General features: G+C 33.7%; 1 protein-coding gene across 1 annotated transcript; it reads right to left on the bottom strand.

Annotated features, from left to right (window-relative positions):
* Nucleotides 1-217: 217 nt before the first annotated feature.
* On the bottom strand, nt 218-42,948 carry Sc2 (trans-2,3-enoyl-CoA reductase Sc2). The gene is made up of 7 exons (XM_089097465.1): nt 42,844-42,948; nt 34,466-34,513; nt 26,350-26,520; nt 17,468-17,607; nt 13,270-13,486; nt 7,017-7,209; nt 218-1,316 (listed from the first exon to the last, which is right to left on the bottom strand). Exons 1-7 carry the CDS (start codon nt 42,847-42,849, stop codon nt 1,189-1,191), a joined length of 903 nt encoding a protein of 300 aa, XP_088953591.1. The 5' UTR covers nt 42,850-42,948; the 3' UTR covers nt 218-1,188.
* Between the last annotated feature and the right edge of the window lie 18,000 nt (nt 42,949-60,948).

Raw genomic sequence — 60,948 nt, 5'->3', positions numbered from 1 at the left:
CCGTGTTTTTAGGTGCCGGTAAGTCATAGATTATTTTAGAGAAAACGAAATCTATTTGTGTAATTTATATGATGATTTGTTTTTTTTTTCAATAAATATATTCTTGCAAAAAAACAACAACAAAACAACAATGTCCTTTGAGAATTGACATGATTGCTCTTAAAGACCTTGACTAAATCACGTTCAGTCACTTAATTTTAAGATAATGCAAAAAATGTTGACTACAACCAGAAAAATAACTAAAAATTTATTAACTCGAACTGAAAAAAAAACATGCACCAAGTTAAATAACACTATGAAGAATATATTATGGCATTTTTCAGTTAAATATTACACCAAAGCAAGACACATAATGAACATTTATTATTTTGAAACTTCGATTGAGAGTTTGGCAATGCCTCCTCCCTGTATTTGCTACTTCCTTGAGGTATCAAATTAGCACGGGACTGTATACTTGAGGACCCTTGATTGAGCCTACATTTCTGTGATTGTATTTTTCAGTTGTGGCCTATCAGTAAGTTCAACGCCATTTGATTTATTATAATCATATTTTCTGGTGAATTAAGCATCAATCTACGTAGAAATAAGTCTGTTTTGTAAAAAACTTCATCAACTGATAAAACAGAACACGTTCACAAAGAAAAATACTAACACAAATGTAACTGATTTGCTTTAATTTAATAAATTTTGAAAAACAAAACAAAATTCCAATGATTAGATTAATTGGACAAAAAATAACAATAAATTTTGGCCTAGAGAAATCCCTTACATAAATTATGTCTAAGAAATATGTAAAGTATGGTATAAATCCTGACAAGAATTAGATTCCACTTTCAAAGCCTGATTTTGCGCTTTCTAATGGGGAAAAATTTACGTTCCCATTAGTTTTCGTTTTGGATCAAAATTGAAGAATTCGTTTTTTGGACAGGAAAAAATATGTTTTGAAATAAACCGGCTTCATTTCTTGTTTCATGTTTTTTTTTACTTTTCTTGTCAGATTTTATGGAAAGATATTTATCGAAAGTATTATGGAAAAATATTTGTGGAAAAAAGTATTATTGAAAAATATTTAGGAAGTCTTAAACTTGGGTTATGGTAAACGCCATGATATGTTCTTCAAAAAATAAAAAAAGCCCAACAACCAGAGGCAGTTAAAAGAACAGAAAATCTAATGTTAGAGTATTTCACTTAAAGCACAAAAGGGACAATTGACCTTCTATTTCTTGGGTAATCTTTGAATTCTTTTTTATAGTTTCGGTGCTTGCCAAGGGCCCAAACTGTCATCTGGTAGAAGCCGGCCAATGTGAACAATAAAGCTGGAAACATAAATATTTGTTAACTTATAAGCATCATTTTTAAAAGTAAAAAAAAAATACACCACAAATTAAATTGTCACCGTTAACATTAATTTTTTTCTTAAAGGAAAAGTAGGCAAATAATTCCACAAAACTTCCACAAAAATCTGTACCTTAAACACATCTCTACCTTAATTATCGTAGGGCAGGGGGGAGGGGGGCAGGGTCAATCATAAACATCAAATATGTATATTAAACCTTTACGGTCAATCGTAAAACATCAAATCTAATAGAACAGCCAATGAGAAATGATAATCATTATTGGTTCTTAGGTCATTTTCCCGTATTAAATTGTCACCAAGCTCTAGGGTAAGGTTGAATCTGTATCTTAGTTCTGCACTGGGAGTGACCTATGCAAGGAGATGACTAATGTATCAACAAATGAAATGACATCATTTTTTATACAATCCTAAAAAGGGCTTATCCCAGATTTGCCTCTCAATTACTCGGACTATCTGTCTTGGATTTTTCTACAATTAGCCATGTCTTGATACCTATTGCAAAATACTTGATTTTAATTCAATGATTTAAAAAATTAAAACAAGAAGTTATGCCTTTTAGACGAAGCTACACAGTTTATCCAATAGGAAAGGTAACTGGTAAGAAGCTAATTGCATGAATAGTATTAACTTTATTTTTATCGATTTATTATTTTTAAGAGGCTATTTTATTATTATTTTAAGAGGCTATTTTTATTTATTATTTTGAGAGGCTATTTTTATTTATTATTTTGAGAGGCTATTTTTATTTATTATATTGAGAGGCTATTTTTTATTTATTATTTTACGAGGCTATTTTTATTTATTATTTTGAGAGGCTGTTTTTATTATTATTTTAAGAGGCTATTTTTATTTATTATTTTGAGAGGCTATTTTTATTTATTATTTTGAGAGGCTATTTTTATTTATTATTTTGAGAGGCTATTTTTATATATTATTTTACGAGGCTATTTTTATTTATTATTTTGAGAGGCTATTTTTATTTATTATTTTTAAGAGGCTATTTTTATTATTATTTTAAGAGGCTATTTTTATTTATTATTTTAAGAGGCTATTTTTATTTATTATTTTGAGAGGCTATTTTTATTTATTATTTTGAGAGGCTATTTTTATTTATTATTTTAAGAGGCTATTTTTATTATTATTTTAAGAGGCTATTTTTATTTATTATTTTGAGAGGCTATTTTTAATAGCCTCTCAGGGAGTCAATGCAAACACAGAGGCAGTTCTAAGGACACAATCTTTATGTACACCGGTTTGATATGCATAATCAGCCAAAGTGTAACTACTGTAATTGGAATTAAAATGTAATATTAACATGTGTGCTAGGACTGTTTTTAGGGTCTTTAAAGAGGCCGGGTATTTTTAAAAATTGTCTATTTAGTCAAAAAATATCCTTTGAAATCCTTATATAATGAATGCTGAGACTACTACCATTAATCTACAACAATAATTCTTATTTTTTATTTTATTCTTATTTTTATTTCTTAGATTTACTTCTTATTTTATTGAGAATTAAAATAAATAAGGAAGTTTAACATCATTAAAGGAAATCAAATTCTGAAGATTCAACCAGCTTGACTATTTTTTTTTATCATCTATCTTGCGTGGGTTCCAGCTAATAGAACATTACCATTTTTTCAACTGAAAGTAAGGAGCAACATTAAAACTTAAAATGAAAGTCGAGGTCGGGTATTTAAAACTAAAACGCGATCGGGTATATTTAAAGTTTGTTTATTTAGTCAAAAACATCCTTTGAAATCCTTATATAATGAATGCTGAGCTAAGGATACACAATGACAAATTTGGTTTACTAAGGACTTGACAAAACTGGCTTCCAAATTATTTTTTTTACACTGAAAGGTTTTAATTACACCTAAGGTCAGCTAGCGAATATCTTAAAAATTAATACACAATCTCCCTATTAAGTGTTCTAGTCTGAAGTCCTGCAATTTAAAGCCAAACTTTTGAGGCCGAAAGATTTATGAAAACACTAATGTAATTTTTGAAGCCAAAGTATCAAAAAACCGACGTAAATAAGTTCTAGTAACACCCTTGTTATTACATGATGCTTGACAAAAAAACGAGAAAAGGTAAAAGCTATAATAACAAACAAAACAAACAACAATAAGAAAACGATGCTGAATTCCACTGGCTGAAGATTACCCCTGTTTTCTCATTTCTCGTTGGTTTTTATTATTTATTTTTTATATTTTTTTGTCAAACATACCAAACCTTTGGGAAAACCAACATGAAACTACTATTATCGTTCTAACTCTTCTTTTCTTTGGACGGAATGCCTTTTGTAGAGACACGTTCATTAAATGATTCAGTTTTAAACTGAATCATTTAATCATTTAAACTGAATCATGTCGGTATTTTTTCTTTATTGCTACAACGTCCTTTAGTGCTAAGAATTAATTAATTGAAACTTTGACAATTAGCGCAAAACCCTTAAAAAGCTTGATTTCACTTAAAGCTCGAACTCCACAAAATCATTAAAACATCAGATCTGACCTTAAGTTTAGGGCATTGTGATATAAGCTTCTATTCAGCACTAGTTCAAAATTATTCATATGCCAGTTTGAATGAGTGTTCAGTCAAACAGGGGTTGAGTTAAATGAGGGTTGCGTTGCACGGGGTTTAGTTGAATGATGTTTGGCATATATTGTCTTTAAAGTTCTTTTGCGCCTTCTAATGAAAACAAACACTATTAGTTTCACGCCTAATCCAAACCTAAGCTAAATACTGTATTTAGAGGTACCTAAAATGTATAACAAATTAAATTTTTTTATCAAACTAAAAAAAAATAAATGATTTCAACTGTAAAATACACTTTAAGGGTATTCACGTTTCCCTAGCACTATTTATCAGTGTGCTACCTTCAACTAGTCTAGTCTATGGATTAGTGACACCTCTTCACTACCAAAGAACTTGCGTAGGTCCTTCGGGAGATGCGATCCCATACGGGGCCATCACGATGAACTCGGCACAGATAGTTGAAAGTTGAGCCTCTTCCCAACTTTTTACCCATATGATCTAGGCAAAAAAAAAAAAAAAAAAAAAAAACACATGGAAAACACATTGCCCTCCTCTAAGACAAAGCTATTGCATTCACTAAGATACTTGGTTTCGCGCCTTTCTATTATTTTATGGTTAAGTTTCTACCATTCAGATTTCTATTATCTTACTACTAATACGTGAAAAAAACAAAGCAACCGTTGATAGTTGAGAGAATTCGAAGTAGTAGATGGAGGTATTGGGGCTGTATGGACGATAGCGGGGTCCCTCATGATGTTCAGTGTTGGGTTCTCCCCGGCTTTCGAAGGCGTGTACGGCATAAAGTGTAGCTTGGTCGATGTCTGGAGAGGGAGACATCTTTGCTTCAACTGTGGCCGCAAATTCTCGGAAGGCCGTCGCGGAGAGGCATCGTTGTCGCCGTATGCGCCAACCGACATGAAAGGATCTAAGTCTAAGTAAGTAAATTCTGCTGATTAAGTCCTACATTGGTGACTAAATGGTACAATGCTAATTAAATAGTCAGCTAAAATAAGGAATGATAAAAAGAAGTACAAAATAAAAAAACATCTAGTAATCCGTTAAACGTTTCATCTATAAGTATCAGTTCTAACATTCTGATACAGCAGTTTTCAAAGCTCGAGAACTGATGTAAAGATAGAAAGTATCACAACATTATCCAACAAAGGCATTCAACACTTCTTAATGAAAGCTCAGTTCTGTCAGAATAAGTTTAATTGCAACACCTGCTACATAACGTTTTCATTCACACATTTTTTTTTTTCGCAGCGAATCACACACATATCAACGATTTTGCAAATGAGGAGTTGCGGAGGGGAGGTTTTGGGAATGAAAATATATTTTAAAAAACGATTTCCCATAGTTTAATTTATTCAACCCGTAAAATGTTGGGAGGGATGCCCACGAATCTGTCTAGCTAAACAAAAATGAAAACTTCTGCTAGGTCTCAGCCTGGACCCACACTGGACCCGACCAAAGTTTCTGTTGATGTTAAGATCTGCTTTAAAAAGAAGCTTCAAAAACCCTGCTTTTAAAATGTTCCTGTAAAATTGCAAAAATTTGAGATAAAGACGTGAAATTACTGAAATTGTTCATTAAAAAATGAAGGTCAGGTTTTTTTCCCCCCATAGCCCTCAGGACAAGGATCGTACGTTTTGCCCTTGGGGCATATGAGGTTTTTATAGAAAGTTGTGTCGGAGAAGCTTTAGAAAGGGCTCATTATATTGGAAATTGAGAAGACTGGTGCCTTTTTTATTAGTAGAAAGTGATCAAAGGACGAATGGATCGAATGGACGAAAGGATCAAAGGACGAACCTCACAACTTATCCTTGAATAAATCTTTATTATCAAGATAAAAATCATAAAAGAGCATTCCCAAATGCCAAACATCAAATCATAGATGTTTTAAGATACTTTCGCAAATAATTTCAAACTACGTTGTAGAGACTCCACTTATATTCTATCTAGCTGTTTTTAGTTGAGTTTGCTCAGAAAAAGAGCAAAAAAGCATGACTTTGTACTCAAATACCCATGAACTCATCCATTGCATAATATTTGTTTTTATAAAAGTTGCGTAATAAAAGTTGGTTGATTTACAGTCTGTCTCAGGTAAATATTGCAATAAAATGATCCATTGGACCTATTTTCTTGTCTTTTCATTTCTAAAAATATAATCACGGAAGACCCCTACTTGAGGCTTAATACTATACTCGCCATATAAAGTTTATTGTCCAAAAAGTTATTGTTATTAAAAAAGTTATAGCTTTTTGTACAAAAAAGTAACGATGTTATTTGGAAACAGCATAAAATAAGGAATTTAATGGTACTATCTTTGTTTCATGGTAAGAAATATTTGCTTTATTTAAAAAATGAACGTTTACTTACCATGTTTCCTGCTAAGAAAGATTTGCTTTATATTAAAAAATTAACCTTTATTTACCATGTTTCCTGCTAAGAAAAATTTGCTTTATATTAAAAAATGAACCTTTATTTACCATGGTTCTTGGCAAAAAAGATTTGTTTTATATTAAAAAAAAATGAAGGTCAAAGAAGGTCGGTTGATTTACAGTTTGTCTCCGGTTTTAAGATTTTTGAATTTCAAATTGGATTTAATTAGCTCTCAAGTTCCCACCAAAAAAAACAAACAAATAAATGGAAATAAATTGTTTAGTTTTTGTTAAATTTGGATATATTGGCGGATGAAATGAGTTGTTTGGAAGGATTGTTGCAATCAGGAGCTGGGCAAGTGCAGTTTTTTTCTCTCTTTTTGAAATTTTACTACTATGTCTATGGGGGTACTTTAAGCAAGCGAAAGCTTAAGGAGGGTTGATTGTTCCGTTGTGTTGCTTTTTTTTGTGTTTTCTTTGTGTTTTTTTTTGTTTTCTTGAATAAGCCCGTTACTACATTAAACTCAAAATTGATCCTTCTTTTACTTAAATTCTTTTTCCATTCTGCGACTTTAATTTTAATACGGAATCTATGAATTTTAATAAAAACTTTTTCTTTATATGATCAATTATTTGAAGTTTATATTGCTTTTGTCGGTAAATACTGACAATATTTATGTTTTTGTATCAATTCCAATTTTAGATTTTCTCAGCAGATTCAAATTTGTAGAGCATACCTGGCAGACATTGGGTCATAATGCTAAAAGCGATCCAAGATCCAGCTTCATACGTATAATTAGGGCAAGATACGACATTGAAAAGAGTTGTGAAAGGGTTTCCAGTGGGTTTGGGAATTCGTCTCTCTTTGGTTCCAGCCGGTCGGAGATTCCTCAGCAGCCAATGAATGCTAAAGTTACCTGTTTCGCAAAACTAAAACAGAAAATTTCATTAGATTATTTTCCCGCATATAAAGCATCTACCATAAGTGGGCATATACACAAAAATATACACGAAAACGCAAAAGAAAGAAACAATACTGGACAAATTTGTAAACGTGTATAATTCAACGGGATTCCCCACCATTCTCCATAAAAACGTCCTAACGCAATGAGAAATAACGCAAAAAACGCAATAAACGTCTCTCGATGAAGTCATCAAAATATCTACGAGCAGCAGCATATGCCTTTGAAAAAATTTGTCTCTTAAAATTTGCCAATCTTCTGGAATCTACTCAAAAATTGGTACAGGCCATCCCCCTCTTCCCTGCAGAAGGGGATTTCAGGTACCAGAAATTCCAAAAGCAAATTTCAAGACTTAGAAATTATTGTTCAGTTAAAAGTGAACAACACTCCTGTATTTCTTTTCATTGAGTGTTTTTTAGCATCTCAAAACGAGCAGAAATTAACATCCCTATACCTTCCCAAGGCCAGAATATAATTTGCACTTTACTGAAAAAATTTAAATGTTTTTACTTTAATAAATCAAATAATCTGGAAGATGCAGCTAGACGGCATAATAGTAAAATATTGTACTGGCACGTTAACAAATTGAGAGGGAGTAGTCAATCCGGACTTGTCCCAGTTAAAGATAGGAATGGGGTCGCAATTAGCGATAAGGAAAACACTAAAGCGAGAAGGGCCGGACATTTTGAGAACTTGCTTAACCGAGATAGAGTTGCAGGAAAAAATATAGAAGAAAATGAAAAAGTTTGTGATACCTTGGATGTGAAGGAAGATTTGTTTTGTGAGGAGGAATTAGCAACAGTACTAAAAGGATTAAAGAATAATAAGGCTCCAGATGCTGATAGGGTGGTAAATGAGTTTCTTAAATATGGTGGCTCTGAGGTTAGAAATAAGTTATTGAAGATTATGAATATGATTATTGAAAAATGGGAAGTACCCAACGATTTTAGGAAAACCTTAATTAAGCCACTTAATAAGAAAGGTGATAAAAGTGAGTGTGGTAATTATCGAGGCATTAGTCTGGTCCCTGTAGGTAGCAAGTTACTTAGTAATATGATAATTTTTAGACAGAAAGATGCCGCAGACATAGTTTTAAGAGAAGAGCAGTACGGTTTTACCGTTTTAAAAAAGGTAGAGGATGTATCGATCAAATTTTCACTTTCAGGTTAATAAATGAAAAGTGCCTTAGTTTTCAAACACTTTTGGTCCTCAGTTTCATAGATTATGAGCAAGCATTCGATTCTGTTGATAGAAGAGCTTTAGAGAAGGTTTTATCCTTGTATGGTATACCAGACAAATACATTAAAGTGATTAGTGCTATGTACGAGAATAACACTGCTGCGGTTAAGCTAGGAAATGAGGTTAGCAGCTGGTTTTGCATTAAATCAGGAGTTAAGCAGGGTTGTGTTCTATCTCCCTTTGTATGGATTATTTTGATGGACTTTGTTTTAAGGAGCACAGGAAAGGTAATGGGAGACCACGGAATCACATGGGGAGGAAAAAGTCTCCTGGACTTGGATTATGCTGATGATTTGAACATCCTAGATGAAAGTGTGAGCAAAATGAATGAAGTTTAAGAGGTTTTGCGAGTTCAGGGTGCTAGAATTGGTTTGAAAATTAATTTTAAGAAGACTAAGTCACTAAGGCTAGGAATAAGGGAAGATGAAAAGGTTACGTTGGGTAATGAAAAGATTGATCAGGTGGGCAGCTCCACTTACCTTGGTAGTATTATTAGTAAAGATGGTGGGAGCAGTGAAGATGTTAAAAATAGAATAGCCAAGGCTCAGGGTGTTTTTTCACAGTTAAGAAAAGTTTGGAAGAATAGGGAGATCAGTCTGACTACCAATATAAAAATATTAGAAGCTACGGTGATGACAAGAGTCAAATAAGACTTTGAAGCATAGGCACTTTGAAAAGCGGATGAAGATTTGCTAGACGTTTTCCAGAGAAATTGCTTAAGGACGGTTATGGGTACCCGGCTGACTGACAGTATTTCAAATAATAGGCTAAACCAAAAATGTGATTCAATACCGCTCTCTAGGGCTGTAATGAAAGAAAGCTTGAGGTGGTTAGGACACGTTGTGCGGATGAAGGATGACAGATTGCCGAAGATTGTTCTTTTCGGCCAACCATCTAGGGCTAAACAGAAACCAGGTCGTCCCCATCTGGGCTGGGAGGAAGTCATAAAGAAAGATTTAAAGGAATTAGAACTTCGTGGGCGGGAGTAAAAAGGGAGGCTTTGAATATATTGGGGTGGAGGAGGAGCGTGCTTAACTGTGTTGGCCTCAGGTGGCTTGGTGCTGCGGTTAATTGTTAGTAGTAGTAGTGACTTTTAGACCTTTATATTGGCTTTTAAGGTTGCCCTATTGCCAAAAAAAAAACCTAACTGCCCTAAGAACAAAATGACTTCTTTTGCAATAAAACTTTCCTTTTTATATATACTAAAAAAATTATAATAAAATAATAAATTTACATATATATATACTTTCCTTTTTTGAACAAAGAAATATTGCCGTTAGAGTGACTTTTAGACCTTTATATTGGCTTTTAAGGTTGCCCTATTGCCAAAAAAAAAAACCTAATTGCCCTAAGAACAAAATGACTTCTTTTGCAATAAAACTTTCCTTTTTATATATAGTAAAAAAATTATAATAAAATAATAAATTTACATATATATATATATATATATACTTTCCTTTTTTGAACAAAGAAATATTGCCGTTAGAGTGACTTTTAGACCTTTATATTGGCTTTTAAGGTTGCCCTATTGCCAAAAAAAAAACCTAATTGTCCTAAGAACAAAATGACTTCTTTTGCAATAAAACTTTCCTTTTTATATATACTAAAAAAAATTATAATAAAATAATAAATTTACATATATATATATATACTTTCCTTTTTTGAACAAAGAAATATTGCCGTTAGAGTGACTTTTAGACCTTTATATAGGCTTTTAAGGTTGCCCTATGGCCAAAAAAAAAAACCTAACTGCCCTAAGAACAAAATGACTTCTTTTGCAACAAAACTTTCCTTTTTATATATACTAAAAAAAATTATAATAAAATAATAAATTTACATATATATATACTTTCCTTTTTTGAATAAAGAAATATTGCCTTTAGAGTGACTTTTAGACCTTTATATTGGCTTTTAAGGTTGCCCTATTGCCAAAAAAAACCTAATTGCCCTAAGAACAAAATGACTTCTTTTGCAATAAAAATTTCCTTTTTGTATATACTAAAAAAAATTATAATAAAATAATAAATTTACATATATATATATATTTTCCTTTTTTGAACAAAGAAATATTGCCTTTACAGTGACTTTTAGACCTTTATATTGGCTTTTAAGGTTACCCTATTGCCAAAAAAAAAAACCTAACTGTCCTAAGAACAAAATGACTTCTATTGCAATAAAACTTTCCTTTTTATATATACTAAAAAAAATTATAATAAAATAATAAATTTACATATATATATACTTTCCTTTTTTGAACAAAGAAATATTGCCGTTAGTGACTTTTAGACCTTTATATTGGCTTTTAAGGTTGCCCTATTGCCAAAAAAAAAACCTAATTGCCCTAAGAACAAAATGACTTCTTTTGCAATAAAACTTTCCTTTTTATATATACAAAAAAAAAATAATAAAATAATAAATTTACATATATATATACTTTCCTTTTTGAACAAAGAAATAATGCCTTTAGAGTGACTTTTAGACCTTTATATTGGCTTTTAAGGTTGCCCTATTGCCAAAAAAAAACCTAACTGCCCTAAGAACAAAATGACTTCTTTTGCAATAAAACTTTCGTTTTTATATATACTAAAAAAAATTATAATAAAATAATAAATTTAAATATATATATAATTTCCTTTTTGAACAAAGAAATATTGCCTTTAGAGTGACTTTTAGACCTTTATATTGGCTTTTAAGGTTGCCCTATTGCCAAAAAAAACCCTAACTGCCCTAAGAACAAAATGACTTCTTTTGCAATAAAACTTTCCTTTTTATATATACTAAAAAAATTATAATAAAATAATAAATTTACATACATATATACTTTCCTTTTTGAACAAAGAAATATTGCCTTTTGAGTGACTTTTAGACCTTTATATTGGCTTTTAAGGTTGCCCTATTGCCAAAAAAAAACCTAACTGCCCTAAGAACAAAATGACTTCTTTTGCAATAAAACTTTCCTTTTTGTATATACTAAAAAAAATTATAATAAAATAATAAATTTACATATATATATATACTTTCCTTTTTTGAACAAAGAAATATTGCCTTTAGAGTGACTTTTAGACCTTTATATTGGCTTTTAAGGTTGCCCTATTGCCAAAAAAAAACCTAACTGCCCTAAGAACAAAATGACTTCTTTTGCAATAAAACTTTCCTTTTTGTATATACTAAAAAAATTATAATAAAATAATTAGTTTACATATATATATACTTTCCTTTTTTGAACAAAGAAATATTGCCTTTACAGTGACTTTTAGACCTTTATATTGGCTTTTAAGGTTGCACTATTGCCAAAAAAAAACCTAATTGCCCTAACAACAAAATGACTTCTTTTGCAACAACACTTTCCTTTTTATATATACTAAAAAAATTATAGTAAAATAATAAATTTACATATATATATATATATACTTTCCTTTTTTGAACAAAGAAATATTGCCTTTAGAGTGACATTTAGACCTTTATATTGGCTTTTAAGGTTGCCCCATTGCCAAAAAAAACTAACTGCCCTAAGAACAAAATGACTTCTTTTGCAATAAAACTTTCCTTTTTATATATACTAAAAAAAATTATAATAAAATAATAAATTTACATATATATATACTTTCCTTTTTTGAACAAAGAAATATTGCCTTTAGAGTGACTTTTAGACCTTTATATTGGCTTTTAAGGTTGCCCTATTGCCAAAAAAAAACCTAATTGCCCTAAGAAAAACTTTCCTTTTTATATATACTAAAAAAAATTATTATAAAATAATAAATTTACATATATATATACTTTCCTTTTTTTGAACAAAGAAATATTGCCTTTATAGTGACTTTTAGACCTTTATATTGGCTTTTAAGGTTGCCCTATTGCCAAAAAAAAAAAAAACCTAACTGCCCTAAGAACAAAATGATTTCTTTTGCAATAAAACTTTCCTTTTTATATATACTAAAAAAAATATAATAAAATAATAAATTTACATATATATATACTTTCCTTTTTTGAACAAAGAAATATTGCCTTTAGAGTGACGTTTAGACCTTTATATTGGCTTTTAAGGTTGCCCTATTGCCAAAAAAAAAACAAAAAAAAACTAATTGCCCTAATAAAAAAATGACTACTTTTGCAATAAAACTTTACTTTTTATATATAGCTTTTGGTTTTTCTAAATAAAAACACATTTGGTATAGAAAGCCTGCAAGACTTTGAGCATCCAAACAGGATCGCAATAGCATATTCAAAAGAGAATCAACACTTGATTTTTTTTCTTTTTAATTGAAATAAAAAATAATCATTTTCTAAGTTAAAACCAGGGTCATGTTTTTGACAACTTTTTGACAAGGTTTTTGACAACTAGAACCAGAGGGTGGACTCAGATTAGCTTGTATTGAGCAATAATTATGACTTTTATGGCCCTTTCCGACAGACTCATATAAAAGCAAAGGAAAGTTGTGGCGGAACAAAATATGGCAAAATCGATTTGTTTTCTGATTCTTGCAATTGAAGGCATACAATGCATAGTGATTCCTACCCATATCCTACGATTGAAAAAAACACTGCAAAATTTGTTTGTTTTCTCAGCAGCAGACACGAGATTTAACAAATTATATGAATAAATTGTAAAAATTATAAGAATTTATAATTATCTATAGGGTTTACATAAGTTATATAAAATCATTGATGTTTGTCCCTTGCAACGAACTTCAGTTGCCTTTCCTCTCAGTATCTTATTCTCTTTGGGTCACAGGTTGAGATTAACTACTTTATTTCTTAACCAGCACAAAAGATAGATAAAAGTACTTACAAGCCAAAATGCAAGAGAAGCATACACTTGCTTCTCACAGGGAGCAGTATATAAAGGGTGGTTTATGTGGTATGCAACATAAAGTGCAAAGATCCAGTAGTATGCACAGTTGCGATAAAGGTGTCGTAACGGCATAGTGGCGTGAGAGAACCTATGAACAAAGAGCGTCTCCAGGATCCGCTTCAAGTAGTGAGCCGACCAGCAAACAGCAGCAATACTGTAAAATAATGAGCAATAATGATTCAAGAGCTAGATTGTTTAAGCAGAGCTACTCTGGAGTCGACTGAATTAGTGCTGAAATATTTGATACTGACGAAACCAGACGTAGTGCTAAGACTGGTTTCAAGATGGTGTCTAATAACAGGAAAATTCAACATCTTCCCTGAAAGACGCTGAAAAAACCATAATTTTTTTTTATCATATTAGACGTTTTCGTTTGGCCCTAGCAGGATGGCCGAAACGATCTTTGACAGTTCGGCCAACCACCTAGGTCTAAACGAAAATTAGGTTGTCCTTTTCCAGGGTAGGAGGACGTCATAAAGAAAGATGTAACGGAAAGGGGACCTTTGTGGGAGAGCTTAAAAAGGGCTCCCTTAGATAGATTAGGAGGGTGGATGAGCGTTCGTAGCTGCGTTGGTCTCAGGTGGCTTGGTGCTGCGGTGAGTTGTTAGTAGTAGTAGCAGTAGTTTGACAGTCTATCGTCCTTCGTCCATGAAACGTGTCCTAGCCACCTCAACATTTCTCTCATTATAGCCTTAGAAAGCGGAATTGAACCACATTTTTCGTACAGCAAACTGTTCGAAATACGGTCAGTCAGATGGGTATCCAAAGCAATCCGTAGACAATGCGTCTGGAAAACATATAACAAATCCTCCCCCGTCTTCCAAAGCACCCACATTTCAGAACCATGCGTGTCAACAGTGTAGGTTCCAATATTCTAATCTCGGTTCACAGACTTATCTTCCTATTCTTCCAAACCTTTTCAACAGTGAAAAAAAAAAAAAAAACACTCTCGGCCTTGGCTATTCTATTCTCACATCTTCACCACACCCACTGTATTTTTGCTAATAAAACTACTTAGGCAAGAGAAACTATCCACTTGATCGATCTTCTCGTTAGCAACACCACCTCTTCACCTTCATTTATTGCTATTCTAAGCAGCTCAATCTTCTAAACATTAATTTCCAGACATATTCTTACATCCCGAGCCCTCAAAAACCTCCAAAAAATCATTCATTTTGCGAACATTTTCATCCAGGGCGCTGAAATCATCAGCATAATTTAAGCCTAAGTTTTGCTTTCCGAGTTGATTCCTTACTCTCCGCTAGTCTTTACCGTGATCCTTAGGAAAATGTACATCAAAATGATCCACATAAGCGGGGATACAACGCAACCGTGTTTAACTCCTATTTCAACACAGAACATGCTACGAACCTCATTTTCTACCTTAACAGCAGCAATGCTTTTCTCATACACATAACGAATCACTTTAATGTATTTAACTCTTATACCATACAAGGACAAGACCTCCACTCTTCTATCAACTGAATCAAGCTCTTGTTTATAATCTATAAAACTGAAGATTAAAGGAGTCCGATGACTCACACCCTTATAAATTTTTAATCTATGAGTGAAAATTTGGTCGACGTGTCCTCTCTTCTTCCTAAGGCCACACTGTTCTTTTCTTAAAATTTCATCTAAATCATATCCAAGTCTAAGAAGTTTCATCATGCTAAGTAATTTGCTTCCTATAGAAACCAAGCTAATGCCTCTATAGTTACTACAGTCACCCTAACACCTTTTTTTTTATAAAGGGTTTTAATTAAAGTTTTCCTAAAATCAATGGGTGCTTACCTCTTTTCAAAAATCGTATTCACAATCTCCAGTAGGTTATATCTAACTTCACAATCACCATATTTCAAACACTCATTTATCACATTATCAGCATCAGAGACTCTGAGGCCTCTATCACAAGAGGCCTTATTATTTTCTAGTCCTTTTAGTACTGCCTCTAATTCTTCCTCGCAAAATAAATCTTCCTTCACTTCCAAATTATCACAAACTTTTTCATTCTTTTCAAAATATTCACAAGGTAAAAACTCGTCATGGTGTTGAGTCACCTAACATAAACATCTACTTGTAAACATATTTGAAGCCTCATATTTGAAACTTCCCTCCATATTTGAAGCCTCTTTTAAGGTCTCGTCCCATGAAAACAAGAAATATTCAACACAAGTTTTTATTGTACCACATTTCCCCTTTGCCTGTTTCTTTATTTGGGGTATCCCAGGGATGAAATTCATCCTTAGGAAATGCCCAGGCCACTTAGGTTATTCTTTCTTGAATCAACTACGAAGTTGAGTACTGACTTAAACTGAACCACTTTATTCAAAAAGACTAGCGTTTGGCGCTTCACCACTCAAATTTTTGTCCGAAGTCATCTTTTAAATACTGTCTGAAAATCATCTGGTAGACATCATTTCCACGAAACCTAACCAACAAAACTCTACCCTTGCTACACTGAGCCAGGTATACTCAACCCATTCAAAATTCACATATAAAAATTCAATCCAGACAGAGACACAAAACTCGACCCAATAAAGCACCATCAAAGCCAGTTCAACCCGATCAAATTCAATCTGGCAAAATTCAATTTATCTAAAATCGAACCCAGAAAAATCAGCTACTCAACCCACAAATATAATTTTCCATCACTTTAGACACTTAGCCCTCACCAATATAAAAATCAGCCAGACGAAATTAGAAAACCAGCCATTCAACCCAAAAGTACAACATTCTAGAACTCAATATTTGTAAGCAACTTAACAGTTTACTCTGGTCAATTCTTAATCATACCAGCACGCAAAGAAAGACAGGGTAAATAATCCTCTCTCTTCCGAAGATTCATATGAAATGCCTGATCCTCCAGGAAAACCTGAAAATTACAGCCTAAAAATACGTATTATCTTACGTTCACCATCTCTCTTGGAACAATCTTCCAAGAATCGGTCCTATGGAGTTCAGAAGATAAAGTACTTGATCTAAAATTAGCCGGAGTCATATACCTAGTTGCACCTTATTGTTTTCAAGAGTGTGGAAAGTCAGTCTCAAAGGAGTAAAACTTTACTTATTTTTAGAGGAAAGGACAGATTGGACGCTCAGTCGTATAGCCTCAGGTTTATCCGGAGCCAAGCTTCATTGCCATCTACATATTGAAGAAACACTTTAAAAAAAATACTAATAGAAGGGCGAATATTTTGACTTCACATTCGAAAGCCTTTATGAGAAAAAAACAAAAAAAACAAAAAAACAAGGTATGGTAACACATACCATAAAGTTGTTTCCCTTATTCTTTCTGTCCACCTTACCTTCATTCTTCTGAACCCTCGCCAGCGTAAATTTTGGATAATAACAAGATAAACATACTGAAAAATAGACCCATTTATACCCTTAAATAAACAGATTTTAAAAATACTAATATACAAAAAAGGACGCACCACCAAAATTTCCTAGGGGGGAGCAATATTCTTTCAAAATTATGTTTTTTAACATGATATTACCATATACTTTTCGAATATTACAATAGTGTGTACTATTTGCAAGTTTTTGGTCTTCCAGGACAGGATGCAAACTACTGGTATACCCCCACCCTCCCGCAGACCCAAGAGGACACACTTAATACCATATAGGGAAATAAGAAAATAAGGAAAATAAGAACAATCAGATCATCTTATCACATGGATCAACATGTAAGTACACAGAGAACGATCCGTTCAAGATCCATCTGAGTGCCCCCTTTCCCCATTAAAAAGACGATAAAATTCATATTAGTAGGTCTTAAAACCCTTTCTTCTTGCTTGTACACATATATATGATCCCCAAACCATCTAGAGGCCTGTGGTGGGAGCATCTACATAATAAGACAAAACAAAATAGTTGAAATTAGAATATATAAGCTGGACAAACCTTAAGAGTATTAAATCAAAATTCACCTAAAAAAAAACTACTTAATCTTGGAAAAAAAGGAGGAGCAGGGTGAAAATTAAAATATAGGAGGAGCAGGGTGAAAATTAAAATATAGGAGGAGCAGGGTGAAAATTAAAATATAGGAGGAGCAGGGTGAAATATATATTATAATATATTCACTAAGGCTAGCTTAGTGAAAAAAAAATACATGTAGGATTATAAAAAAGCTTACTCTACAACAATTGGTTTCTCAGTTTCCTTTGCATCTCCATATAAAAGCCATGGTCTTGTGTACACCCATAAATAGACAAAAAGAGGTCCAGCATATTCTGCCAAAAAAACTGTTTTCCATGCAACTTGCGGCCCAAGGTCCTAAAGCAACAGAAAAAGTACTTGATGTACATAATAATAACGATTCTCTATTTATTTTCCAAGGCTTTGTCCCTTTAGCAATTTTAGTTCAGAAACTGGATCGCTTTTGATAATTTTTATTTAACAAATGTAATTCCATAAGACCGAATGTTATTAAAAAAAAAAAAAAAAAAAAAAAAAAAAAAAAAAAAAAAAAAAAAAACGCTTTTGAAACATCGTAAAAGAATATGTTTACTCCATTGCACTCCCAAGACGGTACTTGAGGTGGGTTTTTTAAGGCCAAACGAGAATACTAAATAAACAAACAAAGCGAATGTTTCGAGAGGGCAACCGCCTCTCTTCTTCAGCGCGAAATGAAATAATATATTTAAGGGAAGTGCCAAAAAAAAAAGAAACAACAAAAACAAACACCAAAAATCAATGTGAAAAGAACCAAAAAACCAATGAAAAAACCTAAAAATTAAACGGTGAATAAAATTCAATAGAAGCCAAAAATTATAAGAATTAAAACCAAATACTTAACAACCCTTAAAGCGAGTCAATCGCCAAAATCCGCGAATTGCACAAAATCCAAAAAATTCTGAACTGCCATCGACGGATACTAGTGAGTTGTTCGCTACCCGCGATTTGCACAAAACCCAAAAAACTATGAACTGCCATCACCGGATACTATCGAGTTGTTCGCTAGTATCCGTCGAAGGTAGTTCTAGTTTTTTGGATGCTGTGCAAATCACAGAGATTGGCGAATGAATCGCTTTATGGTTGTTAGGTATTTGGTTTTAGTTCTTATAATATTCGGCTTTTATTGAACTTTATTGATCTTTTAATTTTGTTTTTTTCATTGAATTTTCGGTTCTTTTCACATTGAATTTTCGGTTCTTTTCACATTGACTTTCCGCGTTTGTTTTTGTTATTTTTTTTTCTTTGGCACTTTCCTTCAACAGATTATTTCGTTTCGCTCTGAAGAAGAGAGGCGGTTGTCCTATCGAAATAATCGCTTTGTTTTTGTTTATTCAGTATTCTCGTTGATCCTTAAAAACCCCATTTTTGATCCTTTTCTTTTCTTGTATTATGGCAGACCAATGTAAGTATAAGAAATCATCTTCTAATAGGCGGATAATAATACTTCACATGCAGGATAAGGGGAATATCCTCTATTAAAAATGTTGGTATACATTGTCCCTTTTCAAGTTTTCAACTGGCTCCGAATGATAAAAAAACCTTCTGGCGCAAGGGCTTGGAGACATGTACGCATATGCCTACGTGTAGGGAGGGCAGCATCTCAAAACTGCACCAAAATAATTTCTAAGAAAAAGAAAATTAACATATAACACTTAAAACATCCAAAAGCCCGATGAAAGTATACTTGTATCGTACTGGGGTAGAAAGCTCCTTCCTTTGGGGGTTTAATTGAGCCTTTTAGGCATAACAAATTCGGAGATTGGTGTACCTTTGGTAGGACGGACGGGGAGATCTGACACAGGCGGCACACTTATAGCCGCCTATAAAACGTTTTACATCCCTGTTTTTTCAATAGCGAGGATTTGAGCATACAGAAACAAGAATAGTACATCTACAATTAATGAAACTTTTCAATTGTTTCCTCATTAAATGTTTTGCAACAGTCAAAGCGTCTAGTAGATATTTCGTTTCTATTATCATTAATAATACCGCTGATACTACTACTAACAACTCATTGCAGTAGTAATAACCTGCTGGGAATAGCAGACCTACGGACGTTCTCTTTTTAACCAAATCTACTCAAAGCTATACTTTTTCCCCTCCTTGCAAAAAAAAAAAAATGTATGAAAGAATAGGAAGATCAGTCTGCAAGCCAAGAAACGCAGTGGTGTTCACTTATGATATGATTTGCAACACTATCTTATGACTTTAAGAAATCTCTCATTTCCATAAATAACTGAAGAGTAGAGAACCTCCCTAAAAAAAAACAACATCTTATTCCCTTTAAATCCTTTCTTACAACCTCTTTCTACCCCATCCGGGGACGAAACACTTTTTGTTTTACCTCCAATGGACGGAGAAAAAGCAGAGTCTTTGATAATCTATCATCCGCAAAACGTAGTCTAGCCATAAGAACCTTTCTATTATCAAAGCACTAGAAACTGCGATCGAACTATTAATCGCCCAGCTTATTATTTGACGTACTATCAGTCAAAACACTACTTAAAGCCACCCTAAGGCAATTCCTGGGAAATATTTAACATATCCTTCTCGGCCTTTCGAAGGGCCCACATTTCATAGCTATACATGACGACTGTCATTACCATAGCTTCCGATATTTTAATTTTACCAACTAGACCCTGTGCATCCCCCTTCTTTACTAATAATACTGCACAGGCAAGTGAAGCTATCAACTTGATCGTTTTTTCATTACCTAACATCATCTTTTCACAATAGCTTATTCCAGTCTAAGCAACATAATAATAATATTAATAATTTATTTATTACCCACTATAAAAAAGAAGCGGAGTACATCAAGAAAAAAAAAAAAAAAAGCAAAAAAAAAGCAAACTCAAACACTTAACAATTATTTAAATAAAACGACGTAAATTATGGTGCGCAGTAAGACATGCAGATAACGACAGCTTTCCCGCAAGCACAGTCACTTTTTCCCGTAAATCAGGGAGGCCGAATCGCGATATTAGATGCCGGTTCAGGAACCACGGAGTCTCCTTAACTTTAATTTTCAAATCTCTTCTAGAACCTGATCTCAAGAAACTACCAAAACTCATTCACTTAGCTAAGATTTTCAACTAGGACACAAATCATCTGTATAACCTAAGCCTTGGCAAGTTTTATCTATCCACAGATACCATGTTCTACCAAAGCCTTCGAGTATTTTTAGGACAAAGTTCATTAAAAAGATCCAGTTAACCTGGGATACGGTGTAATTAGGTCATTGTAAATGACGCGTCAAACCATGTCTAATATCAAAAACAATTTCAGTGAATTATTACACAATCCACAAGAAGTGACAGTACCGCTGTTTGCTGATGACACGTCGCTTGTTTGTCCTGCAAGAACTGAGAAGGGATTACTTGAATTAAGTAAATAATCGTTAGACAAAGTTTCAACTTGAATGCGCGTAAACAAACTACAAGTTCACCCGGCTAAGACCATGGTCTTTGGTATATCGAAAGAACTGATCAGCGACTTACGGATAGATCAACTCAGCACTCTAGTTCAATTAATAATACACTTAAAAGCGAAAAAAAAACAGAAAATTTTGACACTGCCATTGCAGAGCACATTTTTGAAAAACCAGACCATACTATTTTGTTTAATCAAGCTAGCCTAATTTTACATGACAAAGGTATTGTCCAGCACTACAGAGAAGCTGTTGAAATTTATAAATAGCAACATTTAGGTCTAGCTTTGAACAGAGATTCTGGTGACTTAAGAATTAGCGAGTCATATTTCGGTTGTCTCAAAAGAGAAGCTTTAATAGTCCCAGATATAAACCTTGTAACACTTTCCCAATCACTTAATCAGACACGTCAACAACCCCTTAAGTCGCAAAGAGTGTCTGCGAGGAATGCAATTATTAAAATCAGGAGTCAGATGACATAGCTTTCAAACTCATTCAATGCTGTTTCGTTTTGGTTTGAGTGAATGAATGTTTGTCTTTTATTTCTCAGTTATTTCGCTAGTATGCGTCGATGGCAATTAAATTTTGAATTTCTTTGCAAATCGCAGATATTGCTGAATGAATCACTTCTATTGTTGTTATGTATTTGGTTTTAATTCTTAAAACTTTTTGGCTTCTACTGATTTTTATTCATCTTTTAATTTTTCTGCGTTTTATTTGTTGGTTTGCGGCACTCGCATTGATTATATTTTTTCGTTTTGCGCTGAAGAAGAGAGGCGTTTGTCCCCCTCGAAATATTCGCTTTGTTGTGTTTTTTCAGTATTTTCATTTGGCGTTTAAAAACCCCATTTTTGCTCGTTTTTCTTTCTTTAAATTATGTCAGGCCAATGTGGTTTAAGAAATTTAAGGAAAAATGTATCCTATTAATGATTCCTAAGCTATTATTCGCCATTTTCCTTTTTCTCCTTCTTCTTTTGTGGTTTGAGGTGTGTGAAAAAGTATAGTGGATTATTTGGATAGTTTTTTTTTTCATTCTTTTTTTTTTTGGCCGTTACGGTGACTCCAGTAGCAACTCAGCAAGGAATTATGTATTTTTTTTATACATACATATATACATACATATATATATATATATATATATATATATATATATATATATATATATATATATATATATATATATATATATATATAATTTGTGCTTATGACTAGTACTAACATTTCTCTTTTTTCTATTCCTGGCACGCCCCTAAGACAACTTGCCTTTGCAAGTTCATGGGTAGGCTAGAAGATTTAACTGAAGGACTTTGTTTTTCCTGTATTATTATTATATATATGTAGGCATTCTATTAAGTTCTATTTCTATTAATAAACAAACTAGGACAAAACCCTACTTAACTTTTGATTCTACACCGAACCAACTACTAGCCTCTCTTCTTACATTAACCGCAGCATTATTACTCTTGTGGATATTACTATTCACTTTAAGATACTTAACAGGTATGCCGTACAAGGATGAGACCTTCACCTCAGGCTTTCTATCCGCTGAATCAAATGCCTGTTAATAATCTTTAAACCAGAGGACTAAAGGGATACGATGAATCACATACTTCTCAATAATTAATTTAGGAAATTTAGCGACTTATCCCCCCCCCTTACTAAAACAATGTTCTTCTTAAGAACTTTTTCTAATCTATAAAAAAAATTACTTGACAATGCAATAAAAATAAATATGATTATACTAATTTGCTTCGTATAGAAATCAAGCTAAAGTAATTACTAAACTCACTCTTATCACCTTTCGTTGAAAGGAATTTTATAAGTGAGAATCTTACAGAGTTTTACTAAAATCATAAGTAGGTAATCCCTTTTTCAAAAATTATTTTCATAAACTTCAAGAATTTATCACAAACCTCGTAGCCATCATATTCCAACACAATTCACCATTATTTTTTTCGCCTTTATTTTTTCCAATCCTGTTATTATTTTCTCTAACTCTCCTTGAAAAATAATTTTTCTTTCACTTCGAAACTATCGAGCATTTTTTCAATTTTTCTAAAGAAATTACCAAAAAAGTGAGAATCTTACCCAGTTTTACTAAAATAATAAGTAGGTAATCCCCCTTTAAAAAAAATTATATACATAATCTTCACGAACTTATCTGAAACCTCACAGCCACCATATTTCAAAATATAATTTAAAACGCTATAAGAGACTTTATTTTTTTCCAATTCTTTTTATTATTTTCTCTAACTCTCCTCGAAAAATAATTCTTCTTTCACTTCCAAATTATCGAGCATGCTACTGCAATACAGACTGTGCAACATTTTCAGATGATAAAACAAAACAGTTGATGTGAACTAGGCTTAAGAAATATAGGTTGATAATATAGAAATATAGGCTAGTTGAGGTTGAGTCTACTAGGCTTAAGAAATATTTAGAAAACTTCAACGTCTATTCAAATACAAAGCATATATTTCCACAATTATAAAAACACATGGCCATTAATGTGCGTTTTCCTGCTTTATTCACCATGATGGTGCAAAATTTCCATATTTCATTCATCAGAAGATTTTCAGGTGCCTTCCCGAATTCAATAATCGCCAGTGATATTTCCTTTATTGGTACATACCTAACTGTCTTCTGCTAGTAGAAGATGCAGAATGAGGTGATAAGCAAAGTTTTCTCTACACCTCTTTGAAAAGTAGCCTGGAGGATGAGAACCATGTATTCATCTTTCAAAAATGATTGTCAAGAGAGAGTGTCAACATATTCGTTGGACATGGCCAAACCACTGAAATATCTGGAACTAAACTTACAGACTACCTGTTTGATTTTGCTTTATAGGAAAAGGTTCTAGATTATAGACTGAACATGAATAGGTAAAACCCGCAATTAGGCAGAGACATTTACTTTCAAAGGCTAAAAGTCTATGCGTGATTTCCTCATTCAGCGTACAAGTTTCATATGCGTAGGTACCGATTAGGAAGTTGGTGTCGAAAACCTATTTTAAGTCGCGAGAACAGTTTTATTGTCAACAGTCGTCATGAGTCAATCCAACCATCTTGGTTATTCCCATTGCAATTCCAGTGGACTTTTAAAGTAAGGCAAAGCTCTTTTGAATAACCAATTACTCCATGCCTATCTACCTTAGTTTTGCCCTAGGATGAATGATGGACTATCAATCAACAAGTGAAATGACATCGTTTTTATACAATTCTGAAAAAAGGTTATGCCGGCTTTGCCTCCCACTAAGACTATCTGTCTTGGCTTTACACCAATTCGCCATGGCTCTTAAGTCTTTCATCATTCCTAAAAGTTGATTTTAATTCAAAAATCAACCTGTTTTAAGTCAAAAGTACTTACTTCGCCATATGAACAAAAAGGTTTTGAAACTGAAGGTTCTGAAGCCAAAGCAACTTTATAAATTTATTTTTTTCATGGTTATTGTCACTGGTAATCAAACTCCCTAGGCAGAGAAAACCATCCCCTCACTGGGCGCTCTCTCCATTTAATTTCAAGTTTGGTTTATTTGTGTCCTTAGGTTTCCACGTGGCATGCATGGTCATTGTTAAGGATATATTTATGACCGCCACAAAAGAGCTGGTGACTCTGAAAATATCATTAGCTTTAGTTTGGAGTTCTTAAGGCGCTTAAGCTATTTTAACAAGATCACCAGTGGGGGTGCTACCATTTCGACTAGCCGTCACAAGCACTAAACGTTATAATATCTAACCGTTATAACCACTAACCGTCATAACATCGAGAAAAAAATTTATAAATTTATATAATAGTATTAAGCAAATAATAGTTTAGAAACAAATTTTGGCTATATATTTGCACGTTAGGGGGGTGGGGGTAAAGCAGGGCATATATTAAATACGTAACCTAACCTAACCTAGGTACCTTTTCCCCCCTAAACCCCAAAAAACTAAAATCTTAAGGTTTTAAATGTTATGACAGTTAGTGGTTCTGACAATTTTTTTTGTCGATGTTATGACGGATTTTTCGATGTCCCGACGTTACTGGTCCTGACGGTTAGATGTTATGACGCCTTCCCTCACCAGTGTAGACAACCTTATATGTCACAATACCACCTACCACCTAGATGTGGAAGAGGTTGAAGAGTTCTAGGATACGAGAAATCCCTTCAAAATTCGCAAAGGATGTTTGGAATCTGGTGCTGAGACCTTCACTAGCCATAATACAACTACTAAAATTAATCTAAATCTGAACGTTAATAAAATAAAAAGCAGCCCAACAGCAGTTTTCAGATCAGTTGATATTCCATTTATTATATTCAAGATACGTCGTTTTGACAACCTGGATGCATGAAGTGTCACTTGATTTAGTTCAACATCCACTCAACATTCCCTGGCAGTCTCAGCTTAATACTCTTACCCTTCCCGACACCCAGGATTCAACATGTCCCCTTTTCCATAATGAAACCAATATGTAAACACTGAACAAATTGTTTATTTTGCAACCCTTGCCACAGGGGGCTGTGAGGGGCCATGTCATCCTCTTCAGACTTTTTTTTTTACAAAACAGCTTGATCGAATGTGGTTTGGTTTTAGGATGGAGGGGGGGGGTTAACGAAAAAGAAGTGCAGAACTTATCACTCCAATTTACTTTTAAGCTTTAAAAATGGACTCAGATCTTTCGATTTTCCACGATTTTCTGCGATTGCTCTTAGATGGTGGCACAGTAGGATTATTCGCTACCCGGGCATTCGGAACTTGAAGTTCACTTTCAACTGCAACAACCCACTACAGGGCCCAAAATTTGGTTTCCGTGATTAAACTACGCAAAAGATTATGAGACTGTTCTATAATAATCTAAACAAGAAGTAAAAGAAGTTAATTTTGAATAAAAAGAATCAAAGCAGAAGACAATATAAACTAAACATTCAGTTCACAAAAGTCATACTAACCATTGATTAACAACGATTGATTGGCGGACGGCGTCGGGTCTTCACCATTTTATATATTTGTGTTTATGTATAGATATGGGTATGCTATGAACTTGCTGCCGCAGTATTTTAATGGTTTGTTTTATAGCCGACGGAATATATATAAACACAATTATTATACTCAACCTATAGTGTCCACCAGGTCCACGTTTTCTTTTACTGAGAAGGGTATAAAATTATCGAATGATTTGAAAAATGATACGAAGAAGATAGCAAATTTTAGTGATTATACAGGAAAACTGAAAGAAAAATTATTAAGTAAGCATGCATTTTAGTTTTGTTTGTTTTGGAGGAGATTTGATTCGATTTAAGTAAGTTGTAACTATATTTGCTGGTTCGTGCGTGTGACCACAGAGCATGGTTACTGTATGTAGTTGCTGCTTCCGTAGTATTATTATTATTTTCTATATTTTTTTTCTATTTTTTCTCTTTTTCTTCTTTTTTTTCTCTCTTTCTCGTACTAGTGAATTTCAACGATGTTATATATATATATATATATGTTTTTTTTTTTACCTGATTCATCCCACGTCAATCGTTTGGTTTTGGGTGAATCATATTGATTTTTGTATCTAAATTGTTGTTAAAAATAAATAAATATATCAATATCAAAACAGTGTTTTGAAATAACGGAAATCTAAACACAAATTGAACCCCTTATCACCTTCAAAAACAGTTGGCTGCCGTTTTTTATGTCAATTTGCTCCAGAGTAACTTTATCCTCTAAGCCCTTTGAGCGCGGTTCTAGTCTCAATTCTTGTCTTTCTGGCTGGAGATGACCTTTCCTCTGTCGAATTTCATTTTTTAGTTCCCCAATTGTCATTGCAGGATCAGCCTTAAATAAAATAAACAAAACATATTAATTTTTATATAAATAACAAGTAAAAAAAAAAGGTTTGCTAGCTCTTTACCACTACGTGGATTTAACGTCACTTCTTCTACAATCTTTACCAGCTATGCTCAGCACCAGAGGCATTCATTCCTTGGGTGACATCAGATAAAGTCGGTTTTTCCGATTTTTTCAGGTTTCTGAGAACACCCAAGTTATCCTCTGGATGCTAGACTATTTCGTATAAATTCTCATTTTCTTGGTTTAATAAAAAAAAAAAAAAACCTTCTTCAAAAAAGTAAAGACGAGAGACAATGAAAAAACATAGCTGTTCTGTAATTGTTGCCGATTAACTAATAGTCACCGATTAAGTTTCAAAACATTTGAATTAAATTTTATACTTTAGAGCAAAGACAAATAGATAAACTCTTCTATTCTCAAGGTTTTTGTAAAAAAAAACTGTTGATAACATTGTTCTTCTATTAGAGCATTCGTTCTTGAAGTAATGGCAGAAAAAGTCAATTTTAGCAAAGAATGAGGAGTGAAGGACCGGCAGACTTTCTCAAGTAAGGATAATTTCCACTCATTTGAGTTGAAATGTCGGTCTTCATTTTCTCTCAAAGACTGGATTTGTTTACGTTCTGTTGGTTTATCACGTCATGTTTTGCATATATTATACATATGAGGGGAGCTCCATCCAAGCCACATAAAAGGTATATACCCCTTGTTTTGTCACTTCCCTCTCTGCACTAGGGCTTTAGAACCTCACAAGTCGAGGGTACAAACCTTCAATGCTTAGAAATAAAAGCAGATATAGTCACTCTCCACTTGCTTCACTATAAAGGGCTAGGCACACGTAGCTGATTTCGGAAACCGATTTCAACAAGGGTATATTCCACGTCGAGTGATTATAATTAATGAGTGACGTTTTTCGCGGCTTAGTGACGTTTTTCGGTGATTAATCATCATTAATTTCGATTGATTTACGATAATCATTAAATACGATTAATTACATGCCTAAAGCTCTTAAGCCCTAGTAAATTCCTTGTCTAGAACGTAATTAATAATGATTAATCACCGAAAAACCGTCAATAAGCCCCGCCTCTTAGCATCATTAATTAGTATCACTCGACGTGGAATACACCCTTGCTGAAATCGGTTCCCGAAATCAGCTACGTGTGCCTAGCCCTTAACTGTTAAAGCATCAGTCTTTAACCTTCATAAGCTAAACATAGCCTTGTGTCAGCTCCCTCTGCAGTTAGCTTTGTTGTAACGAACTGTCAGTAGGGGCGACTCCGGCTAATACTAACCAAAGCAAAAAAAAGAGGGAGTCTTGATAAATCATAAACACATCAAAAGAATTAACGTTTTATACTGATTCCGAATACACAACATTCATTATCTTTCAAGTTACCCAGCAAAAACTATAAGCCGGAGAAAACTTGCAAGATTTTCACCAAGTTTCTATCGATTGAAAAATTTTATATATCATAGTTTTGTAAAAAAAAAAAATTATTCTAAATAACAAACGCAAAATTTTGTCTTAAAAATCCCCGTCATATATAAACTAGGTTTATTAGTTTATTACTTTTTTTTATATTTAAAAATATGTGATACTTATGAGAAGGAATAAACTGCCAAGATCAACAGAGAAGTAGATAGCAGTTAAAATAGTATCAAAATCGAACGAAGAAATGTGGACAGAAAGAAAAACACGAAAATAGTGCCTGACATAAACAAAAGGGGACTATAAGAGGTTCTCAAATTGAGTACAAAAACAGACGCAAAGAGGATGAGCAGGCAGAACCTCTTGAAAAACTTCAAGTTTTAAAAAGATATACCCACTGCAAGCAATATTGGGAGTTCTACTGCCGTATCTACTTCAGCAAGAATTAAAAGAAAATATGAGGACGACGAAATTTACCGACTTAAGCATCACTTCCTAATCGCTCAACAAAACAAAAAGTAAAGCCATCTATTTTTTTTCAAATGCATTTGATCACTATTATTACTTGTCGCTAGGTAAAAGAAAGTGCCAAAGACCACGTAAATCCTCACGAAGTTATTACGCTACCAGTCATTTAGAAAGTATTTAACAACAAGCAGCAGGAGGACTAGGGGGGGGGTAGTCACCATTATATCTTGGGTAGGCCTGGGCATGATTTAAAAATGATTAGAAATATTTCTTTCACATGTTAAAAAACAAGGAAGAAGCAGCATTAAAACTTAAGAGATTATTCCTTATTCCTTATGAACCCACCGTTCTTTACGCTAAGGTTAGACTTTTGTATTACTTCCTTAAGAGCTGCTGCTCAAGCATAAAGGCCGTTAATACGGAAGAAGAAGTTCTTTTCAAACCACTGTGAAACTTCGCATGGTTTAGTGGCCGCCTGCTCCTGAACCCCAAGCCCTTTACGTTAGAGTTCGACTTTATTTTTCGATTCTTTAACACAATCACTGAAAGATAACTTTACACCATAAAACCTTTAAAACTTTAGAGTAAAGATCGAGGCATCTGGGAGGCGGCAGCCACTAAAGTACGAAATCTTTTAAGATGGCTTAAATACTTCTTAGTAGTTCTTAAAGAAATAAAACAAAAAGTCAAACTTTGGTGTAGAACAGGGTTTTAGAAGGAAGAAGATCCTCATATATGGAATAATTTCTATCTGTTTGAAGTGTTTCAAACTATTTGGAGTAAGAAAATGTAAGTAAGGAGCGACTCGGGACACTAGTAACCTAAACTCAAACAAACGAAATTTTGATACCAAGATGAATCAAAAGAGCTGTAGTTTTATATTGATTCCAAAGACATAATATTCAATAAGTCTAGTGTTACCCATCAACAGCTACTAGTCTGAGAAAATTTGCCAGATTTTTGACAAAGTGGGACTCAAAGAGTCAAGGAACTTTAATGAAAATTGCACTATCTGATTCAGCATAGCCAATCAGAGAACCCTACTGTAAAGGTTTTAAGGTCTCATCTGCAAAAATGTTAATTTTTACCATGAAGATTACCAATCTGAAATTATACAAGAGACAATCCTGGTACACCAGAGACAATCTTTTGTAATTCCTGTGTGCTTAGTCGGGGTTTTAAAGCGATTAGTGAGTACTACTGAATCATATTCTCAGTAGAGGCCACTCCCGGAACACTCAGTGGGTTAGGGGAGCGGATAGGGGAGCATCTTGCATATATGCAGGGTACCTCAAGGTAGGGAGGCGAGGACCAAGGGGATCTCTGGGGGCCTATAAATAAAGCTGGAAAACCCACATCTGGGGGTAATAAATTCAGACGGAGGAGGTGGAAGGCTCCGCTATTGTGCACTGGGTAGGGCCTATCAGCGTATGAGTACGTCCCACCAGTCACAAACCTTCTCCCAGCAATGGGATAAATTTTTGGTGGCGCAGGTCACCAGAAGGGCGCATTTTCAGCATTAGATATGCCCGGCCCTGCTAGGAATGGAGAGGAGTGGCTTACCTCTGTCCTGAAATTGTCCTGGATCCTTTCTTCTTAAAATAAAACGATGAAATACAAAAGATCAAGAAAGCGAACCAGTGCTACCGCGTCCGGGGTAACCAACGAGAGCCATTGGAGCAACTGACGATTTGACGACGGAGAATTTCGCAAACGGAGATCTTTTGACAAGGTCGACAACTCCGACCCTGGAGACTATGTTATACCCCAAATCAGTTTTATCTATTGGAACCCTGAACGTTAGGACGCTTGCAGATCCAGGTAAAAATGATCTAATTCTTAATGAATTAAACTGATATAGATAAGATATCACGGGACTCACAGAAACAAACCTACCTACCACTGGAGAAGAAAGGATCGGCAATGCTAGTCTGATAGTGCCTGGAAGAACCAATGGTGTCCATCGCTAGAAATTTGGCTTTTTGATGTCTAGTAGAGCAGGGAGATCCCAGATTTCTTCAAAACCTGTGTCAGAACGGCTGATTATGATTTGAATAAAAGGATCACCGATCAACATCACGATCCTCCAAGTTTATGCTCCAGACTCCAGTAAGCCAGATGTAGACTGAAAATTTCTACCTTCAACTGAAAAGCTTAGTGGACGCAGTTCCAAATAAAAACCTTGTCCTTGTCATTGGCAACTTCAGTACTATTGCTGGAACATATGTTGCTTGAAATGAGGATGCCTAGGGTGAATTTGGCCTAGACAAATTAACGAGAGGGGAGAACGCCTTATTGAGTTCTGCAGAGATAAAGATATGACCATTACTAACAGTCTTCCAACAGAGAGAACGAAATGGACATCTCCGGATGGAAAACCTGTAATCTTATTGATTACATACTCGTGAGTAGGCGGTGGAAGTCGTCCGTGCTAGATACTCTTATCCTTACTGATGGTGATTTTGACAGGGACCATTCCCTGTTCATGCCTGCACTGAATATAGGTCTCAAATTGCCCACAAACCTGAAAAACAGACCCACTCGTTTCAACACCCATCTCCTCAAAAACCTTCAAACCCGCCAGACCTATATCTAGAACCGTCTGCCGTGACCAAATAGGGGATCTTCTCTCAAATACCCTTTAACTCTATCTCATCAGGATATTGACAAACTGATCACCGACTCGTCTAAAGTCATCAGCAATGTCACCATCTCTGTTTTAAACAAAAAGGGTCAACAAAAAGCCTTGGATAACCAACGAAATTATCTCATTATGTGATGAGAAGCATAAACACAAAACAAGTCAGAGAGGGAGAGAGAGAGCAGGGACAAATATAAGCAGTTGAAGCGCGCTATAGAAAAAGCTACCCGTAGAGCATCTTGCCTACATAAAAGACAGATACGAGCAGTGTCAGGATAATTTCAAGAAAGGTGACTGACACTTTATATACAAGTTCGCGAGCTATCAAGCAAGAAAAGTCTCAGTTCCTACACGCTGCTACATTAAAACGACTTTCATATAGAAAGCACAGAAGGCACCCGCTCGAGATGGATGAAGTATTTCAAAGAAAATCTTAATCTTAATATCCTTCCAATCCCTGTCGTCTTAGGCCTCTTTCCTGTTACTGTCTCCAACCCTGCCCACCTTCCTTCCGCTCTGAAGTTGAAGACACCATCCGAGTACTGAAGGCAAATAATAGCCCTGGACCAGACGGAATACAAGCAGAGCTGCTGAAAATCCAGCGTGAACCACTTATAGATCTTTTTCACAGGATTGTATCTGCTGCTTGGCAAGAGGAGCATTTCCTGACTTCGTGTCCAAGGCCACAACTGTTCCACTACACAAGAAAGGGCCAAAGTCAATATGTGGTAATTACCAACTCATTAGCCTAACAAGTCAAACCGCCTAAATTCTCACCAGTATCATACTTCAAAGTATGAGAGCCGTGTCTTCGTCAATCATCCAAGAATACCAAGCCGGTTTTCGCCCCGGGAAATCGACTACCGGCCAAATTTTCCCTCAGCACCAGATTTTAGAGATATCTGGAATACTGCCGTTACCTAAACCAGCTCTTCATTGACTTCAAAAAAGCATTTGACTTTATTTGGAGAAATAGCCTCTGACATATCCTCCTCCTCCATCACAGAATTCCAGCAAACCTAGTCAACCTTATCAAAGATAAGTACTCTAAATTTAGGAGTAGTGTCATGACTAGAGAAGGTCTCACTGACAGCTTCCAAACGTCTACAGGAGTCCTTAAACAGTTCTTGTCCCCAGAACTGTTTAAACTCTTCATCACAACAATTTTATCCCTGGTGGAAACAACCTATAGCGCACATACAGCGGGTGTTCTAACTTATACCGACGACATGGACGTAATGGCCGAAACGCATGAAGACCTACAAATCGTTATTAAATAAGTCCTTAAAGCGACTAGTTCTTTTGGAATGATCATAAATGCATCCTAAACCAAGTCTATGTGCTGTTTATAAAGCCGCAGGATACATTTAAGCCAGACCTGAAGCTTGACAGAGAGAGTATCTAGTGGGTTGAAGAGTTACATTACCTTGGCAGTATAATCACCAATGACAACAACCACCAAAAGATATAAAAAGAAAGGACAACCTTGCAAGCTTACAGTTTCAAAGCCTTTATGCCAATATTGCAAAGCAAGTATTTATCTTTATAACTTGAGACACGACTTTTTATATGTTGATTATCCCCATTACAATTTGCTGAAATGAAACATCGACACTGAAGGTAGATTAACAGTGTCGACTCAAAGCGTTTGAAACTAAGTGTTTCTGCGGCATTGCTGGTATTACCTACCTTGATCTAATCTCAAGCATTGAGCTGCTTGAGCGCCATAAAATCAAATCAACAATCCTCACCAAGATCCAACTCCAGCTACTTCGTTGGCTCAGTCTAATAAAACGAATAAATCAGTCCTGTCTCCGCAAAATCATTTTTGAAGGCCAAATTCCCAGTTCTTGCCCTCGTTGTCACCCCCCCCCCGAATAGGTGGAAAGTAAATTTTGCGCCTCATCGCCCTTCTGACCTTCTTTGCCTAGCAGAAGACCCTGAGGCATACAGAAGACCTATCCACCCCATTACCAAGAAAGAGGCTCCAAGATGACCTCCAAGGACAGAGGGGACTTAAGTCAAGTAAAACAATATCTCATTGCCAATCTGAAATTATACAAGAGACAATTCATATGCATCAGAGACTATCTTTTGTCATTTCTGTGTGCTTATTTGGGCTTTCACAGTGATTGCACCGTTTTGGAGGTTATTAAGATCTGAGTTTTTCTTTATATGTTGCGTTTAATTTAACTTAATTTTTTTCCCATTGATAAAGGCTCCCCGAAGTGGAATCCAGATTTTTATTTATTTAAAGATTGTTTTTTTTGTTCCACTGTTTCCTTTAAATTATACTAGTTTTTCTCTCTGTTAAATTTAGTAAGCACACCTTGGAGGATAGCATGACTCCTCCCCCCCCCACAGCTCTTAAGGAACTGGCTATTAGTTAGGAAATTCGCCCATTATTTATGCATAGTATTTGTTATTGGGAAGTATACAGACATTTTTTGGGGGGCGGGGGTGGGGGGTGGCTGGGGGATTATCTAAGGGGAGGATTTTCCATGGGAGGGAAGTTGTCCGAGGTGAAGGGACCAAAAATATAGGCGAAAAATAGCACCCCTCCGGCACCTATTTTCTCGGGAGGGGTCGTTGGGGGAATTCCCATGGGAAGGGTTTTCTGTAGGGAAGGAAGTTGCTGGGGGTGAACTTTCCAGGGAAAATTTTATACTGGAGGAATTTGCCAGAATTCTTATACGAAATTCTTTTTATTTGTCATACTTTCTCTTTGTCAACTCAGTTTTTGATGTGGAGATGTTCTGGGGAAATTTGTCACCATAGTCGGAATTATCTGGATGATTTTCATTCGTATTTTCCACAGGAAGAAATTCTCCATGGGGAAATTCCTTGCATGAGCAACTTTCCACTGAGGATGGGGGGAGAAGCTTTCTATGGGAGGGGGAGTTTCTGGCATGAAAAACGATCAGATACTAGTCTTTTTCAAATGAAAGTATGCCAAAGAGAATTTTCAGGTGGAGTCGTCTGCAAGAATTTTTCTAGAGGGATATTCAGCAAGGATATAATTGACCAAGGGGGAGGGGAGGGGTGTTTCGCGCGAGAGGAACTTTCCATAGAGCAATTTTCCATGAGGGAACTTTTCATGGAGGGAGGGGGATGGATTTCCCAGCATTATTTGAAAAGCGATCAGAAATTGAATGAAAAAACGGTAAAAAACAAGTTTTTAAATTGAAAGTAAGGAGCAACATTAAAACTTAGAAGGAAAAGAAACTGTTTCATATAGAAGGGCATTGCCCCATTCTCAATACTTTGCTCTTTATGTTAGAGTTTGATTTTTTGTCCCAATTCTTTGAAAAAGACTGCTAAAACAGAAGAGCCATTTATTTAGAATAAGAAGCTATATTAAAAGTGATAAAACTTTTACCAAAAATTGTCCTTACCACAATAGTAGCCAGCTGCTTTGCTCCATGGACACTGACTATGCTAACCTAGAAAGAAAGCAAGCATTGTTCATTACAAAATGTCAAGAAAAAATCTTAAAACCTTCAATCTTAAGCAACTAAATCCTCTCACTTTCAAGCATAAGGGCAAAAAAATAAAATAATGAAGATTGAGACAAAAAAAAAAAAAAAAATAACAAACAGAATATTAAACAAACAGAAATTATTGCAAACACGAGTAGGATTAACGCCCCTAAGATGTTTAACAGCCAGAGTGTCATTTGTGCTTTACTGAAAACATTTTTATTTAAGGTACTGTTTTTATTTGTTGTAAGAAAAGGAAATCTACCATAATAACCAATATTAGTAGAAAGAACTAATGAACACAAAGTCTCAGCAATTTTGGACTTATTAATGTTATAAAAGAGAAAATACAATTGTTGTTTTCAACACTCTATTGATAGCCAATTGATATCGAATAGATTTCTGTATCATATCATATGTAGATTTCAGCAATCATACATTTCAAATAGTAGAAAGACTTGGAATAGAGTTATCAATAGCAGTAAGTGTACTCCCCCTGCCCAGTCATGATTAAACCTTATGAGTTTTATGTGCCATTATTTTGCCATATTTTCTGTATTTAATCAGTATGTTCAGACAAATTTTTCTATTCTACTTAGTTTGGTCATGCCAGTGTCTATTTGACAACATAGAGTTCCTGCAATAAGTATGAGCAATTTACAGCGGAGGCTAAAGAAAGTAAAAAATTCAGATTTTCCTCACAGTGACAGCATATGTTTTAGGAATTTTGCCTGTGATTGCCTTCTTTGTTGAACCACCAGCAATTATTGTTTCAGATTTAGTTTTCAGCAATTATTTTTTTCTGATTTAGTCAGCTTTATGTAGCTCAATCTTTAGTTCCTGATAGTTTTCTTTTCAGTAGATACATGTCTATCACAGGCAGCGCAATAGCACTGCCTAAGTAAAGAACAATGTTGGCACAATGTATTGTGTATTTTTTTTGTCTTAGTTGTTGTAGGAACTTCAAAAAGGGCTCATTCAATTGGAAATTGAAAGGGCTAGTGCCCTTTTTAGTAGTCGAAAGTGATTAGAGCGCAACTAACCCCCCTCCCATGCCTACCATTTCCAAAATCACATCCAATTAAAATTGTGATATAGTAACTTTGTTCAACGTAGTTGAAAGATCTGGAATTTATGTCTTTGAAGATGACAACCTCCTCCCCTAGAGACCTCAGGACAAGGATTGTAAGTTATGCCATTGGGGCATGTAATGTTTTCTTTTATAGAAACCATTGTCTTAGAAACTTCAAAAAGGGGGTATTTGATTGGAAACTGAGAGGACTAGTGTTCTTTTTATTAGTTAAAAGCGACCAGAGGGCAAATGCCCTAATAGCCAACTATAGTTAGCTAATTTTATAGTTTATATAGAACTCTATTGATAGGTGACTAGATGCCTAATGTAAGCTCAAGTATATATATGTTAACATGAATGTGTGCAAATTGGTTAATGTTGACATTCACCAGTGAATGTCCAAAATACCTTTTTTTCTCCTTGGATTTAGTCAGTGTTGCCAGTAAATTTTTTTCAATTTAACACAAGGTTTGATGATGACACATTAGGTTAGATTAGGTTTGGTGGGTTTGAGTTAGCTTAATTTAGGTTTTTAACCCATTTCTGATATTTAGAACCAAATTTAACCTAACCTAATCTAACTTAATCTAAGCTAATCTAAACTATTATAATTTAACCTAAGCTAACTTTAACTTTTACCATTATTAAATAAGAAAAACACGTTTTTTTTAACTGAAAGTAAGGAGCGACATTAAAACTTAAGACAAACAGAAATTATTCTGTATACAAAAGGAGCTGTCCCCTCTTCAACACCTCGCTCTTCACACTAAAGTTTTTTATTGTTTAAAAAATTGAGTTGTGAGAAAGAGTCAAAATTTAGCATAAAGAGCGGGGCATTGAGGAGGGGACAGCTCCTTCCATATATGGAATAATTCTGTTCATTTTAAGTTTTACCGTTGCTCCTTACTTTCAGTTAAAAAAACTTGTTTTTGGCTCACCATAGATGAATAATTAAAACAAAATTTGCATATTAATTTTACTTTTATTTGGTTAAATGGCTTTCTCAAAAGTGTTTTAATTTTATTTACAAACGTTTTTATTAGTAATAAATATACATAGCTTATGAATTAACTTATGTAACAAACTTCTATATTCATATATTTTTAATACATATATTAGCGGGTTCACCCCCGAGTCAATGCCTTGCTCTTTATGCTAAAATTCGAATTTTGTTCCAATTCTTTAAAAATAACCCCTTAATCACAAAGGCCGTTAATTAGAATTTTTGATCGTTTTTTAAATTATGCTGGGAAATCTGGCGCCCCCTTCATAGCAATGTCCCTTCCCACAATGAAAGATCCTCCCACATAACCCCGACCCCCCCACTACCAGAAAAAAACCCCTGAAAACATCTGTATACTTCCCAATAACCAATACTATATGTAAACATTGGGTAAAGTTCATAACTTTCAGCATTCCCCTGGGGACTTTGGGAAATTAAGTCATCCTAAAAGACATAGTTATAATATTTTTGACCATGCTGAACAAAATGGCTATCTCAAAATTTGTATTTGGTGACTTTGGAAAAAAATGGGTGTGGGAGGGGACCTAGCTGCCCTCCATTTATTTTGTTCACTTAAAATGGGCACTAGAAATTTTAATTTCCGTTCAAATGAGCCCTCCCACAATATTCTAGGACCACTGGGTCAATACAATCAACCCTGGAGCAAAACAAAACAAAAACAAATAACCATGCATCTTTGATCCTTCTTCTGGCAAAAAATACAAAATTCCACATTTTTGCAGATAGGAGCTTGAAACCTCTACAGTAGGATTTTCTGATATGCTGAATCTCATGGTGTTTATTTCATTAAGTCTCTTTGTTTTTTAGGGGGTGTTTCTCACTCTTTTTCGAAAATCAGAAAAATTTTCTCGGGCACGTACATTCTTATGGGTAGGACCAATCATGATGAAATATATATATGTAAAATCAGCATAAAAATCTGATTCTTTTGATGTATCTATTCATATCAAATTTCCGTTTTTTAGAGTTTTGGTTACCATTGAGCCAGGTTGCTCATTACTTACAGTTTGTTACCACAAACTGTTTGATAGGTTGCATAAGACTGAAAAAGCTGACTCACAAAGCTAATTGAATCAAAGCAGAGAAAAGGGAATGCCGAAATTAACTAGATTTTGGACATTCTCGTTAACATATATATAAATATAAAATATATATATATATATATATATATATATATATATATATATATATATATATATATATATATATATATATATAACTCAACTTTATATATAACTTGGATTTTAGTAGCCAACTACTTTGCTAATCAAACAGTTTGTGGTAACAAACTGTAAGTAAGGAGCAACCCGGCTCAATGGTAACCAAAACTCTAGAAAACAAAATTTTGATACTAACAGATACATCAAAAGAATCAGATTTTAATGCTGATTTCAAATATATAAGTTTCATCAAGCCTAGTCCTACGCATCAAAAATTACACCCCTGAGAAAATTTGGCTGATTTTCAAAAAAAGGAAGAAAGACCCCCTAAAACTTATAGAACCTTAATGAAAATCACACCATCATATTCAGCATATCAGAGAACCCTACTCCAGAGGTTTCAAGCTCCTATCTACAATTGTGGAATTTTGCATTTTTTGCCAGAAGAAAGATCACAGATGCATGTTTATTTTTTTTTTTTCCCCAGTGGTGATTGTATCAACCCATTGGTTGTAGAATATTGTCAGAGGGCTCATTAGAACAAAAATCAAAAGTTCTAGTGCCCTTTTTAAGTGACCAAAAAAAATGGAGGGCAACTAGGCCCCCTCCCATGCTCATTTTTTCCCAAAGTCACCTGATCAAAATTTTGATATAGCTTTGTTTGTTCAGCATGGTCGAAAATATGATAACTATGTCTTTTAGGATGACTTAATACCCCAAAGTTCCCGGGGGAGGGCTGAAAGTTCTGAACTTTACCCAATGTTAACATACAGTATTGGTTATTGGGAAGTATACAGAAGTTTTCAGGGGAGATTTTTTCTGGTAGTGGGGGGGGGAGGGGTGGGTCGCAGTTATTTGGGAGGATCTTTCCATGAAGGAAGTTTTCATGGGGGAAGTGAAATTGCTATGAATCAAAACTTAAAATGAACAGAAATTATTATGGATCTGATTGGATTCACCCCCTAGTCAATACCTTGCTCTTTAAGCCAAAGACTTTTTAGTACTTTCATAAGAGCTATTTATTCTAGTTGATGGAATTTGTGATTAAGAGGTCATTTTAAAAGAATTGGAACAAAATTTGAACTTTAGCTTAAAGAGCAAGGTATTGACTAGGGGGCTAACTTTCTAATATACATATAAAAATATATGAATATAGAAGTTCATTACATAAGTTAATTCATAAGTTATATATATTTATTACTAATAAAAACGTTTGTAAATAAAATTAAACAAGTTTCAAGAAAGCTATTTAACCAAATAAAAGTAAAATTAATATTCAAATTTTGTTTTAATTATTCATGTATGGTAAGCTAAAATCAAAACCTGCATTAATTTAAAAACCTTCAAAAATTAAATAAAAAAAACAAGTTTTTTTAACTGAAAGTATAGAACAACATTAAAACTTAAGGGGCTGTCCCCTCCTCAACGCCTTGCTCTTTACACTAAAGTTTGACTTTCTCACAACTCTATTTTTTTAAACAATAAAAACTTTACCATAAAGAGCGAGGCGTTGAGGAGGGGACAGCCCCTTTTGTATACAGAATAATTTCTGTCATTTTAAGTTTTAACATCATTCCTTACTTTAAGTTAAAAAAACTTTTTTTTTTTATTTAATTCTTTAGTATAGATGGAACTCTATTGATAGCTAACTAGTTGGCTAATTTAAACTCAAGTTTACATATAAGCAGAATCTTAATAGCAACTTAACTAGTAAGCTAATTCTATAGTTTATATATAACTCCATTGATAGGTGGCTAGTTCACAATTTAGACACAAGTTTACATATAAGTTAGATCTTAATAGCCAACTAGTTAGCCAATCTTATAGTTTATACAGAACTTTATTGATAGCTGACTAATTTAAACTCAACTTTATATAAAACTTGGATTTTAATAGCCAACTACTTAGTCAATTCTTTAGTTTAGCCCACATATAAGCAGCATCTTAATAGCAACTAGTATACTAATTCTATTGTTTATATAGAACTCTATTCATAGGTGCCAAGTTGGCTAATTTAGACACAAATAAGTATAATAAATCTTATAAAGATTATTAATAAGGATAATAGATTTATAGTTATAATAAGGATTATAATAGATTTATATTTGTCTGTGAATTTTAGTACTAAACAAAAAGAAGATATTAATTTACCCAGAATCTTAAACCAACAGAGAGTGAAAAATTCCCTTCCATGTAATTTGGTGTAGAAAGATAGTACAATTTTAACATAATGATTGGTCAAATGATTTTTAACCATAATTTAATACTTATAAAACTAGAAAAGAGAGTAATTGGAAACCAGTTTGTAGTTGCAAGCAATTTTTACTATATATGGATCAAACTTACAAACATGTTGTAATGGGGGATTTTTCCATTATAAAGCATCTTGATCTTCATAATATAATGAAGATGGGGTATAAATTCTGTCTTTCCTACCACATAAAGTCAGCAGGTATTCTTAGTGGATTAAAGAATGACTTAAATTTATTTATTGACAAATGGGGCAAGAAGAAGAAAATTACTGAAGAAAGTTTTCAGAAATGGATAAATTTGATTTTGACTAGTGCACAAAATAGCATATATAGAATTAATCCTAAAAATTCTGAGAAAAACTCAATATTTTATAATGCAAATATGAAACAAGCCATAGCTAATATACAGAATGAATTTGTAATTGTACCAGTTGATAAAGCTAGCAATAATTTTGCCATAATTTGTCAGAAACTCTACTGTGATATTTTGTCAAAAGAGTTACAAACAACAAATACATACAAAAAGGCTCATCTAGAGGAGAATAGTTTAATTGATAATATAGAAGAAGAAGTTCTAAAAAAATTCAATTTTAAATTAATGATCATGATGAAAAGTTTCCTTTCTTATATTGGACGGTCAAATTTCATAAAAATCCACCAAAACCATGTTTTATTGCTGGGGCAGTGAGGTGTCCAACCAGAATTGCAGCCACTGACCTATCTCTAATTTGTGGGGGTAAAGTTTAAACTTACCTCCCATTTACATCAGAAATAAAATTTGCCCCCCCTAATGTGCAATTTCCAACAAAAATGATTTGTGCAGCCCCAGGCATTTAAACATTTGCCTCTCAATTACTTGAACTATCTGTCTTGGCTTTTCTCTGTCTACAATTAGCCATGTCTTGATGCAACCATATGCAACCTACTGCAAAATACTTGATATATTCAATTCAAAATCAACAGCATCAAGTGGTATATTCACTTTAGTTGTAACTCGATAGTATGATTTGGTAAATATTTACCCAAATATATAGGCCTACCCTGAATTGGTATAGGCTATATAGGGGTAAGGTAAAGTTCATTTCTGACAAAAATGTTTATTATATTTGGAAAGAGCATAAAAAAAGGCAGGTAAAGTTCTACAAAATCATATTGTTGAGTTAGGAATAAGTGAATACACCATTCAATGCCTTTTTTATGCTGATTATGAATATTATAAGCATTTCTAGGCTATCAGAAATAAATTCCCCCCCATATATATACTTAACCTAACGCTGAATTTGCCAGTATAGGGGGGGCTGAAATTCAATTCCAATAGAAATGATTATTATATTTGTAATCAGAATAAAAAAGGCATCAAATGGTGTATTCACTTTATTCCTAACTCAATAATATGATTTTGTAGAACTTTACCAAAAGGCATTAAGTGGTAGCCTATATTCACTTTTTTTGTAAGTCAATAATATGATTTGGTAAAAATTTACCCAAAACCTTACAAATTGGGATTGAGCAAAGTTGTGAAGCTGAAACCAATTTTGGGTATATTTTTTGGCAGTTTATAATAGGCCTGTTTTTTCACTCATCAATGTGCTAAGATCTTACATCTTTTGTCAGAAAACGCTTAAAAGTGAAATCTTTGAACAAAGATCTTACATCTTTGGTGGTTTCTGTGCAAACGTCTTTCATCATTCTGCTCTGATCAGCGGTCTGAGAACAATGATGAGTAGATCATCAAAGTTCTCTCATCATTGTTCTATATGGCAGAACAGTGGCGGTCTTCACACTTTTTGCTAACATCAGTGAGCTGTAAGATCTTAGAACAAAGATGAGTTAAAAAACAATAATCTTTGCAGAAAGATGTAAGATCTTAGTGCTAAAAAACGGGCTATTATTGACTTACAAATAAAGTTAACATACCACTTGATGCCTTTTTTATGCTCATTACAAATAGGCCCTAGCCTATAATAGGGTAAAAGACCACTTTTCTTTGGCATTCCGGAAAAATAGCAATGGGTTTTTGGACCACCCCTTTTTACTACAACATGAAGCAATGTGAGGGTAGTAACAAGAACCCTGTCTTCTTGGTCAAATTTTCACCAATGATTTGTCAGCATAAATTTAAAATGTGGTATCTGTTTTGAAAACCAATTGAAAAGAAAAATTATATTTAAATATTTGTGATTTATAGAATAAATATCAAGCAATAAAAGTTACATTTTTAGAATCAGAAGAAAATCAGCTTTCTGTTAATATATGTATAAAACTGAAACACTAAAAGGATATAGGCCTATACATCAAAATAGGATAATTGGCATTTCCAAAAAGAGGTCCCTGCAGGTAAGTGAATAAACTAATAGTTTCAAGTGGTTGATCTTAAATAATCTGAATAATAACCATATTGATACATAGCTTAGACTTTTAGCTATTCATTAATATACCTAATCCTTCTCAATTCCTTTTTGGTAACAAGATGTGATGGTTTTAGTTTTACATAATTTTGCTCAACTGGATACTGGTTTTTTACCCTAGCCTAGCCTAATCATTTTTGTTAGAAATGAATTTTACTCCACTCCTATATATATACCAATTCAGAGTATATATCTGTGCATTAGGGGGTTAATTTTATTTCTGAGTTTATTGATAGGTGACTAGGCCTAGTTAGCTAATGTAAGCTCAAGTATTTATATTTAAATGGGATCTTAATAGCCAATTCTACTGTTTACATAGGCTAGATCTCCATTAACAAACCATAAATTATTTGACATAGAATCTTTGGCTGATTTTACCTCCATTGATTACAACTGAAACTATCAGAGTTCTTCTTTCTTCTTCTAATTCACAGAACTTGTGAATAGTTAGATCTATTTTCTTCTGTTTCTTTCAGTTTTCTTATTAAGTATTCAGTGTTGCCGGCATTACAAACCAAAAAATAAGCCTGAAAAAACAAACCGAAAATTCAAGGTGAGCCTTTCAAAAGCAAACCGTTTTTTTCTTCTTTTTTTTTGAGGGGGAGGGGGAGGAGGTTGAACATAAACCTTACAAAATATACAATCAGAAAAGAGCGATCAGCCTTTTTAATATTTTGTTTCAGCTTCTAGAGCTTGATTTGGCCTGTCCCTATGTCTACCTTGTTTAAGTTCTTCTAGCTAGTTTTTGCACTTCACGGCTGCAATGAACCGTAGCTGTGTGAACACTTTTGTGAATTTCCTAGATCTACTATCCGTGAGCAGTTTTTACACTCTTGAATATTAAAACTTGGGGACAAGTCTTAAAATTTGAGAAGTTTTTTGGGAAAAGTTTGTAAGATTCGGGGATTTTTCAGGGAAAAAAACAAAAAGGAATTTCGTTGCGAAAATTTGGGAGCCAAAATTGTTTTAGCTTCGTTTTGAGGCTCGAGTAAAGCTTGGATCCACGTAGTAAATAAAGCCTTTTGCAGAGTAGGTTTTGTAGGTTTTTTTGAAATAGCTTATTGCTGATAGTGTGGCAAAAACTTCAAAATTATTTTCAATAAAAAAAAAAAAGTAAACACATGCGAACTATAAATACAAGTAGCAATTTTTGATTAAGTCATTAATCTCAGTAATTCATTAATAATATTTGAAAAAAAAAGAAACGTTGTTTGTAGTTTCTAGATAAGTAGATTAAATAGACAAAATTCAACCTATAAGTAGGGCAACGTTGAAACTTAAAACATATAAGAACTAAATTAAACAAGTGAATTTAAACTTATATAAAAAGGAAATTTTGACGACAAATGAAAATTTATTGGTTTTTATGCTGCCTCTAAGATCTTAGGTGTTTTCCCCCCTGAAAAATCCCCCCACGGAAAAACGGAAGATACAAAATACCCTCTCCCCCCCCATAGAAAATACCCCCGGCAGAAAATACTCCCCGCAGAAAGTACCCCAACGGAAAATACACCCCCCCCCCCCACCTCCCGAAGAAATTATCCCCACCGAAAATAGCCCCCGTGGAAAGTAACCCCGTGAAAAATAACCTCGGAATACACCCCCCCCCCCTCCTGCGGAAAATACCCCCTCAGAACATACATTTTTATTTGCTTGTTTCTACTATGGTTTCCTTTCTTTTGGCTACTTCATACTATATAGTCCCCCAATTAACCCCCAACCCTGCGGCCATCAGTGTTCCAAATATAGTACTGATTGCAGTCTTATTTTTATATCAGCCCATCCAATGTATGGACATGATAGCTGTAGGCTACAAATCATATAAAAGTTTCTTATTATTTTTCTTCTCACTAATAATATTTGGCATTATTAACCAACAGTTCGTGATAAATAAATCAGAAAATAAAATAAAACTTGACAAGAAAACAATATGAGCCTAATAGACAAATTTTTACTTTAAGCTGTAATTTAAATTTTTCTATGAATAATATTTTTGGGGTAACTTCCGTTTAAATCCCTATTCCCTGACCTTGCACATAGTATATAGCTAAATTTTGCCTCATTAGGAGGGGGAGGGGTGGTGCATTTTTTATGGTAAGAAGATTGTATTTAGGGATAGTTCTTAAGAAGAAATAAATTATTCCACAATTTTTTTTAGAATCTTTTGTTTCTATCTCAGATTTAACCTTCATACAGGGTTACTAATTGTTCAAGCATTAGAAGTTTTAAAGGTAGGCTTAGATTTTTAAACAAGTTTACTTGGCTATCCTGAATTTGAGCAGAATATATGTTCCGTAAAATTACCTTCGCCGAACCAACAGCTTTGCAAGACCGTAAAAAGATCCTAAAACTGCAGTTTAAAATATTACGCCCACTGAAAATACTACACGGGTGAAGGGACTAGAGTCCTTTCACTTTTGAGGGGAGTGCTGGGTGAATACGTTTGAGGATAAAAGATGGTAGTGACATACAATTCTCAGAAGAAAAAAAGAGCTTAAATTTTACCCACCAAATGGAACAAAAATTTAAATTGTAAGAATTCCTGGAAAAAAGATCAATTCCGTCAGTACATTATGCACACAATCATTGAGTATTAAAGACTAATACAGTATATCCAAAAATAGCAAAAAAACAAAAAAAAATTTAAACTTGAGATTCGGCTTTCAAAACGATTCTCCATCTTTAGAAGTTTAATTTCAACACCCAAAATCCAACTGAGCGTTCCATTAGACAACTTCAAGTATAATTCTTGGCTAATTTTATCAAGGTTGTCTTGACCACGAATGGTGTAAATATATGAATCTTACAGTATTTGGAATACTGCATTCGAAATGGTTGAATCTAAATGCAGGAAAATGATACTTTTGTGAACATATAAAGAACTGTCTATACTTAAGTTTTATCGGTGGAGACGAAAATTAACGAACAAGAGAGTAGTGAAAAATTATGGCATTTAACGGAGTATTTGTTAGGGATAGTCATTAGGGGTGACACTGTGGTTGAGAAATTTTTGGGGATTTCTTGAACCAATTTTTTTTCGGGGAGAACATCGGTAATTTTCGGTTTTCGGATAGATTTTCGGGGAAGTCTCCGAAAATTCGGGGATAGTGGAGGCCCTTTCCGTGAGGTATTTTGCGTTTGAAAATGCCTTACCTGTTTCAACTAAAAGTTACCTGTTTGTGTCTGTTGGGCAAGATCTTATATTAAGTTTTAAAGTTTAAGTGTGGCGTTGATGCAAGATAGTGTTGATGAAACAGCTTATTTAGAAGGGAATATCTATGCACACTATTTGCACACTGAATAATTATATGATAATAGACCAAAGATCTCATTCTGTTTTAGCTTACGATTGTTACAAGTGTAGACCGAATACTTATAAGGTCTCACCTATTTTTCTGTCTGTGTCGTCATGGCCAAGTGTATTAGCTCTGTTTTCATATTTTGTTCACTTTAAGAAACGATTTCAGGTGTATTTTACAAATGTATGTTACGGTTGAACAAAATAATAGTCAGCGACAATCAAATTGACAAATAGTGTTAACTTGTACCTGACATCCCCTGTCTAAAAGTCAAAATTGCGTTTAACATTAGTAAAAGTATAGTATTCCGAAGCTTTGACGTGAAGCAGTTCCTTAAAAAGGAAAAAAATATTCAGCAACTGCATTGTTAGAACATGAAATTATCAACAGCAATGCCCACTTTCCTTATTTCAATGACTGACTTTCTAACACGGTCATGAAACTGAAAATGGTAAATCCAGAAATCAGAAGAGTCTTATTAAGTTAATCCATCGCAATCCTGATTCCAGTTAGTTTTCTACAGTTATCTTCACTGGTTACTTATAGCACTGAATTCTAAAATTAAAAATTATACTAAGATGCAGTTCAGCAAATATGAGTATAGTCTGAGGTAAATTCACTGTCAGAGAAAGAATTATTAGTTTCAAAAAGAGATTCAATGGCAAGATAAAAACGTTTCAAAACTGAACTTGCAGGAATTTTGAAAATGCCATGAAATTGAACCTTTTGCATCCTTAGGGATGCACTGAGACGTAGAGATTGCCAATCAAAATTTTGAGACATCCATTTTATTAAACTTAGTTTTAAGTTCTGGAAATTAGGTCTTTGAGGATGACAACTCCCCCATAGCCCTCAGGGCAAGGGTTGTCAGTTATACCTCGGGGGCATATAATGTTTTGTATAGACAACACTGTCGTAGAAACTTCAGAAAGGGCTCATTTGATGGGAAATTTAAATGACTAGTTATCTTTTTAATAGTCGAAAGTGATTCTAAGGCAACTGACGCCCCTTTCACTCTCACCATTTCTCCAAACACATCCAATAAAAAATTTTGGTATAGCCATTTTGTTCAACGTAGTTGAAAGTTCTGGAAATTATATGTTTGAGCAGGACACTCCCCCACAGAGTCTTCAGGGGCAATGGTTATAAGTTATGCCCTGGGGGCATATATGGTTCTTATGGAGGGACCGCTCGTATAATCTTCAGAGTGGGCTCATTTAACTGGAAGTTGAAAGTTCTAGTTGACGTTTTAAGCGTCAAAAGATATTGGAAGGTAACCAGCTTCCCCCTTAAACCCTATTTTCCAAATGCATCCAATAAAAATTTTAAGATAGCTATTTTGTTAAAAATAATTCAAAGATAATATAACAAAAAATTCGGTGTTGACACAGCCCACCAGGGCCCAAGGGCAGACGTTGTAAGTTATGCCCTGGGGGCATATATGGGTCTTATGGATGGGATGCTCGTATTTACTTCAAAGAGGGATCATTTGATTGGAAGTTGAAAGTTCTATGTCACTTTTGAGTCAAAAGAGATTGGAGGGTACCTAGACCTCCCCCTCCACGCCCTTTTTCCTCAAACCCATCCGATAAGAAATTTGAGATAACTTTTTTCTTAACAATAGTTCAAAGACCACATAACGAAAACTCAGGGGTTAATACAGCCCCCCAGGGCCCGAGGGCTACCCAACAAAGATGGTGACACTGAAAAAGAATTTAAAGTGAAATAAAACAAAACAGAAGACACTATGATTTTTTTAAGTTGAAACTTTGAAAAAAACAACTCTAAGGTGAAACCCAACAAAACAGAAGACACTTTGAAAAAAGAACTTTTAAGGTGTAACCTAACAAAACAGAACACTTTGGAAAAAACATTTTAAGTGAAAAAAACTTTTGAGATGAAATCTAACAAAACAGAACACTTTGAAAAAAACAAAACTTTCAGGTGAAACATAACATAACATAAGACACTTTAAAAACAATACATTTAAGGTGAAATCCAACAATGCAGAAGACACTTTAAAAAAAACTTTTGTGATGAAACCTAGCAAGACAGAAGACGCTCTGAAAAAAAAAACTTTTAAAGTGAAACGTAACAAAACAGAATACACTTTAAAAAAAAAGCAAAACTAAGGTGAAACCTAGCAAAACAAAAGACGCTCTGAAAACAAAAACTTTTAAGGTGAAACGTAACTAAACAGAAGACACTTTAAAAGAAAAGCAAAATTAAGGTGAAACCTAACAGAACAGAATATTAAAAAAACACTTAAGATAAGAAAAAATTTAATTTAAGAATAAAAGAATTTAAGGTTAAAGCTAGCATAAATGGAGACACCTTGAAAACAAAATATTTAAGGTTTAACACAACAATGGTGAAAACACTGAAAAAAAAATTAAGGTGAAACCTAAGAAAACAGAAGACACTATGAATTTTTTTAAGGTGAAACGTAACAGAAGAGAAAATACTTTAAAAATAACTATTAAAGTGAAACCTAACAAAACAGAACAATTTGGAAAAAAAATTTAAGGTGAAAAAACTTTTAAGGTGAAACCTAACGAAACAGAAGAAACTCTGAAAAAAAACATCTTTTAAGGTGAAACCTAACAAAACAGAACACTTTGGAAAAAAATATTTAAAGTGAAAAAAACTTTTGAGATGATATCTAACAAAACAGAACACTTTGAAAAAAACAAACTTTTCAGGTGAAACGTAACATAACAGAAGACAGTTTGAAAACAATACATTTAAGGTGAAACCCAACAATGCAGAATACACTTTGAAAAAAAAACTTTTAAGGTGACACCTCGCAAAACAAAAGACACTCTGAAAAGAAAAACTTTTAAGGTGAAACGTAACAAAACAGAAGACACTTTGAAAAAAAGCAAACTTAAGTTAAAACCTAACAAAACAGAAGACACTCTGAAAAGAAAAATTTTTAAGGTGAAATGTAACAAAAAAAAACACTTAAGATAAGAAAAAATTTAAGATAAGAATAAAATAATTTAAGGTTAAAGCTAACATAACTGAAGACACTTTGAAAACAAAATATTTAAGGTGAAACCCAACAAAAGATGAAGACACAGAAAAAAATTAAGGTGAAACCTAAGAAAGCAGAAGACACTATTAAAGTTTTTTAAGTGAAACGTAACAAAACTAAAAAAACACTTTAAAATAACTATTAAGGTGAAACCTGACAAAACAGAACACTTTGTAAAAAAAATATTTAAGGTGAAAAAAAAATTTGAAGGTGAAACCTAACGAAACAGAAGAAACTGTGAAAAAACATCTTTTAAGGTGAAACGTAACAAAACAGAAGACACTTTAAAAAAAACTTAATGTAAAACCTAAAAAAACAGAACGTTAAAAAACACTTAAGATAAGAAAAAAAAATTTAGGTGAAAGCCAAAATTATTGAAGAGAATTTGAAAAAAAAAACATTTAAGGTGAAACCCAACAAAGCTGAAGACACGGAACAAAAAATTTATGGTGAAACCTAACAAAACAGAAGACACCAAGAAATTTTTTTTTTAAGGTGAAACGTAACAAAACAGAAGACACTTTGAAATAAACTTTTAAGGTGAAAACTAACAAAACAGAACACTTTGGAAAAAATATTTAAAGTGAAAAAAAATTTGTAAGGTGAAATCTAACAAAACAGAACACTTTGGAAAAAAATATTTAAGGTGAAACGTAACAAAACAGAAGACTGAAAAAAATTTAAGGTGAAATCTAACAAAATAGAAGGCACTTTGAAAAAAACTTTTAAGGTTAAACATAATAAAACAGAAGACACGTTGAAAAAAGAAAAAATATTAAGTTGAAACGTAACAAAACAGAAGACACTGAAAAAAACACTAAGGTGAAACCTAACGAAACTGAACACCGAAAAATATTTTTTTATTTCCATACCCTTGGTACCAAAAGTTCCAAAAATAAACAAACATCTTAATTAGACCTAAGGCACATGGATCCAAGAAACGAAAAACTTTTTAATTTCATATCTTTGGTGCCAAAACTTCCAAATACATGGAAAGATCTTAATTTGACCAAAGGCACATCGATCCAAGAGACAAAAAAGCATTTAAGAAAAATCTTAATTCGACCTAAGGTACATGGACCAAAGAGTTAGAAGAAACATTTTAATTTAATGTCCCTTATACCAAAACTTCCAAATTTAAGGACGAATCTTAATTCGACCTAAGACACATGGATCCAAGAGACGAAAAACAGTTTAATTTCATGTCCTTGGTACCAAAACCTACAAATATAATAAAAAATCTTATAAAAACACAGTTTTTACGTATGATTGGACATAAGACACATAGGTCCAACAGATGAAAAATGTTTTTAACTTCATTTCCTTGATACCAAAACCTCCATGGGATACAAGACATAAAAAACTAGTGTCAATGACCAACCATTTATATGGCTATTCGAATCATCGAATCATACCTTTTCGAATCATCAACTACTGCCATCTTTTTACCTCTAGTAATAGATGGCAGCACACCCACTCAGACAATCTAGCATAGTGAGAGAGGCAGGCAAAAAGATAGGTTCATTTAGGATCACTTAGTGTGACGCACCAATGGTATCAAGTGAAAGGCTATCGCCATCTATACTTTTTAAATGTAAAAACTCACTGAGAGTTTTTTTTATGCGGCTGACTCCGTAGTACTCTTAGGTTGGTCATCGACACTTGTTTTTCATTTCATTTGTACCCCATGGAAGTTTTGGTATCAAATACATGAAATTAAAAAAGTTTTTCATCTCTTGGACCCGTGTGTCTTATGTTCATTAATACCTAAACTGTGGTTTTTCTAATATTTTTCATTATATTTGGAAGTTTTGGTACCTAGGACATAAAATTAAAATGTTGTTTGTCTCATGGATCCATATGTCTTAGTTCGAACTGAGATTTTTCCTTTTATTTGGAAGTTTTGGTATCAATGACATGAAATTGAAATATTTTTCCAAATTTTGGATCAATGTACCTTAGGTCGAACTAAGATTTTTTTTTTATATTTTGGAAGTTTTGCTACCAGGGCCTTGAAATTAAAATGTTTTTTCATCTCTGGGATCCAAGTGCCTTAGCTGGGATTAAGATTTTGCTTTATATCTGTAATTTTTGGTACCTAGGACATGAAACTAAAATGCTTCTTTGTCTCTTAGATCGATGATCCTTTGGTCGAATTAAGATTTTTCTTTATATTTGGAAGTTTTGGTATCGAAGGACATGAAATTAAAATGTTTTTTTTCAGTTTTCAGCTTTGCTAGGTTTCACCTTAAAGTTTTTTTCAGTGTTTTCTGTTTTGTTACGTTTCAGCTTAAAATATTTTCTTTTTTCAACGTGTCTTCTGTTTTGTTATGTTTCACCTTAAAAGTTTTTTTCAAAGTGTCTTCTGTTTTGTTAGGTTTCACCTGAAAACTTTTTTTTTCAGTTTTCTGTTTTGTTACGTTTCACCTTAAATGTTTTTCTTCCAAAGTTTTCTGTTAATTTTGGAGACCACACTGCCTTTCCATAACGATAAATAAAAGTTCAAATAGGGATCAAATCTTTTTAATAGACAGTGATGATGATAACAGTGATAGAAATTAACAAAAATACCAGATATTTCGGTCAAATATGCAGTGACCGTCATCAGTAGTAAAACTAAACTAAAACAATTTAAAACAATAGTTTATATACAAAATCAAATAAAACTACATATTGTTTAATTCTCTAATTCTTTTCCAAGCAAAGGCGGAACCTAATCTCTTTGACCTTCTTGGATTCGGTTCATTAGCGTTAAATGATATAACACTTGGACAGAGGTCAACTACATTGGGTGAATTGAACTTTACTCTGTCAGATTTTTAAAACTTATGGTAGATAGAATTTAGCCCAAAGTACACCTGTGTCACGATTCAATGCAATGTTCTTGAATAAGATTTCTTTATTTCAAGAGTTTCACGAAAATTTTGCTTTAAATCCCGATCCCTAGAAATCAAAGAGATATTATCGAACAAAATAGAATGGTCTGGAAAACTGAAAATATGTTCTGAAAGGGCTGAAGTAAAATCTTCAGACTTAGAATCTTGCTTTAAAGCCGAAGAAATAGAATCTTTATGCTGTAACAGTCTCGTTTCTAAATTCTGGTTAGTACGTCCCACATAGGAGCTTCCGTAAGTACATGGGATCTGGTAGACCCCACTTTGTTGTCCCAATGAAGTTAGATCCTTCTCGAAATTTAGAAAATTACCCAACGTATTATTACTCTTTAAAGCTACCTTTAGAATATTACTCTGTCAAATTCTTTTAAGTTTTTCAGTTAGCCCGGGTACATATGGTAAGGAACAAAAAACATCCTTCTCCCGAGTTGTTTCCAAGACTTCCTTAGAAATCTCTAGAAACTTTTTTCTTCTATTTGAAAAAGTCTGGTTAATTAACCACTCTAGATACATGTTGCTTATTAGAATTTTTCTTAGAAAACGCAACTCCTCCTCAAAAATTTTGGAGAGCAAACACTAAAGATTCGGTCAGTTAAAGAAATGATCAAGCCAATTTTTACTTGGCGAGTGTAACCGGAACTATAAGACAAAAATCTATTGTTATTTGTCGGCTTTCTGTGAATTTTAAAATCCACACAATTTGCATTTAAAAAAGAAAATCAAGAGAAGGAAGTTTCCCATCCTCTTCTAATTCAACAGTAAACTTTAATCCCCCCCAAACAATTAAGATGTTCCAAAAATCCTTTTAATTCCTCCTCCCCATAATCCCATACTGAAATTTTGTCATCCATATACCGGCCCCAAAAAATATGTTTTAAAAAATACGAATCTAAGGCAATTGCTTCAATATTCTCCACAAAAATATTAGCTAATAAAGGAGATAAAGGGGTCCCCATAGGTAAACCATTTACTTGTTCGAAAAACTCCCCTCTGAATAAAAAAAAGAGAACTTATTGCACAATCTTACTAGATGTATAATTACAGAAACTTCCAAATCTGTTTTGCCACAAATCAAGTCCAAACTTCTTAACAGCTTCCTTTCTGGAAGAGTTTCGCCCAAATGCATATGTGACGTTTCAGTTTAAAAGTTGTTTTTTTCTAAGTATTCTGTTTTGTTAGGTTTCACCTTGATAGTTTTTACAGTCTTCTGTTTTGTTACGTTTCACCTTAAATGTTTTTTTTCCATAGTATTCTGTTTTGTTAGGTTTCAATTTAAAAGTTTTTTCACCTTCAATGTTTTTTCCAAAGTTTTCTGTTTTGTTAAATTTCCCCTTAAAAGTTTTTTTTTCAAAGGTTTTTCTTTTTTGTTAGGTTTCACATTAAATTTTTTTCATAGTTTCTTATGTTTTTCTAGGTTTCACCTCCATTTTAGTTTCAGTGTCTTCACTTTTGTGGTGTTTCACTTTAAATGTTTTGTTTTCAAAGTGTCTTCAGTTATGTTAGCTTTCACCTTAAATTTTGTTTCTTAAATTAAGTGTTTTTTTACTGTTCTGTTTTGTTAGGTTTCAAATTAAGTTATTTTTTCAAAATGTCTCTTGTTTTCCAACGTTTCACCTTAAAAGTTGTTTTTTGAGAGTGTATTCTGTTGCGTTAGGTTTCACCTTAAAATTTTTTTTTTTTAAAGTGCCTTCTGCATTGTTGGGTTTCACCTTAAATGAATTATTTTCAACGTGTCTTCTGTTGTGTTACGTTTCACCTTAAGAGTTTTTTTTTCAGTATTCGGTTTTGTTGCATTTCACCTTAAGATCTTTTTTTCAAAAGTGTCTTCGGTTTTGTTGGGTTTCACCTTAAAGTTTTTTTCAAAAGTTTTGGACAAGTGTCTTACAAGTTCTGGATTAATTCATAGAAATCATAAGCATTGCATAGAAATCTACACAAATTAATGAAAATCAGGGTCAACCCTGGAAATACGCACTATATCAAAGTTGTACTTTCAACGTTCTGTTTTGTTACTTTTCACCTTAAAAGTTTTTTTTCAAAGTGTTCCGTTTTGTTAGTTTTCACCTTATAAGTCCTTTCTTTCAGTCTTCCGTATTGTTACGTTTCACCTTAAAAACTTTTTTTCAAATTAAATGTTTGTTTTTCCAGTGTTCTGTTTTGTTAGGTTTCACCTTAATTTTTTTTTCAAAGTTTCCTCTGTTTTTTTTTTAGGTTTAATCTTCATTTTTTCAATGTCTTCAACTTTATTTGGTTTCACCTTCAATGTCTTGTTTTTCAGGGTCTTCACTTATGTTAGCTTTCACCTAAAATTCTTTTTTTTATCTTAAGTGTTTTTTTAGTGTTTTGTTTTGTTAGGTTTTAACTTAAGTTTTTTTTTCAAAGTGTCTTCTGTTTTGTTACGTTTCAATTTAAAAAGTTTTTTTTCAGAGTGCTTTCTGTTTGTTAGGTTTCATCTTAAAAGTGTTGCTTTCAAAGTGTGTTCTGTTATGTTACGTTTCAGCTTAAAAGTTTTTTTCGAAGTGTTCTGTTTTGTTACGTTTCACCTTATAAATTTTTTTTTCAAAAATATCTTCTGTTTTGTTAGGTTTCACCTTTAATTTTTTTTCAGTGTCTTCAGCTTTGTTGGATTTCACCTTAAATGTTTTTCTAAAGTGTCTTCAGTTATGTTAGCTTTCACCTTAAATTTTTTTTATCTTCAGTGTTTTTAATTGTTCTATTTTGTTAGGTTTCACCTTAAGTTTTTTTCAAGATCTTCTGTTCTGTTGGGTTTCACCTTAGAGTTTTTTTTAAAGTTCTAGACAAATTTCTTACACGTCCTGGATGAATTCATAGAAATCGCTAGTAATGTACTGAAATTTGCACACATTTATGAAAATCAGGGTCAACCGGACCATACCAAAGTTTTTTTTTTCAGTGTTCTGTTTTGTTACGTTTCACCCTAAAAGTTTTTTTTCAAAGTGTTCTGTTGTGTTACGTTTCACCTTAAAAGTTTTTTTCAAAAGTGCCTTCGTTTTGTTGGGTTTCACCTTAGAACAAGTTAGACCTTTAGGACAAGGGTCTTACAAGTTCTGGATGAATTCATAGAAATTGTAAGCATTGCATAGAAATCCACACACATTTATGAAAGTCAGGGCAAACCCTGAAAATTTGGACCAAACTAATGACATCAATACAAAACTGTAGAGATCATGAGCAATACATAGAAATCCTGATGAATTCATATAAATCGAGACCAAACGGTAGAAATTAAGGCCATCCTCTTAAAATCCTGATATATTTATAAAAATAAAGACAGAGCTTTACAAATCAGAGCCAACCCTAGAAATCCAGAACAAGCCATAGAAAGCAATACCAAGCTGTAGATATCATGGCCAACTGGGAAATCTTTGAAAAAGAAATAAAATTTCAGTCTTTTTTTCATTAAAAAATCATTGAAAAGAGAACCAACAGTCATCATCAAAGGGGGTAGGGTAAGCACAATAATATAATTTAAATTTTATTTCAAAAATGTCATTCTTTTTTTGGTTTTGATTGTTTTTTTTAATGTGATTTTAAGACATGGAAAAAATTTTGTACAATTTCAGTTCAACAATAAAAAACTCAATAAAGAAAAATAAAACGTCACTAGAAACATTATTTTTCTAATAGAAAAACTCACGACTGACCCATTTATATCATCCTCATTTCTGTATTATTAAAATGCAACAAGTTATTTTTTTTTGGCTGAATGTATCTTTGGTTTGATTTTAAGATATGAAAAAAAGTTGAAAAAAATCTATGGTTAAAAAAAATGGAGCGAGGGGGTCCTTGAGGGGAAAGAATTGGAGGGGGGTCTGTAGTGGAAACTTGGGGTCCTAGTGTGGTTTTTGGGGCTTTGCTGTAGAACTTGGAGTCCTGATTGGGGACACAGGGTCCTGTGTGGGAGACTTAGGTCCCGGAAGTGGTGAAAAGATTCTTGTCATGTTCATTACGATACTATGTCCTTTTCTAGTTCATATCCAGAAAATATCCAGAAAAATATCCAGAAAATATGATATAAATGGGTCAGTCGTGAGTTTTTCTATTAGAAAAATAATGTTTCTAGTGACGTTTTATTTTTATGGACACTGTCTTAGTCATAATGCATATTCTACTACTATTCATGTTAAGGCTTGGGTTCAGTAATAACCCGTGGACTGAATACAAAAGATTATGAATAACTACTAGGTCGAGAAGCTTTTTAAAAAACTAATGATTATATTGGAGCGTCCACACCATTCAGTAAATATTCAGTAAATTTAGCAAATATTCTTTTTAAACTGCTCTCTTATGAATGGACCCGGTTCAAAATATTCCACGGGCTTAATCCAACAGCTCAACAGTAGTGCAAGATGATTTTAAAACTATAAAATACGTTAACTATAGTATATTGTAAATACCATTTGATAAAATGAATTTGAAATAGTCACACCACCCACTAAGAATAAAATGAAAAATATATCACTTACTTCTTGCTTATAGCATTCATCATCACAATTCCTTTTGGTTGAATCCATGTTGATTGATCAAATTTAATTTATCTACTGAATAAAAACAATGGCGTCCGATTTTTTATAGCGAAACATTTTTTTTAAGATAATGCAATGGATCGTCGTCGGAAATCATTGGTATTGCTACATAAACATTCTTATCGGAGGACTCAAGATATGTCTGTTGTATAGATGTTTATGTGTGTTGTTATATGGACGGTATGTGTGTTGTTGTATGGCTGGTTATGTGTGTTGTTGCATGAATGGTTATGTGTGTTGTTATATGGAGGGTTATGTTTGTTGTTGTATGGATAGTTATGTTTGTTGTTGTATGGATGGTTATCTGTCATGTTGTATGGATGGTATTGTGTCTTCTTGTATGGTGGGACAGGGCACCCGCAGGAATGATAGGCCTGCAGGAATGTTGGGGGGACAGGCCCGAAGGAATGATAGGCCTGCAGCAATGTTGGGGGAAAATAGGCCCGCAGAAGTCATTAACACAATACTAGTGGCGTTTCCAGCCGTTTGCGGTTGGATCGAAGTCAAATTTAAGTGGGGCAGGTGTTTCAGTTGGTAGACGACGTAAATGACCGTACCAACGCAAGGACAGGGGTGGTAATTTAAAGGACCGGAGAACATAATTATGTTCTTGTCTTTCTCAAGACCAGAATACAATTTGCACTTTACTGAAAACAAAATATATTTTAATTGTTTTCACTTTATTTTTACTTTAGTAAATAAAAAATTATCACAACTTAAAGTTGTGATACATATACTGATAAATATCAGTATATGTATTTTAAACTGACAATCAACGGGCACTTGTTTTTTTCATTAAAGTGCAAGTTATTTTCTGGTCTTGAGAAGGCATGGGGGTAAACAACCCTACTCATGTTCAGTTTTGCTCATTTTGAGTTTGACTCTGTTGATTATTGTAATTCCTGGTTTTTTGGTTTCATTTATTTATTGATGGTGATTTCTGGTAGGTTTACGCTTGAAAGATTATTTGAATTTATTTCTCCACATTTTTGGCTTTATGGAGCTCTTTACTTTTCTTTGAAAACTTATTTTTTGTAAAAAGTATTTAAATTAATTCGTTTTGGGTTTCATTTATTCTTTAATAGTAATTTCTGTCGTTTTGAGTTTGAATTTTAACAGGTATTTGTATCTGCTGAGCTTAAGTTTAAAATGGCGTTTACGTTTTCTTTGAAAAACTTATTTTTCGGAAAGTTTTGTTTTATGCACTTGATGGTCATACCACAGGCACGGAGTAAGACTGAAGGTAAGCTAAGCCAGAAAACCTTTGCTGCCAAAATACTAATGGTAATACAAGAGTTTTCAGATATAAAATCAGGAGATATGAATTGGAAGTTTCCCATGCATCCAAGCAATAAAATATGAGTATAAACAAAATGAGTAAGAAAGTAAACGCCAAAATAGAATTTACTGTTTACTTGTTGTGTTGGTTGTCGTGGATTTCAGCGTTATTGGACCGTAAATAAGCTCTGTGTCGTACGTATCGATCTTATCCACAGACTATGGGTGTTTATCACGAAATAGAGGACTAAACGATTAGGGCAATCTGCAAAAAAATATTACATGGGGCTTTTACAGATGATGTGTACTCTCGGTGTTTGTAAAAAAAAAAATGGTGAAACTGAAAACATATTATACTTTACACATTTTTTCATATTCATAAATCTGAAAATAAACAATTACAACGAAATGAAATTTTGAGTTGCCGAGTTTCCAGGAATTAATATTATTATACATTATGTATTGAATTTATTTAATTAATTCTTTCCAGTCTTTTTTATTATTACAGCGTTTTATCTTTTATTCGTCGTTGATGTTTTAAAAAACAAAGCATACTGTTCGCGACACAAATAGCTTTAAATAAAACGCAAATAACACAGTAGGCTTTATAACCTTTACTATTATAGAAAGGGGAAGGGGGCAGTAGCTAAACTCCTGGTTGGAAAATATCATTGTTCGTTTTATGTTTCACTTGAACATTTCATCTCTCTTTTACTTGTTTTAAGATGTATTTATCCATCTATAACTATACCTGTTGTCTTTATATTTGATATTATCGTTTATTATAATTTTTATTTATTTTGTATTTGATTTGTTCTTTAATTGTAATTAATTTTAAAATATTTCTTCCACAAAATTATTTATATTTCTTCCACGCCTATCATTTCCCCAAAAACATCCAATCAAGATTTTGAGATATCCCTTTTGTAGTTGAAAAGCCCAGTAATTATGTCTTTAAGAATAACAATCCTCGCCCCACAGCCCTCAGGAAAAGCACTAAAAATTCTACTACTTGCCCATTATTAATAAACACGGTTTTTATAGAAGGGGTGGCTTTGTAAACTTTGGAGGGGGCTTATTCGATTGTAAATCAGAACTTCTAGTGCCCTTTTAAGATTCAAAAGTTATCGGACGGCAAGTAGCCCCCTCCCTCGTCCTCCTTTGCCCAAATGTTTCCAATATAAATTTTTTTGGATAGTCATGTTTTTCCCCCTCAGCTTCATATCCAATTTTAGCAGTAAATTTCCAAGTTATTTCAGAAACTGTAGACCCTTTAGTTTTATTTTTAAGTTCCCTCTATGTGGCGGTTATCCAAGTGAGCAAACCGACTGTCAGATAGAGGGGCTAGAGCGCCAACTGTCAGCTAGAGTGGCTAGAGTGTCAACTGTCAGCTAGAGTGGCAGTCATGGGCGCCCATAAGCTGAATTCCAGGGGGGGGCAAACTTCGTCTAATTGCTACTTTTAATGCTATATCATAGAAATCTCAGAACAAAAATATAAAAATAAGGCAGCATCATTCAGCCAGGGGGGGGGCAAGAGCCCCCTACCCCCCCCCCCCCCATATTTGCGCCCATGGTGGCAGTGTCTAGTGTCAGCTAGAGAAGACTGTCAGCTAAAGTTGGAGAAAGTTCATTCAAAGTGATAAATGATTTTAAACAAGACTTACAAGTATTAGAAAAATTCTGCAATTCATCAAAAGCTTTCTTTTTTATATTCTTAGCTGTTTTGTAGATGCTATTTTAAATTTCTCTTCAACTGATACTAGCCTTTTTCCAGATATTGATTTAAACAACTTCTTCCACAAAACAAGATTTTCAAAGAAAAAGTAAAGAGCTCCACTAAGCCAAAAATGAACAGAAAGAAATTCAAATAACCTTCCAAGTGTTAAATTACCACAAACCACCATTAATAAATAAATGAAACTCAAACCGAACAGGAATTACAATAAATATCTGAATCAAACTCAAAACGAGCAAAAATTAATACGAGTAGGGCTGAAAAGCCCCATGCCTTCTCAAGACCTGAACATAATTTCTACTTTAAAGAAAAAAATAAATAACCATGGGTCGTCAGTTTAATAGACATCAGTTTAATATTTATTCCTTAAAGTTGTACTATTTTTTCTCTATTAAAGTAAAAACATGAAAACATTTTAATTTTTTTTTCAGTAAAGTCCAAATTACGTTCTGGTCTTGAGAAGGCTGGGGGGTTGTAATAGGGAGGGGGTGGCGTTTAAACACATCCAATCAACATTTCTAGATATCTATTTTGTTCAGCGGAAAGTCGAGGAAGGTCGAGAAATAATGTATTTAAGGATAACTAGGATTGAGGGCCCCCCATAGCCCTCAAGGCATGGTCTGTAAGTTATGCCCTGGGGGTATAAAAGATCTTTATAGAAAGGGTGGTCGTATAAATTTTAGAGGGGGCTCACTCGATTGGTAGTCAGAAGTTCTAGTGGCCTTTTTAGGACTGGAAGTGATCAGAGGGCAGCTACCCCTCCCCCCCCCCACAGGTCATATTTTCCCGAAATTTATCTGCAAGAAATTTTGAGATATTCATTTATTAAAAAAAAAATTGCAAAGATCGTAGGCAGCACAATAGCACTGCCTAAGTAAAGAGAGATGTGACAACAATGTACCATTATTCCATTTTTTAGACTAGGGTGCTTCTATAGGAGTTATCGTGAAAACTTCAATAGGGGCTCATTCAATTGTAAATTGCAAGTTCTATTACTCTTTATATTAGTTGAAATTGATTGATTGGCAACCAGCCCCCTTCCCCCACGCTCATAATTTCTTCAAATGCATTCAATCGCAATTTTGAGAGAGCCATTTTGTTCAGCGTAGTTGAAAGGCCCATTCATTAAGTCTTTGGGGATGACACCCCCCACAGCCCTCGGGGCAAATTGTATAAGTTATACTAGTTACCCATCGTTAACATTTAATGTTTTTATGGAAAGAGTGGTCATATAAACTTTGGATGTGGATCATTCAATTGGAAATCAGAAGTCCTAGTGTCCTTTTAAGAATCAAAAGTGATAGGATGGCAACTAGCCCCTTCCCACTTCTTCTTCTTCCCGAATGTACCCGATAGAAATTTTGAGAGGGCCATTTTATTCGAAATAGTCTAAAGATTATACAAAAAGGCCTTTGGGGTTGAAATAGCTCCTGGGGGCAAGGGTTGTAAGCTATACCCCGAAGGCATGTAAGGTTTTTTGATTGGAAATTGAAAGTTATAGTGCTTTTTTTAAAAGTCAAAAGTTAATTGAGGGGGGCCGCCCTCCTCCCCTCTCACGACAATAATTTTCCAAAACAAAAATCCAATAAAATTTTTTGGACTGAATTATATCTTTGGGGACGTCAACCCCCTTACAGCCCCCAGAACAAGGGTTGTAAGTTAGGCAATTCGTTTACTGGTCACAAATAGTA

Source organism: Artemia sp. Qi Xiang Cuo, chromosome 11 (assembly GCF_049724085.1).
Source record: "Artemia sp. Qi Xiang Cuo chromosome 11, ASM4972408v1, whole genome shotgun sequence".
In the NCBI taxonomy this organism is placed as follows: domain Eukaryota; kingdom Metazoa; phylum Arthropoda; class Branchiopoda; order Anostraca; family Artemiidae; genus Artemia; species Artemia sp. Qi Xiang Cuo.
The sequence above is the reverse complement of the archived record's forward strand: the minus strand, read 5'-3'. Positions and strand labels throughout refer to the sequence as shown.

Coding starts and splice junctions, on each gene's coding strand:
- Sc2 (XM_089097465.1), bottom strand. Junction 26,521..34,465: donor AGCAGCTGGCTACTATTGTG/GTAAGGACAATT, acceptor ATTTTATTTAAG/GCTGATCCTGCAATGACAAT. Junction 1,317..7,016: donor TATGACCCAATGTCTGCCAG/GTATGCTCTACA, acceptor TTATGTTTCCAG/CTTTATTGTTCACATTGGCC.